At 36.1% G+C, this 71,421-nt stretch overlaps 6 protein-coding genes across 6 annotated transcripts; 3 read left to right on the top strand and 3 right to left on the bottom strand.

Moving 5' to 3' along the window:
- The first annotated feature begins 10,655 nt into the window (after positions 1 to 10,655).
- Positions 10,656 to 11,433, top strand: LOC145627383 (uncharacterized). The gene is made up of 2 exons (XM_081679780.1): positions 10,656 to 10,865; positions 10,966 to 11,433. The coding sequence occupies exons 1-2, from the start codon at positions 10,782 to 10,784 to the stop codon at positions 11,431 to 11,433; spliced, it is 552 nt and encodes a 183-aa protein (XP_081535906.1). The 5' UTR covers positions 10,656 to 10,781.
- A 23,468-nt stretch (positions 11,434 to 34,901) lies between these two features.
- LOC145640055 (tryptophan aminotransferase-related protein 1-like) lies at positions 34,902 to 40,658 on the top strand. Its single transcript, XM_081691386.1, has 5 exons — positions 34,902 to 35,029; positions 36,651 to 36,984; positions 38,930 to 39,210; positions 39,658 to 39,995; positions 40,079 to 40,658. The coding sequence occupies exons 1-5, from the start codon at positions 34,902 to 34,904 to the stop codon at positions 40,255 to 40,257; spliced, it is 1,260 nt and encodes a 419-aa protein (XP_081547512.1). The 3' UTR covers positions 40,258 to 40,658.
- Positions 40,659 to 41,462: 804 nt separating this feature from the next.
- LOC145641234 (AP-1 complex subunit mu-2-like) lies at positions 41,463 to 49,992 on the bottom strand. Its single transcript, XM_081692262.1, has 11 exons — positions 49,460 to 49,992; positions 47,739 to 47,885; positions 47,552 to 47,614; positions 47,296 to 47,472; positions 47,115 to 47,218; positions 46,384 to 46,491; positions 46,156 to 46,252; positions 45,950 to 46,047; positions 45,699 to 45,840; positions 45,454 to 45,576; positions 41,463 to 42,007 (listed from the first exon to the last, which is right to left on the bottom strand). Exons 1-11 carry the CDS (start codon positions 49,586 to 49,588, stop codon positions 41,909 to 41,911), a joined length of 1,287 nt encoding a protein of 428 aa, XP_081548388.1. The 5' UTR covers positions 49,589 to 49,992; the 3' UTR covers positions 41,463 to 41,908.
- A 1,932-nt stretch (positions 49,993 to 51,924) lies between these two features.
- On the bottom strand, positions 51,925 to 55,745 carry LOC145639989 (protein POOR HOMOLOGOUS SYNAPSIS 1-like). Its single transcript, XM_081691320.1, has 8 exons — positions 55,381 to 55,745; positions 54,256 to 54,372; positions 53,768 to 53,833; positions 53,560 to 53,651; positions 53,232 to 53,410; positions 53,063 to 53,124; positions 52,840 to 52,867; positions 51,925 to 52,276 (listed from the first exon to the last, which is right to left on the bottom strand). Exons 1-8 carry the CDS (start codon positions 55,708 to 55,710, stop codon positions 52,218 to 52,220), a joined length of 933 nt encoding a protein of 310 aa, XP_081547446.1. The 5' UTR covers positions 55,711 to 55,745; the 3' UTR covers positions 51,925 to 52,217.
- A 1,245-nt stretch (positions 55,746 to 56,990) lies between these two features.
- On the top strand, positions 56,991 to 63,804 carry LOC145641202 (uncharacterized). Its single transcript, XM_081692260.1, has 10 exons — positions 56,991 to 57,506; positions 58,690 to 59,169; positions 59,331 to 59,488; positions 59,790 to 59,873; positions 59,966 to 60,018; positions 60,883 to 60,964; positions 61,240 to 61,347; positions 61,559 to 61,682; positions 61,798 to 61,883; positions 63,223 to 63,804. The coding sequence occupies exons 1-10, from the start codon at positions 57,131 to 57,133 to the stop codon at positions 63,442 to 63,444; spliced, it is 1,773 nt and encodes a 590-aa protein (XP_081548386.1). The 5' UTR covers positions 56,991 to 57,130; the 3' UTR covers positions 63,445 to 63,804.
- A 672-nt stretch (positions 63,805 to 64,476) lies between these two features.
- LOC145641218 (ribose-phosphate pyrophosphokinase 3, mitochondrial-like) lies at positions 64,477 to 69,016 on the bottom strand. The gene is made up of 7 exons (XM_081692261.1): positions 68,564 to 69,016; positions 66,981 to 67,296; positions 66,785 to 66,880; positions 66,573 to 66,641; positions 65,786 to 65,914; positions 65,345 to 65,444; positions 64,477 to 64,918 (listed from the first exon to the last, which is right to left on the bottom strand). Exons 1-7 carry the CDS (start codon positions 68,938 to 68,940, stop codon positions 64,785 to 64,787), a joined length of 1,221 nt encoding a protein of 406 aa, XP_081548387.1. The 5' UTR covers positions 68,941 to 69,016; the 3' UTR covers positions 64,477 to 64,784.
- Between the last annotated feature and the right edge of the window lie 2,405 nt (positions 69,017 to 71,421).

Raw genomic sequence — 71,421 nt, 5'->3', positions numbered from 1 at the left:
AAATCCTTAAATGTACATTGTCTTTGTTTAACTTTTGAAATCCTTAATTTTAACCTGGATACTTGTTCTTATATTTTTGAAATCCATGGATGTGAATAAGTGATGTTCATGATAGGCAAAGATAGTGATTAATATTAATTTGGACAATATTTGATGGCTTGACTATTTTGGTTGACATTCATATTGCTATCTTAGACTTGCTTATGAAGATGACTGAGATTGTGTTTTAGTTTTCAATGCTCATGTCATCATGTGAGATGGAGTACCTATGTAGTACAGTAACATACATATATAAGACACTCTGACTTGATATGTTATTGAGAAGTGATTCATTGAGGGATAACTTTACAATATGTAAGAGCTACTGTTTTTATTGTGCAAAGGTGACTGTTTATATAGTCAGAGGGTTACTTGCTTGCTGGTGCCTCGCTTACAAAGTGGTTGATTGGTACTTATCGAGTTGTTCACTTGGTATCTATGTGTTATTATTCAAGGAAAGAGTTTCATACTGTTTTTTAATTGAGTTTCTTGGCTGGTTGCTGTGTTAGTGATTATTAAATGAGTATAACTTGATGAATTTGGTCACCTTATATTTTCTTATCATTTACTTGCATATTTTTTTTCTTTTTCGTAAGACATATTGACATTCTTAATTACTCATGATATTTCTGAGCTCATTTATGTTAAACTTTCATGAGAGTTATCTAAGATCAGGGACTGAGACTGTGACTCTGTGAGAGTAACCATCTTATAAGTTGTGTGGGGGGCAGAGAACGGAGCCACCCAAATTTGCTTTTTATAATGTTCTTTTTTTCAATAATCTCACAGATTATATGTTTAGATAGGGGTTAGGTATGGACTATAATGCATTTACACTTGCTTCTTTCAAAATGTAAAAGCTTACTAACACTACCTTTTCTGTTTTTACAGCCTTGTTCAACATCTGGATTCGCACAGATTGTATGCTCTTATTGTACTTTTGCGGCAAGAGAAGGTACACTCTACCTTAGACATTAGCCCAAAGTAGAATACATTTTTAAAGATGTTGGCTTGATTAGTGTATGTCATATACTTATTTCAATTGTGTAGGCTTGATTAGATTTCCCTAATTGGATGTTTCATGTACAGTATCTTCTACTTGCTTGAAAAACATGTGTCTACTGCTTTGGAGTCATATATTGTAGATTTTCAGTGGTTTGTTAAATGAGAAATTCATCGAATTTGTATAACTTTTTATTTGTTGTTGCATGTTTCATTCTAATTTTCTTCTTTCACCCCTCAACAAGCTTGTAGGCTTGAATTACTTACATTATTTTTAAGTGGATAAACTTCTTGATATAATAAGTTTGATGGATGTCTATTTACTTAGTGAAAGTGATGTCCCTATTATATATTGGTTTAAGGATCCTTGTAACATGATTTTTTTTTAATGTCATTGTTTTTAATTAGCAATTAATTATATACTTCTTTGTAGAAATGGATACTAGTTGGATTGATTTACCAAGAGGTGATCCTGGATATTTTAAAGGTTGCATGAACTTCTTGAAACTTGATAAAGAGATTCTTTTACCAAATACATGGGAAACTAAATGCCCATGTAATAAGTGCAAGTTAAATAAAACGAATTCTGTAAAAGAAGTTGGAGGCCATAGTTTATTTTATGGTTTTTATAAAAACTATAGAAATTGGATATTTCATTGTAAAGATGAAGGGAGTAAGACCTATGATCTAAGTGATGATCAAGTAAATGCAGTAGGTCGAGATGATATGGACGGGTTACTAAGAGCAGCTTTTAGAGTTAATACACGACAAACCGACAAAACTCAAGATCCATCATTTAATGAACAAAGTATTGAAGATGACAATTCATATGACATGGATGAGGGCTTTAACATTTATCGCGAGGTAGATGATGAGTATCAATCAACTTTCTCAAATGAAGAACAGGCAAAGTATAAAAATCTCATGGAAGCTTCTGAAAAAGGCCTGTACGAGGGGTGTATTACTTTTTCGAAACTTTCATTTCTATTGCATTTGTTTCACCTAAAGTGTATGTCCCATTGGTCTGCAGAGTCATTTAATAAATTACTTGAACTTATAATTGACGCATTTCCCATTATTAAGGAGTTTCCATCGTCCTATTATGAAGGCATGAAGATAATAAATGATTTAGGGTTAGGATATGAGAAAATCCATGCATGTCCAAATAATTGCATGTTATATTGGGGCGAATTTGCAAATAAAAGTGAGTGTCATATATGCCATACATCAAGGTGGAAAAATGTGAAAGGAAAGGAGGGTGATGTAAATGAAAAAGGAAAAGAAGCATGTAAGAAAGGCGAGGCAGCTAAAGTAATGCGGTACTTTCCCCTTATCCCTAGATTAAAGAGGCTTTACATGTCATCTAAAACTGCAGAGGACATGAGATGGCACTTTAATCGTAAGGATGATAAGATTCTACGACACCCTGCTGATGGCGAGGCCTGGAAAAAATTTGATGAAAAATATACAGAGTTTGCCGCTGATCCTCGCAGTGTTAGATTAGGCCTAGCGAGTGATGATTTTAATCCATATCGTCTTATGAACACAAATTATAGTACATGGCCAGTGGTCCTCATTCCTTATAATTTACCACCATGGCTTTGTATGAAACCATCATCCTTTATTCTTTCTATAATTATTCCTGGTAAATTTGGTCCCGGTATGGATATTGATGTGTACTTGCAACCACTAATCCATGAATTGAAATTATTGTGGGAAGGTGTTGATGATTTTGATTCTTATAGTGGAGGCAACTTCAAACTGCGAGCAGCCCTACACTCTACTATTAATGACTTTCCGGCTTATGCTATGCTGTCAGGTTGGAGTACGAAAGGCTACAAAGCTTGTCCTTCTTGAACTCATTCTACTTATTCAGATAGATTTGGTGGCAAAATTATCTACACTGGGTATTGAAAATGGTTGCCTATTGATCACCCATATCGTTCACAAGCTAATTTGTTTGATGGGAAAGAAGAATATGGTATTGCTCCGATTCGTACCAGCGGGACCGAAGTTTTGAAGCAACAAGAAGGGGTAAAGTATGTATATGGGAAGACAAAAAAAGTTCCTAAAAAAAGAGGGAAAAGAGCTGCCAAAGAACTTGATGATGATTGCGATCCCGATGGTGATCATATTCTTTGGAAAAAGAAAAGTACATTTTTTGAATTAGAGTATTGGGAGCATAATCCTCTTAGACATAATTTAGATGTTATGCACATTGAAAAGAATGTGTCCGATATTTTATTAGGAACTCTTTTAGATATGGATAATAGTAGGGATGGTGAGAGTGGCAGAGAAGCCCTAAAGAATTTGAATATAAAACCTCATCTATGGATCAACCCTCAAGGTTACATCCCGCCGGCTGCATACACCATGTCTAACGAGGAGAAAGAACGATTTTTGAAAGTCTTGAAAAAGATGAAAGTTCCTGATGGATATGGATCTAATTTGCAAAGATGTGTGAATCTAAAGCAACGAAAACTTATTAATATGAAAAGTCACGACCACCATATTCTCATGCAAGATATCCTCCCGGTTGCTTTAAGGGCGTCGAATGCCACAAGAGTTATTGACTTGCTTGAGGAGTTGTCTGACTTTTTTAAAAAGATATGTTCAACTGCTATAGATACAAGAAAATTAGATACCATTCAATCAAAGCTCGTGTTGACTCTTTGCAAGTTTGAAAAAGAATTTTTACCAACATTTTTTATAATCATGGTTCATCTACTAATTCATTTAGTGGAAGAGGTCAGACTAGGCGGACCGGTTCATTATAGATGGATGTATCCTGTTGAAAGGTACTTATTATTATTATTATTATTATTAGGCAAAATTGGCCTCAACACTTTGAACTTTGGCTTGGGTGCACTCAGCACCTTGAACTAAGAAAAATAGCCAAAACACCCTGAAGTATTGGCATGGGTGCATTTAGCACCATACAAGAAATTTTCCGGCCAAAAGTGGCCGGATTCCGGAGACTTTTTTTTTTTAATAAAAATATGTTGTTATTATTATTATTATTATTATTATTATTATTATTATTATTATTATTATTATTATTATTATCATCATCATCATCATCATTATTATTATTATTTAATATTTTTATTGTTATTATTATTATTATTACAAAAATACCTCGATTTGCGTGTTGTTATTTATTTTTTTTACGAAAATTGTTCGGGTAAGGTTTCGGGGGTCATTTTTACCCTTTATGGATCCAAATTAAGCTCGGAATTTACAAAAAAGTAATGGAAATACCTTATTTTGCGTGTCGAGGAATATCTCGATTTGCGTATTGTTATTTTTTGTGACGGAAATTGTTCGGGTAAGGTTTCGGGGGTCATTTTTATCCTTAATGGATCCAAATTAAGCTCTGAATTCGCAAAAAAATAATGGAAATACCTCATTTTACGTGTCAAAAAATATCTCGATTTGCGTGTCTTAGCTACTTAGATATTTCTCGACACGCAAAACGAGGTATTTTTCGTTTTTTTTGCAAAATCTGAGCTAAATTTGGATCCATTAAGGGTAAAAATGACCCCGAAACTTTACCTGCACAATTTCCGCCAAAAAAATAACAACACGCAAATTGAGGTATTTTCGTAATAATAATAATAAGAAAAAAAAAACATTTTTTATAAAAAAAACATTTTTTATTAAAAAAAACATTTTTTATTAAAAAAAACATTTTTTATTAAAAAAAACATTTTTTATTAAAAAAAACATTTTTTATTAAAAAAAAAAAAGTCGCCGGAATCCGGCCACTTTTGGCCGAAAAATTTCTTGTATGGTGCTAAGTGCACCCATGCTAATACTTCATGGTGTTTTGGCTATTTTTCTTAGTTCAGGGTGCTGAGTGCACCCAAGCCAAAGTTCAGAGTGTTGAGGCCAATTTTGCCTTATTATTATTATTATTATTATTATTATTATTATTATTATTATTATTATTATTATTATTATTATTATTATTATTATTATTATTATTACTATTACTATTACTATTACTATTACTATTACTATTACTATTACTATTACTATTACTATTACTATTACTATTACTATTACTATTACTATTACTATTACTATTACTATTACTATTACTATTACTATTACTATTACTATTACTATTATTATTATTATTTGTATTATTTATTTTTATATAATAATTTTTCCTATTCTTTCACATTCACATACAAAATCGTTACTATAATTCAAGGTACTTGGCCTTTTTGAAATCTCATGTAAGCAATAAAGCGCAACCGGAAGGATCTATAGCGGAAGGTTACCTTTTGTGGGAGACAATTGCATTTTGTTCGAGATATTTAGAAAGTGTTGAGACTATGTTCAATAGACCTAGAAGGAATGAGGATGGTGTATCAAACATTGACAACTATTTGTATAACTCTGGTGGTCGTGTTGTTGGAAAGAAAGAAAATGTTTGTTTGGATGATAGAAGTTTAAAGCAAGCTCATCGCTATGTTTTACTTCATTCTGATGAACTAACCCCGGTGCTCAAGTAAGTAGCATTATGTGATTAGTTAAAGCGTCCAATATATACTTGTTACTAACATAAAATTTACAATCTCGATAGTGAGTTCCTAAAACTAAAGAGGCAAGAGAATGATGTTGGAGGAAGTCAAGCTGATGAATCTATTGAAAATCAGTGGATAATTGATGAATTTACAGATTGGTTGCAAAGCCAGGTCATATGCTTTTACATTTAGGGTCTTTTTATTTTCATATTATACAACTTTCTAATTCTAACTTTATTATTCTCGAATTATAGGTCCATAATTTAGATGATAGCATGGTAGATGGAAAGTTAAGAAAAGCCTTAGCCGGTGGCTTGAGTAACCGCGAGAAAAGGATGAAAAGTGTTATTATCAATGGTTACAAATTTGATATTGTGGATCGTGAGTGATTTCGAGTAACTCAGAATTCAGGAATCATGGTGGAAGCAGAGGGTCACGAATATTATGGAAAACTCAAAGAAATTTTGGAATTAGATTATTATGGTTCTTATAAGGTTGTATTGTTTCGTTGTGATTGGGTCGATATCCGTAGGGGTATCAAAACAAACCGAATGGAAGTGTTCGTATCAATTTATCAAAGTTGATGCACACTGGTCGATTTTTTCGTGATGATCCATTTGTTTTCTCATCTCAAGCAAAACAAGTTTTTTATATTGAGGATGAGATACAAAAAGGGTGGTGTCATGTTGTGAAAACTAAGCCTAGGGACTTGTTTGATATACCTGAATAATTTGTTTACAACTTTTATAATTTATTATAGATTTGAGTTCATAAATTTGGATGGGTATGTATTTTTATATTTCATTTAGTTATTTTAATTCATCAAAGTTTGTATTTTGTTAACTTAATTTCTGTTTTTATGGTACTACGTAGTATTATCGTGTTGGTTTCTTATTGGTCGAATAAGAACTTAAATTAGAGCTGAAATACAGAATTTAATTTAGATCTGAATACCAGAACTGAATTCAGAGCCGAAATCAGAACTGAAATCCAGAACTGAATTCAGATCTGAATTTCAGAACTGAATCCAAAACTGAATCCAGAACTGAATTCAGAAGTGAATGCAGAGCTGATCTTCAGAACTGAAAATCAGTTCTGGAATTCAGTTCCGAATTGCAGCTCTAAACATCAGAACTTGTGTGTGTGATTATATTTCAGAGCTTGTGTGTGTGTGTGAGTCATCAGATTTTTTCTTTTTGATCAAATTTATTTCTTGTTATTTCAAATATGATGCATTGATTTTTGTTGTTCTTATTTTGTATTTGAGTTTAGATGTTTAGTTTAGATGTACATATAGTGTCTTGTTTTTATATCAGTTTTGTCTTAATATATTGTCTTTACTTTCCACTGATATTGTGATGTATAGTTTGTATTTAAGTTTATGTCTTGTCTTTATATCAGTTTTGACATACTAATGTAGCTTGTCTTATGGTTTTATCAGGTAAAAGATGGCTTATTGAAGCAAGAGAGCAAGGGAAATACTTGCTGCCACAGCTAAGTCAAATTAAATGCTACTAAAGTTGTTTCACAACCCACCAAAAAACAAGCTACTAAGTCACCACAGACTGAGGTACTTAAGGATGACAAATGGGGACCTTTTTCTCCACCCAATACCACTACAAAATCTGACCGACAACCACCTAATAGTTTGGGATCCATTTGGAAAAACCCTCCTGGTTCAACATCGAGTTCAGTCAAAGAGGCAACTACATCAGGTTATCATAATAAATACCCAGCAAAAGTCCCACATAATATCCCACCTAATATTCCACAATCAAGTAGACCAAACTCATCATTGAACTCCCTTTCTACTTCTCATAAACCTCCCGAGCAAGCTGTGAGACGAGGAATTTAGATCCTTGAGACTGGTGCTGTTAAAACTTCAGCAACAACTCCACAGAATAATCAAGATCGACAAAACAGTGGGAAGAATCAGAGAAGATCCCGAAACAATCTAAGTCTTTACGACCAAAAGCACTTCCGGATTGGCCTGTAGACATAGATTTTGACGACAAGGAGGAGGTTCTAACCATAGGTAAATATTTTTATTAAAGTTGTCTGCTGCTTGTTGTTGTTGTGGTGTGTTTCTGCCATGTTGCTGCTGCTTGTTGTTGTTGGGGGGGGGGGGTGTGAAATTCTGAACTAAAGAAATTCTGAACCTTTAATTGTATTTTTCTTGTATTTATGATTTGATAATTAGGTTCCTAATTACAGTTGGTAGTCTTGTATTGTTGCTGCAGCTAAGTAGGACCATTAGAACTAGATAGTAATACCATTTGAAACTATTGAGATTTGAGATTTAAAAAAATAAATAAATAAATAAGTAGCTTGATTTGAGATTTTTAAAAAAAAATTAAATTTGATACTCCGTGACAAAAATTGAAAAACTAACCTAGTTATTAAAAATTCACAGTACTCGTAATTATTAAAATGTATACATAGAATCGAGTTTTAAAATCGATCAGTGAAGTTTGGAAAAGATTTGGACCAATTTTATTGATGTGGTCCTAAAACTCCTATTATAATCAACATGATCTTGGGTCTTGTTTTCAAAAACTTTGGTCTTTGATTTTGGTATGGAACTTACCCTTTCTATTTTTTTAAAGATCGTTCAATTGCCATTTTCGACTATTACAATAACAAAAATATGTTTTAAGCCATTAAAATCTTCATTTGAACGAAGGATGTTTATTGAAATAAGGTGGACAATAACCTACTGAATTCAGACCTGATTTTTTAGGAGTTTGAATTCAAAACTAAATTGAGAACTGAATCAAGAACTGAATCCAAAACTGAATTCAGAATTGAATCCCCTGCTGCTTGCTGCTTGCTCCCCTGATTTTCTCCCCTGCTGCTTGCTGTACTGCTCCCCTGCTGCTTGTTGTCTTGACATGTTATCTTCCATCTTTTGCTGCTATATTTGAGTCTAAAACCATGATATAAAGCATGATGGACAGGATAAACAACTTAGAGAAAAGTAATCTATTGTAGAAGTTAAAGTAGAAACTCAAAATATTAATCAATACTCGCTAGCCCGTAGAATTCAGTTCATAAAAGGTAGTAAGCTATAATTTTAGATCTGCCTTTGCATACCAATCTTTAATATAATTCTCTGCTTTGGTGCTTGTCAATAAAAAAAAAAATAAAAAAAAAAAAAGCTATAATTTTAGATACCTAAAGCTTACAGGATCACCTGAGTGAGATGATAGCATGGATTAGTTTTCCTCTGATTTGAGGCTATGATTTAAAGTAGGAACCTGTTGTGACTAACATAAAGGAAGAACTGCAAGAAATAATGCAACATAGCTACATAGGGTAATGATAATGATAACTTGTCATAGTGGCTCCCCATTTTTGGGTTAGAGGCTACAATTTAGGGAAATAGTTCAATTCTATATGAATGGGCCGAGGGTGATTAATTACGGCTAATTATTCAGTGATTTAAAGGGGGAAGGGTGTTTCATAATGGGAGTGTTGCCAATATAGGCATATAGCTGAGAAAACTAGTGACTACGAAGTAGCTTGCTTTGCTGTTCATACAACAAGGTTTCAGCAAATTTATTCTTTGTTTTTGTATCTCTTTCAGTCACACTTACACTTGGTAATGCTTTTCAATTATGTGCCTTTCAAACGAAAAAAAAATAGTTTGACAGAATTAACACAGTTACAGTGTTTATGATGTAATAGTTCCAAATGACAGGCAGCAGCTAGCAATGTTATAAACTTCACTACACCAAACAAATATATACACCAAAAAACTAGAAAATGGAGTAACAAGCACAAGGGTAGCTTTAGGCTACTAATCTTTCTGGTTTAGAAACTGAAAAATAGACAGTTTCAGTGAGGTACTATGATCTTATTATTCGCATGAAGACCTAAGACCACACTCAGTTATCATAACTTCATGAGGAACAAAGCAATCTTTCTGAAGAAAACATGCACAAAAACTCTAAACTCCACTAACCAGATTCTATACCCTTTTTTTTTAAACCTCATTGGAACTTCTGATTTATATGGCATTTCACCTTGCTTTCAGAGATGTGGTCAATTTATGTGATTCAATAATATATCTTTATAAGTTTTGTTTTATTGTTTGCTTTAAGGTGCAAAAGTTATTTTAAGATGTTTGGAAGGGTTGCCTTACAAATTACTAGCTCTGAAATTTCCAGAATGTTCAATAGTCTTTTTCTATTTGGTTTGAGGTATAACTGATAATATTACTATTACTTGCTGCTTGCCACTTAATTTGTTTGCTAATCAACTTAAACTGATTATTTCTTTTAACTTAATTTTGTTATTTTATTTATATGCCAAGGGTAATACTACATTAGTAAGTGGTATTATTCTGCCAATTGATGTATGGAGTAATAACGGCGTCCAGTACTATGTCGAATTCAATGATTTATGCCAGCCAATTAGGAAGGGTGGACATATTTTGGTTAAATTCATTAGTATGATTGCGAAGATGGAGTCACATTGTCTAGTTGGGGAAAAAGATTGGAAAGCAATCGACAAGCATTTTAAAGGGAAAATAATTAAATACATAAGAGTAAGTATAATCATCCCTAAGACATCCCCTTGTCATTGCCTAAACACACATACTTAGCCGGTCTCTTACTTCTAATAGATTACTTACTGGTTTATATTTTTAACTAATTATTTTTACTGAAGGACCGTTTTGTGATTCCTCCTGGTGTGGAATATGACAACCAAGCTCTCAAGCGGGCCAATAAATGTTGGAGGCAGTTCAAATACTCTCTGAAACTGCTTTATTACAAGCCACTAGAGAAGAAATTGGATGATATTTTTAATAATGTGCCACATGGAATTACCAGTAGTAACTGGGTTAAGTTGGTAAAATATTGGGATTCGGATTACGGGAAAGTAAGGACAATATTCACCTTATTGTTTACTCTATTAAACGTTATTTAATCTCTAACTAAAAAAATCTGAAAATGTGATTGCAGACTATGTTAGAATGCGGTAAAAAGGCACGAGCTTCTCTAAATCAAATTCATACATCTGGCTCTAAAAGTTTTGCAAACCAACAAGCTGATTATATATGGAATATATATATATGTCATTTTATATTTACTTAGGATGTTAGTAAGAGCAAAGCCAAGTTATATGCGTTATATACTATTGTACACATATTTAATGCTTGTTTTGTCTTATTATTTATAGAAAGATGAACATGGACAAAAAATGAGCTTGTTAGCGCTGTGGATTAAAACCCATACGGGTAAAGACGGAAAATTTCTTTCTGACACAGTCACTCAAGATTTTGTGGTATGGTTTTGTGACAGATTTCTCGTATCATTTTGTGTAGATTTTGTGGTGTGATTTTGTGTTATTTGTGGTCTTACATTACTCCTAAATGTTGGTATAGGATGATGTTAAAGCTAAGGTTGAAGAGTTGAGGATGGTGCACCCTAAGATGTCTGAACAAGAGCTCGAAGATGAAGCATTTCAGCAAACTATGTATGGCGCTGAGATTCCCGATCGTCCGGTGGGTTACGGACTAGGGGTTAAAAAGGGGGACATTTTCGGAGTACGTGGTGTATTAAGGAAGGAAGGCTATGGAAAAGTTCAAAAGAGGACTATTGTGATGGATAGTGTTAAAGAAGAAGTGAATGCTTTGCACAAAAAAAATGATACACTATCTCAAGAAAATGAAAAGCTAAAAGACGAGGTCGGACACAACAATCTTCTTCTTAAAGCGCTTGTTGGACAATTTTCTCAGATTGTAGGTGCAGTTCGTCAAGGGAATGCATCTCCGGGTCTTCTAAACAAAGCATCTGAATTCTTAGGAAAGGCATCACATCAAGTAAAAAAGTCACATTCTCTTTATAACTGAAATCAGAGCTGAAATCTAGAATTGAATCCATAACTGAATTCAGAACTGAATCTCCGAAACTGAATTCAGAACTGAATTCAGACCTGATTTTTTGGGAGTTTGAATCCAGAACTAAATTGATAACTGAATCAAGAACTGAATCCAAAACTAAATTCAGAACTGAATTCAGAATTAAATCCCCTGCTGCTTGTTGCTTGCTGCTTGCTCCCTTGATTTGCTCCCCTGTTGCTTGCTGTACTGCTCCCCTGCTGCTTGTTGTACTGCTCCCCTGCTGCTTGCTGTCTTGACATGTTATCTTCCATCTTTTGCTGCTATATTTGAGCCTAAAACCATGATATAAAGCATGATGGATAGGATAAACAACTTAGAGAAAAGTAATCTATTGTAGAAGTTAAAGTAGAAACTCAAAATATTAATCAATACTCGCTAACCCGTAGAATTCAGTTCATAAAAGGTAGTAAGCTATAATTTTAGATCTGCCTTTGCAGACCAAGCTTTAATATAATTCTCTGCTTTGGTGCTTGTCAAAAAAAAAAAAAGCTATAATTTTAGATACCTAAAGCTTACAGGATCACCTGAGTGAGATGATAGCATGGATTAGTTTTCCTCTGATTTGAGGCTATGATTTAAAGTAGGAACCTGCTGTGACTAACATAAAGGAAGAACTGCAAGAAATAATGCAATGGGGGTGCTTAATTACGGCTAATTATTCAGTGATTTAAAGGGGGAAGGGTGTTTCATAATGGGAGTGTTAGTTGATTAATGATTCAATTTTTGTCTAATGAAATCTGTTGAATCGGTAATGAAAGATTAAAATAGACTTATTAGGAAGTTGCTGTAATTATCAACTATAGAATATTGAAGAGTTATCACAATACATGGACATCAAATTGATCTGACAATTTTGAAATGATATAATCATTTTTATCTTTTGCAACGAGACGCCATTTACTTATTGTGAACCTCTTCCCTGTAGCGCCTGCACATGTTGTAATTTTCCTCTGAAATCTTACACAACACCCACCTGCACAATAAGTGCCTAACAAAAGACGCGCACAAGGTGTTTTAGGTGTTTTTGTCCCTCGGGAGAGTTACAACACGAAGTCTGGTCCGGCCGAGCTGTACCTGCAAAATAACGGAGACTCTGGGTGGTTGGAGCTCCGCCTCCGACGGTCAAGTTAGTAACTTGAAAAGGAATAAAGAGGACGGAAATTTAGGTTGGTATCTGCTCGGATTCCAAGCTCAGGTGTTTCTCTGATGTGAGAGAATGCAAGTGTAATAAATGGTAAAAACGTTCCCTCAAAAAGAGGGACATCTCCCTATTTATAGGGTCTTTGGGATTTGTGCCCCTGATTAGGTCACTAAACCCTAATCATTGGTGGCCTGCGCCGCTTTGCGGCTTTCTCGGGATTTCGGCCTGAAGGCTGCCTTTTTCCCTTAATTTCTGGAGTGACACGTGTCGAGCAGGGATTGGTCCACTTTGGGCCATCCAGAGGCTGACACGTGTCATCCTCAGATTGGACCACGCGGCGGGGTAAAATTACCCTAAACATTTGCCCCTCACAGATGTGACGTGGCACGCCACGTGGCATCTGTGACACATGTCACGCTCTGGTTGGCGGTAATTTTACCATTAAAGAGTAACCGTTCACCTTCCGAGTAAATTACGAGAATGCCCCCATATTTACCCTCTATATATAGCCGTTTTACCCTCATAATTTTGTAAGTTTACAAAAATTTTCTAGAGAGAAAACTTTGAGAGAGTAGAAGTCATCCGTTTGAGTCAGGCGCAAGTAAGAAAGTTTGTTCTCCATTAACCCAGCCGAACCCGCCTATCTTCAGATATCACATCCAAAGGTACCGTCTCTGTCTTTCTCAGCTCTTTTTCTTTTTTCACCGCTTGTACATATTTCTTGCAATAAATGGATGCATCACCAACACACACGGCACAGCCTAGGTTAGAGTCCATCCGGTCACCAGGGACGGCCGAGTCTAGGACTGGGAGTGCCGTCTCGGGGTGTTGGGACCACCCTTTGCCTTGGATTCCGACCAGTTATGTGTCTGTGCAGGACACCATGGCTCGGACAATGCAGACGACAACTGATCCAAATTACAAAAGCGAAGGCTCAGGCTGCCAAACGCCTGAGGGAGAAACGTCTGGTCAGGTAGACCAGACGGCTCTGGAGAGATCCCCTCCGCGCGCCCCCTCAACTCCCGCTGATTCCTTCTTGGAAGAATGTGACCAAGGCGGCGAGGAGGCCGTCTCTTCCCCCTTGACTCTAAATGAGGAGGAGACGGAGAGCGACAGCTCCGCCTCTACCTCTGAGAGCAGCGACGATTTACCCCCGCTTCAGGATAGCGAGGAGGAAGAAAGGAAAAAATGGAACGAGAAGGACGATCCCTTCAACATCCACGTCTCCTCTAAGGACCGGATCCAAATGGAGGAAAACTTAAAGAATTTTAATAAAATGCACCCGCTAGAAGACGGGTATAGGATCCGGGTGCCGCCTGAGAATGGCACTGTCGCCTGGGAGGACGATCAAGAGAACGCCAACAGCTATTTCGGCTGTTACGAGGCGGCGTTCAAGGCTGGTCTTCGCTTCCCTCTTGACCAGGCGGTGAAGGCAATTTTGAGAGGCTACGGCCTCGGAGTCTGGCAACTTACCCCCAACTCTTGGACAAACATTCTGGGGTATGTTGCCGCCTGCGAGTTCCAGGGGCTTAACCCCGGCTGGGAGGCTTTTTCTAGTATGCATTATCTTAGCAGAAGCCCAGACGGCTGGAGGGCGTGGTATACTCTTACCACGCATCCCCAATACATGATGACCTTGGACAAGGTCTCAAAATTCGACGGCTGGAAACACAGGTTCTACCTGATGTCAGCTCCAACCAAACGGGAGAATTATGAATTCCGTCTGTACAATAAGAAGCCCGACTTGATGGGCCGGAAGTGTGCTCTTCCCCGGATCCCAGAGGAAGATTTTGACAAGATCATTGAGGCAGACTTTTTCGGCCTCTCAGACGCAACCTTGTCAACCGGGGAAACAATAAAGGTCCCCAAGAACTGGATCCCCAAAAGCGCCTGGTTAAGGGACGAGTGTTTTCTAGCCGCCTGCGGGCTAGGACATATGTTCACCAAACGTATGCGCCTGAGTTTATATTCGTCTGTAGTATCTTTCTATCAGAATTGATTTATGATATTGATCAATTTCTCTTTTTGCAGAAGAAGCATTAAAAATGTTGCAGACGGAGAAGACTCCCAAGCGATCCTCTGCAGTCATCCGCAAGGCGCTTGCGGAGAAAGCTGCGGCTGAGGTCAAAGCCAAGGTAATAAACGCCTGACCCTTTCGTAAATTGATTTTAACAATTATTTTTCCCGGATGCTAACTTTAACTTGGTTATTTTTGCAGGGAGGAGAGGTTGGAAAGAAGTTTGATAAACAACTCAAACGGGCTAGGGAGGAGACCCCCTCCGTTCTCAACAAAATCAAAAAATCCACCTCCGCGTCAACTCCTGGCGCCTCAGCCGGGCATCAGTAGATGCGGATAGCGGGGCGAAACGAGAAGATAGGCGGCAGCGTGTGCCTTGATCTCGTCAACCCCTTATCAGCAGCAGCGGGGTTCACCACGCCCGCAAGCAGTTCCCGCTTGGCCGGCTCTGAAGGTAAGAACCCTTTTAAATCCCCGCTTAAGCTGGGGTGGCCTTTGCGGGTGAAATCCCACTCTCAACAGACGTCATCTTCAGACGGCCGGCAACAAATAGGTGTTGCCTTAGTTTCGCACTCATCACGTATTGATTGTGGTGCAGATCAATCTCCCCGTTGGCCAGACGTCCAGAAGCATGCCAAGGCCATGCTGGAAGCCGTCCGAAAGAGGGATAAAGACAGTATCCTTGGGATAGAGACGTTTAATCTGGAACGCATTCTATCCCTTCTGGATGAGGTAAGAAACTTGCCAAATTTATTTATTTCCAAGTGTTTTATCCCGCCTGCAATACTTATACCGCCTGCTTTTTTTTTTTTTTTTTTTTTGCAGGCCATGCTGCGGGTGGACGGGCTCAAACGTCCTTATTCCCGCAAACAGGAAGAGGTAAAATGGGCCAAGAAGTCCGCCATAGACGCTGACAATATTGCTTTACACTCCACTATCGTAAATGAACTTGAAACTAAAGCAATCATAATGACACAGGCGTCTAGAATCCAGCAGCTGGAGGTGGATCTGGAGACGGCCAAACAGCGGGCGGGTGATGCTGAGACGGCCCAGAAGAAGGCGGAGGAGGCCCAGAAAAAGGCGGATGAGAGCGCCAAGAAGGCTAATGAGGAGCTCAAGAAGGCTCAGGCGGACCTTGGCACACTTCAGGGTGTTTCTGAAGAGAACACCAACCTGAAGACCAAGGTTGAGAAGCTGGAGAAGGAGGCTGCTCAGGCTCAGATAAACTTTGCAGCAACCCTGGAGGCGGAGCAAAACCGTCTAGTTGCTGAGAGTGACGCTGACAATGATGCCCGAATGAAGATCGCCTGACTGCCTTGTACCCAGACGCGGATTATGGCGTCTGGGCACTGGCTCACAGGTACGCCGAGGACGTGGTGTACTTGAGAGAGAAGGGTGAGCCAGAGCCTGAGTCCTTCGACGCCTGGGTTAACGCCAACAATGTGCCCCTCGTGCCTCAGCTACCTAGTCCGGGTGAAGCACAAGAGATTCCCTCAGACGGTGAGGAAGAGGACCAGGAGGAGCCGCCTGCAGGCCAGAAGTGACTTTTCAGCGGCAGTATGCCAATCTCTGTTTTTTGTTTTTTCTTTTATTCAGCGGCAGTATGCCAAAACTTGTTTTTCTGGCCTGTGTGCCGAGTATCTTTGTATTTACTGGCTGTAGAGCCGGGCTAATTAACAATTTCTCCTTTCTCCCGGACGGGGTCCGGGTAACATTTAATCCACTACAACCGTTTGGTTGGGTGGAATCTTAATGAATGGACCGACTGAGTCGGTTTTGATCATCTTGTGTTTGCGTTTGAATTTCAATTTTTGCGAATTTTAATTTTTCATTTTTGCCTAACTTATCAAAAGCATGCGGCGATTTGTTGCCTAACTTATCAAAAGCCTGGATGTCCTTGCCCCTGGACGGCTGTGTGATTGGTTTCAAGTGGAGTTGGTTGATTGACTTGGTAACGTCTGATGCTGCAAAGAGCATGATGCGTTTGTAAGTCAATCAATCACAGTAGTGATTGCCCCAAACCAAGTGCACAGCCGTACACCAACAGGCGTTCCAGTCACTACTCAGACAACGTTTTTTCGTCGTGGTAGAGATTTCATAGCCATTGAACAACTCTTTTGTCCCGATTGGGATAGAGAGTGCAATTTTGTGATACATAACCTAAGTGAGAACTTCGGCCGGTGACCGACTGACGCCCCAGGGCATCCGGTATTCGGTAACTTGATCGTTCTTCACAAATCATTCTGGTCAGACAGCTATGAGTTGACCGATTCGATCATTCAATTTTTGTCGTCTGCATAGGTACGTAGAACTGACAAATAGTCTGTTCTCTGCGACGATTGCACCCGGAGGGGTGTCGCCGGACGCCTTTGTCCATGTTGGGACAGGCGATTTTATAAAATGAGCAACAATCCGGCCATTTTAGCCTTTGGTCTTGTTTAGGACCGGTTGTATAGCCTCTAAGAGTTTTTGTGCTTAGCTTTCAATCAGTTAATTTATACCAAGTGTCGAACTTAGTTGGTTAAACCAAAAGGCCTGTCTGGGTATTACCCAGACGGACGGGCAATTATTAAATCATACCAAGTATCAAACTTAAGTAAATAAACAAAGGATCCGTCTGAGTATTACCCAGGCGGTCAAGCATTACTGAGTAACCTTTACTGAGTATCAAACTTAGTTAGGTAAATTAAGAATCCGTCTGAGTATTACCCAGGCGGATAATCAAAATAATTTTGCAAACAAAATCTGAATCTTTATTAATTGACTAACTGTTTACAAAAAACTTACATTCTCAGAAGTAGTACTTTTTCAAATTGTCTACATTCCAAGTTCTAGGCAGGCGCCTGCCGTCTGGAGTTTCCAGGCGGTAGGTGCCGTCTCTCACTTCCTCATAGATCCGGTAGGGGCCTTCCCAATTTGGAGTTAGCTTTCCAAGCTCATTTTCCCTACCGGTTGCCTCCATTTTTCGTAACACTAAGTCATCAACTTTCAAAGGACGCTTGTGTACTTTCTTGTTGTAGGCTCTAGTCATTCTCAGGCGGTAAATCTCATGACGCAAGGCAGCATTGCCCCTGCGTTCTGGGAGTGAATCCAATGCCAGGCGCATTGCTTCCCAGTTTGCCTCTTCATCATATAGCATGACTCTGAGAGTCGGCTCGTAATGTTCGATGGGCAAGACGGCTTCAGCACCGTAAACCATGAGAAATGGGGTTTCACTGGTTGCCCCTTTTGCTGTTGTCCAGATGGCCCATAGGACATGGATTAACTCTTCTGCCCATAAGCCACCGGCTCTTTCTATTTTCTTCTTAATGTCGTCTGAGATGAGTTTGTTGAAGGCTTCAACTTAGCCGTTTGCTTGGGGCCGGCCAACAGATGCAAAATAGCTTGAGATCCCCTGATCTCCCAACCAAGTTTTTAGCTGAGGCGTCTCAAACTGAGGACCATTATCAAACACCATAGACATAGGTACCCCATACCGGGTGATAATGTTCTTCCAAATAACGGAAATTACGTCTGAGGTCTTGATGTTTTTAACCGCCTCAGCCTCCACCCACTTGGTGAAATAATCCACAGCCACCAAGATGTAGCGCTTTCCGCCTGGAGCAGCCGTGTAAGGACCTAGAATGTCCATGCCCCATTTTGCAAACGGGATTGGGTTGTGGATGGCCTTCTGATCAGCAGCCGGACGGTGAATGAGTTTGCCAAATTTTTGGCACTTGTCACATTTCTTTACCAACTCCTTGGCGTCTGCCTCAAGAGTAGGCCAAAAATAATGTCGTCTGGCCCTGACGGCTAGGGACCTGCCACCTATATGGGAGGCGCAGAATCCCAAATGCAGGTCTTCGAGAACTTCCTTCCCCTTTTCAGGGGTGACACACTTCAACAGAGGTTTAAGAAACCCCGCCTTGAAGAGTTCTCCATTTTTCAACTCGAAGCTTGCAGCTCGCTTCTTCAGGACGGCTGCCTCCTATGGTGAATCAGGAAGTTACCGTTCGAAAGATAGGCCCGGATGCCATCCATCCAGGTAGAGCTTCGGTCTAGAATTCCAATGGGATCTTCATGGATGCTTCTCTTTTCAAGAACTTCCAAAAAGACATACCGAGGCGTATCATGGCAGGCGGAAGACACCAATTTTGACAATGCATCCGCCTGGTTGTTTTCCGACCTAGGCACTTGATTCAGCCGAAATTCCTCAAGTGCCCCGGCCTCTTCTTTGACTGCCCGAAGATATTTGATCATAGCCGGATGAGTAGCCTCGTAGCTTCCCTCATACTGGCTAACAACCAATTGGGAATCAGAGTAGGCGTCAATTTTCATGGCCCCTTCCGCCTTACACATGCGAATGCCGGCTAGCAGGGCTTCATATTCCGCCTCATTGTTAGAGGCCTGAAACTTGAAGCGTAATGCATACTCAAATTTGTCCCCTTCAGGAGACTCGTAGATTACGCCTGCACCACAGCCATTCTTTGTAGAGCTCCCGTCTACATACACTTTCCAAACCTGATCAAGATTATCCGGAGCCACCGGACGGGTCATTTCAACAATGAAGTCGGCAAACGCCTGACCTTTCACTGCCTTTCTTGGTTCGTAAGTGATTTCAAGACTTTGCATTTCAATAGCCCATTTCAACATTCTCCCGGATGAGTCCAAGGTAGACATTGGCCGTTTGAGTGGCTGGTCAGCGTAAATCACCACCGGATGTGCCAAAAAGTAAGGCTTCAGTTTTTTGAATGCCATATACAAAGCAAGGCCAAATTTTTCAACCATGGGGTACCGGAGTTCAGAATTTTTAAGAACATGGCTAATGAAGTAAACCGGGAGCTGCACGCCGTCTCGCTCAGCAAGGAGAAATGCACAGAGGGCATGATCTGAGACGGCTAAATACATGTACAACGTCTCCCTAGGTAAAGGACTGGCCAACCTAGGTAGAGAATGTAAATGCTCTTTCAACCTCTGGAATGTCGCCTCAGCATCCTCCCCCCATTCAAATCTGGTCTTCTTCCTGATTGCTTGGAAGAAGTAGAGGCACTTGTCGCCTGACCGACTGAGGAACCTCCCCAAGGCGGCCAGACAGCCGGTGAGTCTCTGCACTTCCTTGACAGAACGGGGTGACTTCATGTCTATCACCGCCTGTATCTTTTCAGGGTTAGCCTCTATCCCCCTTTGATCAATCAGGAATCCGAGAAACTTCCCAGACTCAACACCAAAGACGCATTTCTTAGGATTTAACATAACCTTATGCCGCCTGAGTGTGGTGAAGGTTTCTCGGAGATCAGCAAGGTGATCCTCCTGTAGCTTGGATTTGACTATCATGTCATCAATGTACGCCTCCACATTCCTCCCAATTTGATTAATGAAGACCGTATTAATCATCCGTTGGAAAATGGAAGGCGCATTTTTCAAGCCAAACGGCATCACAGTATAACAGAATAACCCCTGATCAGTGACGAAGGTCGTCTTCTCTTGATCCTTTTTCTACAGGGGTATCTGATGGAAGCCGGAGTAGGCATCCATAAAGCTCATCAAGGCGTGACCGGCTGTAGAATCGACTAGACTGTCGATCTTTGGAAGCGGGTAACTGTCCTTTGGACACGCCTTGTTGAGGTCTGTGTAATCAACACACATGCGCCAGGTCCCATTCGGTTTCATAACAAGGACCACATTGGCCACCCAGTCGGGAAAGTTGCAGGGCCGAATGAACCTGGCGTCTAGCAGCTTTTTGACTTCGGCAGCTGCCGCCTGACTTCTTTCCTCACCGTGGTTTCTTTTCTTTTGCCGGATGGGCTTCTTTTTGGGGTCCACGACGAGTTTGTAGACAACGAGATCCGGGCTAACGCCTGGCATCTCTTCCACTTCAAAGGCAAAAATGTCTTTAAATTCCTTCAGCAGAAGGTGCAAGCTTGCACCTAAGGTAGCATGAGCAACCGTCCCCACCTTTACAGTACGTTCTGGACGGCTGTCATCCAGAACGAGATCAATGTTTTCACCAGCCGGTTGGGGGCAGAGCTCATCTGACCGTTCACCGGTCAGTGATTGCTATTTTTTCTCTTTTTTCACCTCCACCAGAAGAGGTGCCTTTCTTTTCTTCCCGGCTGCTGGTGGGGCAGGCGCTGGGTCGGCATCCTTGACATTGTCAAGATCTATTGGTTCCTGGCCGTCTGGGGCCACAATGTCTCTGACGGCTGAGAGATAGCACTCTCGGGCCGTCTTCTGATCCCCATTCAGAGAACCAACAGTGTCGTCATCCCTCTCATACTTGATGAGCATGAGAGACGGGATGATTACTGTCTTGGCTACGTTGAGGGTTGGCCGGCCAAGGATAATGTTGTAGGCGGTCAACTCCTCAACGACCAAGAATCTGACGACAATTTGTCGTCCTTGGCCTCTCTCTCCCAGCCGGATGGGTAAGTCAATTATTCCGGCTGGGTAGACCATCCCACCCCCAAAACCAACCAAGGGGTGGGTGACCGGATGTATGCTGCTGACGTTGTATTTCAGCTTTTGCCAGCACCGGAGGCTGATGATGTCTGATGAGTGTAGACACCCATTTGTGTCTCCCCAAAACTAAACCCGGTGATGAGTACCTTTCACGTTGAATCATAATCAAATGAAACGAAAGTGTGGAAAGGTCTAGTGTTGCGGAAAGTTTTATTTCTTTTCTCTTCTCCCTGATTTTGAAAACTTTATTTTAAGAAAACAGTCAATCCAGTTTGGTTGGTCCATTATATGGGTCCAATAGTGGTGTAGTTGGATAGGGTTTGCAAAGACCTTTCCAACGATATATTATAAGCCCAATTCCGATGAATATTGAGGAAGTTATGGCCAATTTACTAAACTTGGCCCGGTTTGAGCTTTATGTACGGCCCAATGATCTAGGGGAGGGCCTATTATGATTTATCATTCCTAATGCAATTAGGAATGGTTTTAGTCTTCTAGAATCTTCTAGAAGGTTCTTTTCATTCCTAATTCAATTAGGACTTTTTAGAGTTTTAATCAAGATCAAATAGCATTTTCGAAGAAATTATATTATTTTATCTTCCAGTACGGTAAACTTATCAGATTTTCGAAAACGCGTTGAAATCCAGTTTGGCGTCCAACCCCAGGCCTTGGCGCCTGGAACCAGGCTTGGCGCCAGACGCTAGCCATTGGCGCCTGGCGCTAGCCACTGGTGCCTGGCGCCAACTAGCCAGGGTTGGCGCCAATACTGTTTTGTGATCTTCAGACTCTGTTTTGTTAAATTATCTTTTTTGGCTGATTTTCTCTATAAATATCGTATTCAAAACTCCGTTTTGATTCACCAATTCTCCTCATTCTTATGTATTCATCTACAATTCATTCATCATCTTTCATCAATTCTCAATAAACATTAATTCTTTAGCATTCAATTCTTTCTTGCTTTTTCATACAAAATTCCGCATTCACAAGATCTAGAAACACCTAGCCATATTCAAAGTTGTCTTCGCCCTAGACGTGAAAGGTTTTAATTTCTGAGGGTTTGGTCCCAAATCTCTATTTATTTAATTTAATTGTTTGATTTATTATATTTTCCTTGAAGTTACTAACGTGTGTATTTTGTTATTAGAAAGAGGTACGAAGTATCAAAGTAAGTACTTTAATTGATTTATTGATATTATGATGTAGAAATCATGTTTATATTGTTATTAGGATATTCCTAGTATCATGTCTAGGGTAACAAATATATTAAATATGATTGTTACGATGCTTCCTATGCTCTTCCTAATATTTATTCATGTTAGTATCATGTTAGGGTTAAAGACTTGATTTTTATTGCTTAGTGACATGCTATGGTTTGTTATTAATCTTGTTAGTACCATGCCTAGGATCTTGCTATTATTATGCTTTAACGTTGATATGATTATTTTAATTATGATTTATGATTATGATTTTATTATTGTTATTATTATTATTATTGTTATTATGATTTATTATGTTTCTTGATATATATTTATTTTTATTGCTTGATCACACCTCTTTATGCATGTTTAAAGGGAATTGGTACTTGTAATCACGCTTAATAAGATAATTAATAATCTTGTTTAGGGTTAATGTGATTATAATTCAAGTGATCGCCAATAATAGTTTATTTGTGCATTAAATCCAACCAACATAGATTAAACAGGTTTAGGGTTAATCCTATTGATTGTATGTTAATCAGAAAGCGCACATGAATACGAGCAGAATAAAGTAGAGGCCTATTATTAGGGCAGGTTCAATCTCTTTTAGGTTAGATTTGTACCATCATCCCCGAACCCTTATTTGGTTCATGACCTTATGGAGTTGACGATCTCTTGGATCGTTAAGGGGTGTAACCTTCATCCTATGAACGGTTTACAAGTTCCTTAAAAACTTGTTGGCGACTCTTTTGCTCTATCTTCTTCCCTTTTGGACGCCACCGTACTTTAGTGTATGATCACAGTGGGGTTCAAGCTAGTGGGATTTAAAGGCTTGAAATTATTCCCTACAATGAGCTGCCGGTGTCAATAAGGATTCTTCCAACCAGCTGGTTGGCAACCTTACATTCAATGACGACCGGGTCATCATGCGGACGGCGGACGCTACCCCTGTCCTTCTCAGTAATCAAGACGTCTGGGAAGGAGGTGCTTGCAGACGCCTGCTCATCCTCATCCTTGTCCATCTTTCGAAGATGGCTCTTGGTGCCCCGGATGGTAGGGCCACCACATGAGAACCCGCCTGCTATTGTATAGACCGGCTCCTTGTCGGTATCCGAGCTACTAGCAGGCTGGGGGGTAGTCTTGGAGGACTGACCCTTGTTTTTCTTTTTTGCCCCGGCTGGGGACTTAGAAATGTAGGACTTCAACAGCCCTTTGTTAGCCAGACGGTCCAACGCCCGCTGAAGACTGAAGCAGCCGTTAGTATCATGGCCGACCTCCTCATGGAACTGACAGAATTTATTTTTGTTTCGTGACTGGACAGAACTCTTCATAGGATTCGGCTTCTTAATGGACAGCCGGTCCTTTACCTCCATGAGGATGGAGTTACAGTCTTTATTAAACTCGTACTTGGGGACGTACGGTTTAAACTCTTTCTTTTTCTTCTGGGACGGCTGGTCAGAATCATTAACCGCCCAGATTTCTTTTCTTTTCTTGCTCTCTTCTTTATTTTTGGTCGGCTGAGCAGACCGGTTGTCTTTTTGTTTGTCGGACTTCTTGGAGTCCGACTGGTTACCAGGCGAGCAGAGGTCGGTAGCTTGAATGTAGCTTTCCGCCTCCCTCAGGGCCGCCTGTAAGGTGAAAGCCCCTTTTCTGACTAGGTCGAACTTAAAGGTCGACCCGTCTCTCAGACCCTTGAAAAAGTCTGTAAAAGCTACCTCATCAGAAAGTCCCTGAATCTGAATTCTGATCAGATTGAACCGCCTGACATATGAGCGCAACCCTTCTCTCTCTCCCTGCTTAACAGTGCTCAAATCAAGGCTTGTTTTCTTAGTAGGGATGTTCATTGAGAAGTTAGAAGCAAACAGGAAGGCGAGCTTCCTAAAACTATCGATGGACCCGGCTGGCAAATTACCAAACCATTGTTGGGCAATGCCCTTCAATGTAGTCGGGAAGCACCGACACCAAGTGGCATCATCCAACCCCTGCAGATACATGAGGTTGGTGTAAGCCATGAGGTGGTCTTCCGGATTGGTGGTACCATCATATGTACCAACCAATACATTCTTAACCTTGGCCGGCTGGGCCGCCTCGGTTATCTCCCGGGTGAACGCAGAAGGTTGTTCACCTAGGCGCAGCAGACGAAGCTGCCAGTCCAATGGCTGGACATTTGGATATGTCGCCTGACCTCCAAAGAGGGCCGGCTGCATGAAGTGAGGGGGATACTGTCCGTAAGCCTGAGTAGGCACATACGGTACAGCTCCAATCATGTGAGGGCCAGAATGGACGGTATTACCGCCTATCTGGCTCTCATGCAAGAAGGGTGCACTCCCTGCAGAAATGTTGTTGAAGCTGTCTGGAAAGTTCAACGTTGAAGCCGACTCAGACAACGATTGGTTTCTCTTCCGGTTTATGATCTCCCGGGCATCAAGAGTTGATTTTTTGCTTCCCACCGGCTGCTGAGTCCGGCGGGTGTTGTTGTTGTTCCTTTTAGGAAGGAGAATTTTTTACCAATCAATGGTCCCGGCTGCCTTCTCCTTTGGATGAGGAGTGGGCTGCCGGTCTCTGACTGACTTCCCCTTCTCTGGAGGAGTCTTCTTCGCCGACTGATCTTTACTTGGGCCAGCCTGGCTTTGGGTGATCAGCTCTTTAATTTCACCCTTGAAACTTGTCATGAATCTCATGAGTTCGTTTCGGGTGACAGGGGCTGATCCAGAGGCCGTTTGGGTTTCCCCTTCCGGCTGCCCAGAGGGTCGGCTTGGACCCGCCTTGAAGGCACCCCGCTCCAGAGTGTCTCTGGACCGGATGCGCTTGATTCTGAGGGAGCCGTCTTCGGCTGTAAAGGTTTCGACTTGAGGATCTTCATCCTCATGGTCTGTAAAGACTTCTGGGTCTTCGCCCAGACGGTTAGGGGGTGGTACAGACTCTTGAACCATCTTCGAGGTACTCTCCCCACAGACGGCGCCAAATGTTTTGGGTGTTTTTGTCCCTCGGGAGAGTTACAACACGAAGTCTGATCCAGCCGAGCTGTACCTGCAAAATAACGGAGATTCCGGGTGGTTGGAGCTCCGCCTCCGACGGTCAAGTTAGTAACTTGAAAAGGAATAAAGAGGACGGAAATTTAGGTTGGTATCTTCTCGGATTCCAAGCTCAGGTGTTTCTCTGATGTGAGAGAATGCAAGTGTAATAAATGGTAAAAACGTGCCCTCAAAAAGAGGGACATCTCCCTATTTATAGGGTCTTTGGGATTTGTGCCCCTGATTAGGTCACTGAACCCTAATCATTGGTGGGTTGCGCCGCTTTGCGGCTTTCTCAGGATTTGGGCCTGAAGGCCGCCTTTTTCCCTTAATTTCTGGAGTGACACGTGTCGAGCAGGGATTGGTCCACTTTGGGCCATCCATAGGCTGACACGTGTCATCCTCTGATTGGACCACGTGGCAGGGTAAAATAACCCTAAACATAAGGCATAGGCTATTGATAGTAGATGATTTCTGTTTTATGGTTCAATGATGTTACTAATTGCTCTTATGCTAGGTTCTCTATCAGCTGTTTAATGGTCTTTTTCAACTTCATTTGTTGTAAAGATTGTGTGTGTGTGTGTGTGTGTGTGTGTGTGTGTGTGTGTGCACGCGCGCGTGTTGCAATGGCTGTATAATCAGTTAGTTTGGAAATGCTTTAAATGCAAAATGATACTACACTCTTGGCAAGGTTCAGTTTTGAATTCATCATAAAACTATTCCCATTATTAGACAAACTCTCTTAAGCTTTCTAATGGACAACACGAAAGCTTAAAAATTTATAGGCCTACTTTACAGATTTATATATGTGCATTGTACATAATTAATTGCCTAGATTAAAGTATAATATCCGTGTTATTGTCTCAAATCGATTATGAAGCTTGAGCCTATATTGTGTTACTAATTTATAATTTGTATTTTTTTTTTTTTTTTTTTTTTTTTGAAGATTGGAAAAGGCAATGTAGGTACAACAAGAGAATAGGCCGGGACACTTGAGCATCAAAACAAGTGACTATATTGTCTATAAGGCCATCATCTATTTATTTTAGTTTTTAGTCTTATATTAGTGATGTATTTATTTAAGGACAAGCTATTATAATATGCGACGTTTTTTTTTTTCTTGATTATGTTTTTAATTGTGTTGATGTTTTCTTTTTATAAATTTGGTAATTAACTACGTACTCTTATTATGTTTGATTAATAATTGTTTTTTTTTTATTTTTTTTAAATCTAGTTATTTACAATATTTGTTTATTTTAATTTTTATGTTATTATTTTAATTTATGATAAATTTTAATAACTATAATATATGTATGATGATGGTATATAATTTAATAAAAGAAAAAAAAGCTTAAAAAAAAATTCTAAACGCTTTTTAATGTCTACATATTTGCACATTTTCAAATTTAAAAGAGTTTCCCGCCATACCATAGGCTGACACGAATAAACGCAAGACAACAAAAAGCGTCGCTAAATTTGATTATGTGGACAGGAAAAAGCGTCGCTAAAAAAACTACACATTTGGGATAATGCGCGAAATACGTAATTTTCGACGCTTCGTATATTATTTTGGACACTAAAAGGCGTCGAGAATCTCGACGCTTTTTTGTGTCCTTGAAAAATCTTCGACTCACGGATTTTCGACGCTTTTTTGCAGCGTCGACAAATAATTTTTCGACGCTTTTTAGCGTCGAAAAAAGGCCTAAAAAGCGTCACGAAAACACGCTTTTTGTAGTAATGATTTCTACAAGTATATTATATATCTAGCTCATATTTGATTTTGACTAGAAAAAGTTCTTAGACTCTATTCTCTTCAATTGATTTGAACCAGCTTGAACTAAATTAGAAAAATAGAAATAAATATTCTCACCTTTGCGTTATCTAACAATAACAATCCTAGAGAGTGAGGGATACCTCAAGTGATTATTAGAGTTTCCTTCCCGATTTCAGAAGATTCTGGCCTGGGATAGATTCTCATCCTCGCCCTTGTGACTCTCTAAACACACACACACAAAAAAAAACCCACTTTTTGATTATTACGAGACAATCTTACCTTTGCATGTCATCTTCTTTCAATAGACCTTGAGTTGTTAGTGATCGATTTTTGTTGGTTATATGCCACGTGTCAAAATTTAATGGGTTTATTTCACCTTTTTAATTAAAAAAAACAGAAAAAAATAAAAGAAACCCAGCCACCACTACAAAAAATTATTAGCAGTTTTGCAACAGCCAAAATTTGTCGCTAAAATAAGTAAAACCGTCGCAAAATTACATTTTTACGTCAGTTTGAATGTCGCAAAAAACAATTACGGCTGTTTTATTAATTTCAACGACAGTTTTTAATGTTGTCGCAAAAAATAAGCTTACGATAGCTTAGAGCCGTCGTAAATTACGACGGCCTATAAAACTGTCGCAAAAACCCGTTTTAGCGACGGCCAGCCGTCGCAAACAATAAAAAAAAAGAAATCTTTACACCCCAGTTGTAGCAGCCCGACTTCAACCCCTTCGCTCACAGTAATCCTCACCCACCACGACCAGAAACCATACAAAACCAACACCTAACGTCACTATAAACACGAAGTTAACCCAAAGCACACAATTTTTCACAACATAAAACAGTAGATCTGGAAAAAAAACAAAATTGTTATACATAGTAACTAAAATAAACACACAATAGCAAAAATATGAACATAATTTTAAAAACAAAAACAGAAAATAAACACATTAAACATACATAGTAGCGAAAATAAGAACAAAATAGCAAAAGTAAGAACAAGAAACTTTAAAAACTACGATGTTTGATATTTGTTATTTGATATTAATAAACCAAAACAGATGAAAATTACTTTTTATTTCCTGAATTTTTCTTGTTTATATTTGATATTTTATTATTATTTTAATTTAGGAAAATTTGTCTGGAAGGGACTTATATCTTCACTCTTTTGTATGGAAGGACCTTATATGTTCAAAGTGGTGTAAAAGGACCTTATAAGTATGTTTTGTTGTCTAGAGGGACCTTGACGCCGGATTCCGGTGTTTGACTTTTTTACTCCGGCGTTGACCAGTCCATGACTATCACGTGACTTAAAAAAATCACTCTCCCTTTTATTTTTTTCCCTTTTCCCTCCAATTCACATTCTCTCTCTTCTGTTCCCCTAAATTTTTCCCCAAATTTTTCCTGATCAGAGTTCTATGAACACCTTCCTTGCTCCTCATCATCTTGTTCTTCAAGTTCTCATGTTCATCAATCGACCTTCTCTTCTCATTTTCCATACAAGCCACCTTAGCCTGCAAAACATTCATATATGTAGCCAATCTTTGTTTTTCAGACAATAGAACATTAGTTACATCCTTCTGCCACTCCAAAATATCTTCATCAACAACCCATTCTAAGTTGTCACAACCCTTCTCCCCTGTCTCGAAATTATTAAATTTGCAAGCTTTAAACCTTCTGCCTGGATTTTCATGAGTCCATGAAGTCCTTTGCGCAAGAGGAAGACCACAATTGCACTTTGATAACTTCCTTTTAGTCGAAACATCCTTCAACAACCAAAATAACATGATTTCAAAACCAATTGAGTTATAAACCCTAATTTCCAAACAACTAAACTTAGGCTTAAAACAATGGGATTGGGAAAAAAACGTAAGAATTGTTCTCACCTGATGCGAAAAAGGACTTAATAGAACGCTGCATGCTTGTATTTCTTCGAAAATTAAGGAAATCCAGCTTATTTCGTGAGGAGAGAGAAACAATTTCGGGAAAAATTTAGGGGGAACATAAGAGAGAGAATGTGAATTGGAGGGAAAAGGGAAAAAAATAAGAGGGAGGGTGATTTTTTTAAAGTCACGTGACTGGTCAACGCCGGAGTAAAAAAGTCAAACACCGGAATCCGGCGTCAAGGTCCCTCTAGACAACAAAACATACTTATCAGGTCCTTTTAGACAACTTTGAACATATAAGGTCCTTCCAGACAAAAGAGTGAAGATATAAGCCCCTTCGTTCTAGAGTTCCAGACAAATTTTCCTTTAATTTATTTTTGCTATTTTGGTTTATTTTGTTTCAAAATAGCAAAAATTAATGTTGTCGCTATTTTGAAACAAATAAATCCATTAATAAAAAACCATCAAACATCTACAAATGAAATCTAAATTAACAAGTACATAAAATTGAATCAAATTAGGGTTTCTTTCATCAAAACTACGTACTGTCATTCTTTAGTTATCTCGTTAAATGAACTAACTTAACATTTAGTTTTCTATTATTATTGGATTTTTTTTTTTTATTATGCATGGGTCTAGGGAAAACAACTTTACGAGTCAACAACGTTATTTTTTTCATAATTTAACAAGTGTCGTGTACTCTCATGGTTAAGAATGTGTTACCAATAATCCGACTTTATAGTTTATAGTGTATTATTTGAGTTATGCGCGTGCGAAATTACTTGAAAAACTATTTTATGTTTGCATGTCAATATTATGTTATTAACAATATCTATTATTATCATTCTCAGCTCATTGCTATAAAATTATGTATGTAGTCATTTGTTATATTATTATCGATTCTACCCCACTCAACTCACCGATTCAAAGTAGAATCCCGATTCTGATAACTTTGGTCAAATGCCCTGGAATAAGGTCTCTAAGAGTCCTAATAGAATACCATTGATCATACCAGAAAGAAACCTTAGAGTTTTGGCCAACTACCCAAGTAGCTGAAGAAGAAAACAACTTCATTCCACCCTTTCCCCATGTCTTGCCAGATGTGGGAGCCAAGTTTGAAAGATTTAGGAGTTTGAAGGATAGCACTATTAATTGATCATTGTCATTTTTTCAACATGTATGTGATTCACCGCTATGAATATGCTCTTGCTAATGAAAGAATGAATTAGTCAATAAGATATGCATGATATATTAGATTAGAGAATCATTCAAAAATTTCAAGTATAAGTACACTAAAGCATAAGGTACATAAATAACATAATGTTTAATTAAGCATATGGTTGACATTTAGACAAGACTATTCATCAATCCGATCACTAAAACTAGGTAATTAATGTATTCTAGCGAATATAGTGTTAATTATCATTTACGTACGACCAAGGAAGATATTCTTAATGCATGTTATTACGTAGTAACATGCATGTATGGTTCCATGCAATGTATAGAGTCAATTATCAATCATTTATCATCGCCATGTTATGATTAGAATTGAATTTAGACCACAGATTGACTTCTTTTTTTTTTTTTTTTTTTTGAGGAAATACATAAAAATATATTAAATAATAGCTTTATTTGTATATCTAGAGTACTAGATGCATACTTTAGCTCAAAGTATTTTTTTTAAAAAAGAAAATTATTTATATATTCATTATGATGAAAATTAACACTCAAAGTCATTAACTCTTGATGTATGTCAATAATATACAATCATAAACACTGACTGATTGATAAATTACAATTTTTAACACAAGAAAAGTAATAAAATTAAAGTTGAATATTCAGATTAGCATAGGATTTAAGACATTAGTAGCAGGAATGTGTGTATATATGTGTGTAAAATGTAGCTAGATGTTGTTAATACCCTCACAAAAATTAATTATTATTTATTGTTAGATTATCAAATAATTGTTAATTAAGTGACATAGCATCTACTTTAATTGGAACGATGAGCAAATAAAATCAATCAAATATATGACCCAAAGAGAAACTATCATGCTACAATTATACGTATTATTACTTAATTGATTGATGAATAATTATTATATATTTAATCTGTTGTAAATGAGGAATTGACCTAATTAAATGAATTAATTAGCCCCTTATAAATAACCAGATCTCCGTACACGAAAAATAACAAAAATAAAATTAACTACATACAACAAATAATAAACCAATCAACAATATACGACAAAAATATTTTGGAAAAGATGCATTATTGTCGCTATCTGCTAAAGTTGCTAATTATATTTTCTCATCTTTATCTACTAATAATAGATTGCTACGTGTCGTTAGAGCCCTTTAAAACATGTCGATTGGCTAAGGGACAGTATAACATTAATTCAGAACATCCAGTATAATTGGAAATATAAGCGAATAAGATCACTCAATATATAGTACAACGAAATTATAAACCTTTTGGCGCTCAATCAATATTTGCACACTTGAATGTGTAACCTAACCGCGGGTATGATGTACAAGCTGATAATTATGTACTTATTGCAATTGACATAAGACATATTGTTAATTATTAAGAGTAGTCTTGAACACATAATTATTGTGACATGATAAATAATGATCTATATAATTGGTTTGAATATAAATGTCTAACCTTTGAAGTCAAGCGCGTTTAGTTCACAAGATTTTCAATTATTTGAACTTAAGCAAACCTACATGAACTTATCTAAATTTATTATAACATTTGATCGAACTAACTTTTATAGAACTTAGAAGTAATTTGAACATGTTTTAGTTCTAAATTAATCATCTATTAGTCCTTATCAGAATTAATATGAGCTCGTCACTTTATCGAACTTTAGTTAACATTCTTCTTAATCAGTCAATTTTATTTTTTTTATTGAAGAAAACAATCATATAGAAGAAAGAAAAGTTTGTTAAAAAAGAATCAATTAAGAAAGTTACTTTGATGTATAAAATGGAAACAATAAACATGTATTTGTCCACTTATAACAATATAATTTCAAACATGATTAATTATGATTTACAAGATAACAAGACCCATGCATGATTATTAAAAATAGAGTACTCCGTATCACAATTCAAACAAGATGAAACCAGAAAATAAACTCATAGTTTTTGAAAATTGAAATTATTGCTATTATTAGCTAAAGTATTCTAATTTGTTCCTATTTAATTAATAGATTTATTTATTTGGGGTTTCAAAAAAAAATTAATAGATTTATTTATTTGGGGTTTAGAAATAAATGTGACTTGTCCGAGAGAGGCTCGCAAAAGCAAAGGGTTTTTTGTTCACACAATTCAGCCTAGATGATTTTTGTTCCTATGTTCATTTCATTTTCTTCTTATCTAAGGCCATGTTCACTTCAGCTTAAAAAAAAATAATAGTAAGTAAAAATAATTTCAATTCAGTAAAAATAAGTTTAGTCCAGTAAAAATAAGTTTAGTCCAGTAAAAATAATTTAAGCTCAGTAAAAATAAGTTCAGTTTAGTAAAATTCAGTATCTTTAAAGAAGAAATAAAATAGAAAATCAGTAAAAATAATTTCAGTTCAGCTAAAGTAATTTCAGTTCAGTAAAATTAATTTCATTTTTAAAAAAAATAATTTAATTTCAGCAAAAATAATTCCAGTTCATTAAAAATAATTTACGTTCGGCAAATATAATTTCAGTTCAGTAAAAATAATTTCAGTTCGGTAAAAATAAGGTGAAGTGAACGGAGCCTAATTTTCATATTTGACTAAACGTTGACCTAATCCGTATACTAATTTATACTATATTAATTTATCAAATGAGATATCATTAAATTCGTATTACAATAATGCACTTTTCAAATATGAAATTTTCATAATTTTTTAAAAAAACTAAAATCACAGATATTCGATGATAAATAAACACAAATAAAAAGATAATATTTTAGATATGATTAGGTCGGATTAAAACTGAAATAAGTTGAACTGAACATAGCCTTAGGGCCTGTTCACATTTACTTAATTTCAGTTCAGTTCAGTTCAGCTCCAATCAGTTCAATTCAGTTCAGTAAATGTGAACAAACCCTTACTCTTTACCCACCTCACCCTCTTGACTATTGAGTCTACTAGCTAGTGTATTGAACTATTGATCATCCATCAAATCCTTCAATAAAAATTAATTTTTATTATTTCTCAATTATAAGCAAAATAGAAATTCACAAATTTTTTTTTGGCTTTGAGAATCATTGAAATCCTATGTTGATATTAGATAAGGGCGACTTCAATTGTAAGGTCCTGTTCACTTCACCTTAAAAAAAATAATATTCAGTGAAAATAATTTCAGTTCAATAAAATTAATTTCAATTCAGTAAAAATAAGTTCAGTTCGGTAAAGATAGTTTCAGTTCAGTTAAAACTTAAAGAAGAAGTATAATAGAAAATCAATAACAATAATTTCAGTTCATCAAAAATAATTTAAGTTCAATAAAATTAATTTCACTAAAAATAATTTAATGACCGAATTTCAGCAAGAATAAGGTGAATTGAACGAGGCCTAAATGTTAAGGATTTGCTTGCAATAACAATAATATGTAAATCTACAATCTACAATAAAAACTTCAATGATAAATGGTAAGGATTTGCTTGCAATAAAAATAATATTATGTAAATCAACAATCTATAATAATATGTGGATTTGCTTGCAACTTCAATGGTATATGTTAAGGGGTACTAAGATTTTTGTAAATTAGGTCGACATCACAGCCTTCCCCTTGTCTTTTATATTTTTATAACACAAAATTAAAATATATGTACAAAGTATATATTGTATATACTATTTTAAACTATATGTAAAAGTATTCCAATAAATAAGAAATTAGTAAGTATGATATTAATATCAAAATGCCAGACTTAGCCAATGTTCATAAAATATGATCACAATCAATATATCATATAGTTTGGATAGAAAATAGAAATCCCTTCAAATATCTAGATTTTTTTTGTGTTCATTGTAAAGTTGTAATTTTAATTAGTAGGAATAAGCTTCTATAACTAAGACCTTGTTTACTTCATCACCTTTAAAAAATATTCAGTAAAAATAATAGTTGAGTAAAAATAATTTCAATTAAGTAAAAATCAGTAAACTTAAAAGAAGAAATATACTAGAAAATCAGTGAAAATAATTTAGTTCAGTAAAATAATTTCAGTTCAGCAAAAATCAATAACTCTAAATAAGAAATATAATAGAGAAACAGTTAAATAGTTTAGTTATACAAAATATATTTAAGTTCAATAAAATTAATTTAAGTTCAACAATAATAATTTAAGTTCAGTAAAATTAATTTCAATTTAGCAAAAATAAGATAAAGTGAACGAGACCTTAGCAAATACTTATTAATATAAACATACCCATCACTTTATTTTTTTTTATTTTTTTTATTTTTTGAACCAATCACTTTAATTTTTTGACACAACTTCATCCAAAATATCACATAAAAATGCAGGAAATCTTCTATTTTAGGTACTAAATAATATCAGTAAAAGCACTATAAAAAAATTATTTAATGTGGTCAAATCTCCCACTGATCTCATTCACACTTAACCAAAAACAGTTTCCTCAAATACTTCACAGCTTTGCACTATCATCATGATTTACATGCCAGATCACAATATGTAAAAATATCACGTGGGATTTGATGAAAAGATTAATAAAATTACTAAAAAGAAACTCATCAAACATGAAATAATTTTAATTGAATAAATTTAGAAAGAAAATGTAAAATATCCAAAAATAAAAATTGAGTACTACCAAAGTATAGTAAGTTGGTGATTTATTAAATAATACTCTTGTCACACTTTTTTCCCCTATAAATAGGCTGAACCCAAGGTTCTTAGAATCAACACAAAACTCATTTTGAGTCCTAAATAATAATATAGAGAGAGAAAATATGTGTCTTACTGAGGGAAAGCAGAAAACTAATACTACTAATGGCAACGGTAATTGCAATAATGGTAACGGTGTTGTTAAAAGTAATGGTTATTGCAATGCCAACGATGTTGTCATTAGCCTTGATCGGTTAGTTTAATTTCTTTGTTCATATGTTTTTTTTTTTTTTTTTTTTTTTTTTTTTGAGTTATGGTAACATCACTTGACAATTTCTTGTCAATATATACCAATAACACATATCTATGTTTGTTATTCAAAAGGAGAAATTTTAAGTAATTTGGTACCGATTTTACCATGCATGCATACATGAGTTTTTTTTTTTTTTTTTTTTTTTTTTTTTTTTTTTTTTTTTTTTTTTTTTTTTTTTGTGTGTGTGGGTGTGTTTTTTTTTCCCTTCTGTGAGAGTGGAAGAGTAATGGGTGCACCAACGGGAATTTATTTTCCGTGATATATATATATTTTTGAAAAAACCATCTTAAATTAATCATTCGAGTTCAAAATTGATTTTTTTAAAATCAATTACTTCAATACTGAATTAATGTAATCCTTTTAGCCCGCAAAATTTCTTCCGTTATAAAAATCACATGGAGCACCCTTTTTTTTTTTTTTTTTTTTTTTTTTTTGTGTGTGTGTGTATTTGGTTGTGTATCAAACACAAAAGCCACCTTTTTTTTCTTTACATATAATGTATTCCGTAACTATATATATATATATATATATATATATATATATATATATATATATATATATATATATATATATATATATATATATATATATATATATATATATATATATATATATATATATATATATATATATATATATATATATATATATATATATATATATATATATATATATATATATATATATATATATATATATATATAGAATGCGTTTTATTCACCCCATTTATATTAATTTAAATTAATCTTATCTTATCTTACGCAAATTATTTTAGTTGTAAATCAAATTTGGATAATCTTTATCAAAACTATATTAAGGATTTCTTTTTTGGGGACATGCATATCATCCTCTTCAAATTACTCTGGACACCATTCTAGTGACATGCATTGGATAAAAATTAATCTGTAGAGATTCTACAAGAAAATTAGCTCAATGCATGCATGAAAGGGAAATTAACAAAATTGAACTTTTTACAGAAATGATTTCTATCGAATGCAAATTAAAAGAAATCATTTTCTCCAATTGATCGAAATATTATCTCTTTTCTTTTCTTATCTGTTTTTCTTTTAGAAATTAGAATGCATGCATTATTGTTTAGCCATCCTTTGTGCATAATCTATGTACTTCCATTTTATAACTATACATCAAAAAATATTAAATACTTGTACCAAAATACTTCGTACAAAAAATAAATATTAAATATTTAAGTACTCCATTTGTTTTTTAAACTTTTGGACCGTTTCTTAGAATTATTTTCGCTATATTCTCTTTTTTTTTTTAAAGAAATTCTATTACTTTACCTAACTTGACCCATCTAGTTAATTTAGTTTTCTTATACTAGCTTGGATTTTTTTTTATTGCAACTTTGGAATATTTTATATCTCTCAAATAATACCCAAAAGTTGCAAGTAAAAAAAAAAAAAAAAAAAAAAAAAAAAAAAAAAAAAAAATCGGAGGTAGTATTACACTATCACATGTAAATATAATTTTTTTTTTTTTAATTTTTTTTTTACTCATCACCAATATGTTTTATTCATTTAATTTTTGTTTCGGAATACAGAGGTGATCCAAAGATCTACTACACATTTTGGAAGAACGTGGATGATAAGTGCAAAGTGACCATTAAGGCATCGGACCTTATGAGTTACTTTGCTGATTTCGACGAGGGTGGCGTCTTCTACCAGCTGCCCGAGTTTAGTGAAGCCGTGCACCAGGTGCACCGCGTGGTGGGGAATGCTGTGACCGAAGGCCGGTACATCATTGGAGGAACAGGATCATCTCAATTGTTCTCCGTAGCCCTTCGTGCCTTAGCATCCACCGTGAACGTAACACCAAATAATAATACCAAGAAGAAAATGCAAATTCCCGTTGTTTGTGCTGAGCCCTATTACTCGGTAACTTTTTTTTCCTCCGATTATTATTTTATCACGGTAAAAGTAAATAGGTAACATTTATTCTAGGTGCATAAAATAATTTACGACATTAATTTTATAATATTAACCCATAATATGAGAACTCGAACATGCAATCCGTGTGTTTATTAGAGGTAGGAGTTATACCACATATTAGTTAATCAAATTTTTTACATACACTCCAATAATTCATAGAATCGAATGAAATTAATTAGCTTGATCTGTCAAATAATAGTGAAGTGATTACCAATTTTAATAGTAATTAAATTATATGGTAGCGAGAATATAGGTTGTGTCAAATGCTAATTACGAATTGTGTGGTTTATTTTACGTGTTACAAGCCGTGTCTGTTGCTGCTACCTTTGCTTACTTAATTCTAAACATTTGCATGTAACATGTTTCAATTTCTTCCAACTTAATTAATTTTGGCATCCATATAATAAAGAAAAAGAACATAAATTTAATTTACTCAACTTTTCTATGATTTATTTATTCTCAATTAATTTTCTAATTTTTTTTTTTTTAAAAAAAAAAAAAAAAAAAAAAAAAAAAAAAAAAAAAAAAACAAGTTGCAAGAATTCTTTAAATTATTTTTCACTCCACAATCATGCAAGATAATATTGTTTGATTGGATCCCATCCTTCTTTATTTATCCCTTTATTCTTTTTCACCATCTTTTCCCTAAATTTTTTAATTTATACATTAATAATTATCAAAAAATAGGAAAAGGCTGTCAAATGTTTAGAATTAAGTAATGGTTAACATGTTAAGTGCTTCAAAAAGCAATTTATCTTCGATGGGTCCTCTAAAAAAAATATTATTACAATGCAACTATATATATATATAACTCATATTATTACATATATACTCAATTGTGGAAGCCACGCATTTAATGTGTTAATATAATGTAGAATGGACCGACAATATATACTACGAATATTTAGTCCATACGAAAAGTGGAAACATTTATGTTTGAAATTATATGTTGAAGATTGAAAGACCAAATAAAGCTAAGAGAATATCGTTAATTATGAAAGTTTACTTAAATTAACACATGCAAAATTAGATTTATGCTCTCCATATGAACAACCATGAGCACATGGTCATGTGTATAATTAGATGAAGCATTGATGATGATCATGTTGAATTGGCCGGTCGAACAACCCACTTTATTTCATGTTATTTCAAATTATGATTTTTGCCATTTTGATAACAAGAAAATAAGGCAATTACAACTTAATCATATTCATCCGATAATATAGATTTAATCAATTAATAATATACTGAAATAACGTTGTCTAAATTATATTGAAGCTAAGTGACTATACATGTAAGTAAGATTGATACTATAATTGTTACTCCCTCCGTTTTTAAATACTTGCTTCATTTCTCCATACGCGGAATTTTAGGAGAAATGGGAGAAAATAATAATATATGGAGGTAGTGGGGTAAGTGGAAGAACAAAAAATTGTAAAAAGCAAAAGTAGTGGAGAGGATTGGAGGAGATAAAATATGTGGTGGGTCCACTAGGTGAGAGAAATTAGTTAAATATTGTAAAAGCTTTCCAAATAAGGAAATGGCGCAAGTATTTAAAAACGGCCGAAAAAGGAAAGTGGAGCAAGTATTAAAAAACGAAGGGAGTAATTAAGTATTTTCAATGATTGCGACTAATTTATGTTTGCCTTGTTTTTTTAAGGTAGCTAGAATGGGCTGAACTGAGCTTATTTTTACTGAACTGAAATTATTTTTACTTAATATTATGTTTTTTTAAGGTGAAGTGAACATGGCCTTAGTACGTAACCACGCCCTTATGATAATACGTGCATGCATGTTGGCTTAATCCTAGGGTATAAGATAATTAAGGTCATACATACACTACTCATAAAATGATATTTGATGACAAGTTTCTCTTTCTCTTGCTTGGCAGTGCTATGAGGAGGCATTAGAGGAAGAGAAATCGGAGATATACAAATGGCAGGGAGATGCTAACACTTTCGACGAGGAAGGCCCCTACATTGAAGTGGTGACAACTCCAAACAACCCGGATGGTAGGCTCCGTGAGCCGGTGGTCAAGAAGGAAGGTGGGATGGTGATATGCGACCTTGCTTACTACTGGCCACAGTATACACCCATCACTGCTCCTGCTGATTATGATGTTATGTTGTTCACCTTGTCTAAGGCCACTGGCCATGCTGGTTCCCGTGTTGGGTAAGCGTCTAAATTAATCTCAACTTTTATCAACTCTAAACTTTCATTAGATTATGCTATGCAAATATGATTAATAATTTCAAATGTGTCATATATCAATTCTTACATGTATATTAGGTCAGTGTACACGAGACTTGAGTTCAAATTACGTGTATGCATCAATCAACTTTTGTGGCTCCTTATACATAAATATATATGTTTAAATGGGGAAAAGGTTAATAATCTGTACAAACCGTGCTAAGTAATACTGTAGTAAACAAATAGAGAATTTAATTCTTGGAGTGCTTAGAATAAGGGGAATGATCTGTTCGTGGATAGATACATTTTAAAAAAAAGATGTGTAAATATAACTAATTGATGATCTAAATTGTATGTCATGAAGCCTAAAAAAACAAAAAATTGTATGTGGAATATTAACTAAAATTGTGATTATGGTTTATATTGAAGGTGGGCAATTGTGAAGGACAAAGAAATTGCAATGAGGATGATAAAACTAATGTTATTGGTGACCATTGGAACTTGCCATGAAGGGCAACTTCGAGCAGCAAAGATACTCGAGTTTGTTGCTAATAGCTATGAGCACCTTGCCAATGGTAAGCTTTCTAAAGGTAACCCTGAGGTGATAGAGCAACCATTAGAAAAGTTTTTTGAGTTCAGCCACCGTATGTTGGCTGAGCGCTGGACAAGACTCAGAGCTGCCATCAAACGTTGCGGTGCCTTCAACTTGCCAGAGTACTCCCCACAGTATTGCAAGTTCATGAACAAGACCTCTCATCCCAATCCAGGTATAAGCATACTATATGATTTTTGTTGTGCTGTTTGTTTGCCTAATATTTGTCATTAACTCGCGTCTTCTGCTTGATTGCAGCATATGCATGGATGGAGTTGAAAACAGGTGAAGATGCCGAAAAGCTGATGAATGAGCTAAAGATCAGAGCAAGGGCAGGGCCAAAGTTTGGAGTCTCCTCAAAGTACATAAGGGTTAGCATGCTAGAGAGCGATGACACCTTCAACCAGTTCCTGGAGAGGCTCTCTACTCTTGAGTAGACAACTAGCTAGAAATATATCAGCAGTATTTCTAGTAGAAATAAAGGCAAACTTAAGAATAAAGAGTGACTAGAGGCTCTAGTAGGTATGTTTTCGCGTATGTCCCCCCTAGTACAGGAAGCGTTTGCAATGACTACAATCTTGTCAAAGCCATATAAATAGAAAGATGCACTCTTGATGATGTATAAGAAAAAATATATTAGTATACAAGATCAAAGGTTCGGTGCATATCTTTAATGGCGGTAAAAATTGTAGTCATTGTAAAATAGTCGTAGAAGTATGATCATCCTGCAGTATATAGCGGTGATGTTTGGTTTTAGCATGGTGGTCGAGTATGATGTAGTGTGTGTTGTTTATTGTAAGACTTAATGTTCGGTTTTATTCAAGGTTTTCTATCTTCTAGTCAATATGTTTCGTTAAGCTCCTTTGATCAGCATATTTGGATTCTTTCATCTGATAGATTCTCTACAATGAAGTCACTGAAATTGTTGTTATTATCATTATAAAAGCATCTATCCTTCTTCGAAATTTGCTACATGATTAAGAAAAAGCCATTGTGGAAACCGTTTCAATTACTTGCAAACTAGCCATTATTAGCCTCATTATTCTCATATACTTGTCTATAAAGGATACTAGTTCGACGATTTCAAAGACGTTGGAGTAACATTAATGTTTGATATCACCGATGATTCATTTGGATTCATTTTCCTGTCCAAATCTGAATCATCCTTAAGGTGATACAACCATTAAACTGTAAATTTTGTGCTCACAATACTATGGTTAAAGATTACGAAATTTCTCCAAAGTCTTGGCGAAAATCTCCCAACAGAAATGGGCTGGGGGAAAGGCACTGTCAAGCGTATAAGTCTTAAAACGAAAGATATCAAGGCCTCTTAAGGAAGATTGGCATCCAAGATCAACATCACTAACAGCCAACACTCTGTTACATATAAACAAACCCTTGACTACATGATTTCATATTATTCGCCACTTAGGATATCAATACACTATTACTCGATATTCCAATGCAATGTTATTTGGCGAACACAAATGCAAAACTATCTCGTCAATATGTGTACTTGACCTTAAGTAACAGTTGAAAGGATATAGGATAGAAAGGTGATTGTGATTCTAGTTTTTAAATGGAACTCTAAACTTGGGAAGTATTGATTCAATTCATTTCAAAATATCAATCTTCTGAAATATTAGTCAAAAGAATGAGGTAATTAGATAGAATTACAAATTTCATAACAGGTATTCATACTCTCTTACATGAACCACATCACCAATCCTGAAACAAAGAATTAAAAGTGACGGGCAAAAATTCATTTTCACAGATCAAATTACCAGCAGAACACAATCTTCACATCAGTGAAGTAAAATTCTGCACATGAACTAGCAAAAGATTAAAACAAAACGCTATGCGGCTGAGACTTAACTTCACAATCATAGACTCTCAAGTGTATGCAACAAAGATAATGAATGACAGACTCATCAGCTCGAGAATGGAGATACGTCACAAGGGACTGCTGAACTGCTCGACCCATAAAAAGAAATCAAAGTTGCTTCATGCTCATTTTAGTCCAACTCTCCAGTTTTTGCCCCGAAATACAAATAAACATACCAAATAGCACTTGGATCACCAGTTGAATTACATTAGCCTCAGCTCGTACTCACCAGCCATTGTTATGTACCTCACCCATGGCAGAGCCTGGTATCCACTCTTCTCAATGATCTTAAGATAACGAACCTGCAGAATAAGTATTGCAGATATACATAACAGTTGTTTTGAGCTCAAAGGACAATCAACAGAGCAAACAAAGAACGAAAGTGCACACTGAACAGGGAAAATATAAGGCATGACAATATGACTGACTGCAGTAATTGACCAGACAAGAAAATAACATAGGTAGTAAAGTGATGGATTTAATCTAACACTTTGGGTTTATCACCTAAAATTTTCAAGATCAAAGTTGGCTACATATGCAAGGGATATGTAGACCATGGCAATAGGCAATAATGCAGCACTTTTACATTTGTCCACTAACCAAGATTTAGAACACTTTGGAATTTGACTTCTTAAGTTTTTGAACTACATTGTCCTACTTTTTTTTCCAGGACCCACCAAAATACAGGAAATATTTTCACTTGAGCACCTGGGATGGACATTCAACGGGACTACAGATAATGATATAGTGGAACTTTCTGGAAAGGGCAACAACAGAAGTGAAGCTATCACAAAGATCTACTACACAGTATACAAGGTCAGCCACATTGAAATATCAGGTTTGCATCTTACAGTTGGCTGTGCCCAAATTCAGGCTGGACATTAATGGGATGTGCACTACTTTATATACCCACTGTCCCCTTGGGCAACACATCTGCCTCAGCAAGTCAGCAACAGTTATCGACATCAAGATACTAATCACATATCCCTTCAGTTCTAAAAACAAGGTCTCCTGGCCCAACAATTACACTTTCATAATGGTGCTCATAAAAAGGCAGTTGGCTTCAACAGGCAGGTTAAAATTAAAGACATGACCAGAGTCTCAACCCTAAAACCAACCTGCAGTTTTGGGTTTTGAACAGAATTTCACTCATATCTAGAACCCACAAGTACATGTGAACTCAACCTGTTGGGTTAATCCAAAAACTTTACAAAAGTTTAGGATAAGTGGTCATACAACTAAAAACTTATGTGACCTCAACCTGTTGGGTCAACAAAAACCATGAATATTTTGCAACCTTTAACCAAGATTGACCTGCCTCGTAAACTTGTCCGAACCTATAAAATAACAGTTTAACACTTAAAACCCTTAAAACAACATACTCCATAATAAGTAGGATGTGAGAGAGCTTTGCCCTAAATAAAATACTTGCTTATTCTTTTTCTTGTACATGTACCACCAAGTTCCATAGGAATCTAGTTAAACATCTATGAATTCACTTTCTATTGATCTTGCTTTCCCATGCCACCAGAACATCTTCAGCCTTACCAGATCATTTGACACGACAATAACAAACTACTGATTTTTCATCTTCTGCACAAATACAACAATTGCAAGCTATTTCCTTCAAAGGGGTGACCTACAAATACCTGAGGCCTTTGTATGACCATTAGACTTCAAACTGAAGAGGAAAACTCTCCGAGGAAAATGGGAAAGGTTCAAAACTAGAATGTGGGATCAAAACATAAACTACGTTAATCATGACAGATTCTCCAAACTGTATCATTACTCTTTCTCCATGTCTATTGCTCTAGACACCTTAGTTGTTGCTCAATAGCCCATTGATTTGTACGTTCCCAATCGAGTAATTTGGGACAGCTATAAAGTTACTATATCCCACAATTAATCACACAAGACACTGAGACACCAAGACCATTCACAAAAATAAAAGACCATTCCACTCCAGACAAACCAAAAAATAGCCATTATTGCCTTTTCACCAAAGCAATTTCTTCTCCTTCCCTGTAGCAAACCCCACTACAGTAAACTTGAAGGTCTTCCCCAAAACTCTTCACGGCCTGCAAAGTGTCTTTTCCAAAGGTAGCAAACAGTATGCATCTAGTGAAGATTCGCTATTAGCCCAACAAAGCAAGCAAATGTCAGGTAATAAATCCATCCATGGCCACCGCTTTTGGAGCATACCAAGTATTGAGCAGTACCAAAGCTAAAATCCACACAAAACCTCACCTTAAAGGGAAAAGCAGAATATCTAGGGGGGATGATACAAAGAAATAAGAAATGATAATGAAATAAAATAAGCCCATAAGAATCTCCCGGTGATACTCTTGAATCCTCCACGTCCTTTAACTGTATCCAAAAGGTCACACATAATATGAACTCTGTTATCCCTCAGTTATGGGATGGCCTCCTAAAGTGTAAGTCCAAAGAATTGCTATAATTTAATCCCAGCACTGGAGCATTAGGGATATTAGATAAGCAAAAAATGTGTGGATAATAGGCACAGAATGGTTGCTCACTTGCTGGCCTATCTAAATATATGCAGCCCAATACATGATAAAGCTAAAAAGAAACTTAGATGACAAAGGGAGGCAGCATCGTTGCATCATATATGGTAATTGGAAGCTGATAGGAAGAACCGAATAAGAGAGAGGGTACACTGGGGTTGATAATTACGAGGTTTAAGAGATTAAGAGACACACACTCCTACTTTTTCCTCAATTCCTCCCTCGTTCTTCTGGTATCCTCCTCTCTCAGACTTTTTCTTTCACAACTCAACAAAATCCAATATCCTAACCCAAATCCTAAGTGCTAAGTCTAATCACTTTTCGTTGGCTTCTTTCTACAAAAAATCACTAATGCTTCAACTACTGTTCCCAAGTTCATAGTACAATATTACATGACCATCAACTATACCGCAGAAAAGAAGTGGAGCTAATGCAATGACTTAAATGTAATTAACTGGCAACGGGTTTAATTTGATTTCAACTCAAGCCAAGTTTCAGAACCCAAAAAATTTCTGACATTCTAACCATGAAAGTGACCATATCAGATGCAAAGTTTATAGTTGTATAGAGGGTGGGGGGAGAAAAAAAACAGAATAGGTCTAACTACAGAAAATAGAAGATGCCAATTTGTACATTTATCTCTGGTTCAAGACAGAGATCAGAATGAAAATCTAACAGTATATTATTCATGTCCAAGAAGTAGCTGAAAGAGAAAAAGGTTTTACTTTTCAGATTCCATTAATCAGAAAATACTAGCTTTATACTAAAGGTGTGAGAAGGGATGGAAAATATTAGACACAGCACAGCAGTACACAAGGTAGAGAGATTCAAAGGGAAAGCAGAAAAGAATTATGATAACTGAAATCATTAAAATTCGATAAATTGGACATATATGATCATTGGACACAGATTATCATCCCTGATCAGGTTGTGGAGAAGGAAACATATTTCATTACTATGTTCTCTAAAATCTCCTTCTTCAACTAAGTATATAGGTAACACCACAATCCAGGCAAAAAATATGTCATGTTAAATGAGGCGGAAGAAGGTCCTACCAAAACTATGTAACCTATTTTTATGTTTATCAATGTCTGTTTTCTCCTAAAGATATAAGTAGTCACACGTCAAGCAAAAGAGATACCAAGCAGAACCAGAACATGATGCAAGAAGCCAAGAACAGATAAATTTTGCATGCTTTTTTCAAAATCTCCAAGTTTTCATACCTGGATTCCTGAAACTGTAAAATACGGGATCTCAAATTTCACCCGTATAGGAGCTTTTCTTTCAGGTAGTGTCTCTTCACTAGTGATGCTAGGAAGACTAAACTCCGCCCTCAACATGTATTCCTGAAATTTGTTCATTACAGAGTATTAAAAAAAACAAATTTCAAAACCTATTATATTAGAGCCTATAGAGGTATGTCATAATGATCCATAAAAGGCAGGTTTTGATTCCAACAACAATTTACCTTTCCACCAGGGAAAGATTTTATTTTCCAGACTAAAGCATCCTTCTCAGGTGCATAAGCAGCAGATCCCATCGATGTGCGGATATTTGGATTGGTGGCATCAGATGGAACTGGTAGTTCAATCTCAACATTTGTTGCAGTGCTATAATATTGAGATCACATAAACAAGAAACTTAGAAGATGTACAGTTACACAAGTATAGAGGACAGAAGAAAGCACAAGACATGTTTGACCAATCATTATAGCTATACCTTCGCTCCTTAAACTGGCTTCTAGCTTTCACTGTGATCTCAATACGGCTTCTGGAGTGCCTCTCAATCTGGGCTTCAACCCAAATTAGAGGCTTCACCTGAAGCAAAACAATATCAAAAACCATTTTAAAGGAAGAAAAAAATATAATGTCTTTGGGGCAAGTGGCAAAGAGGAGAGAAAATGCAGAGAAATCATGGAAGTGAACCTGAGTACTGAGTCTATATGTCATGAGATCAAAAGACCCATCTGGTGGTATAAATGATATGGTCCTATCATTTTCAAAACGAGCTAAACGTACACACCTATAGCAAAAGGGAAAAGACGATCAATCATTATACAAGAATTTACCAACCATATATTCCACCTACAACTCCCAACATAAACAAAGCAAAAGTAGCTACTACAACTTAAATCTTAAAATAGTTAAACATACTGATGAAATTTTATGTCGTCCAGGTCAATAGCCTTCCCCTTTGTTGTTCGTCCTTGAGCCTCCAGTAATACTCTATCATTCAGGCCTAGTTTACATTCAGGCATCCCACTGCCACAAAGAATATCAAAATATAAGTATATAACCACAGAGGATGCAAACGGTAAGGAAAAAAAATTGACTTAATTCAACAATATTATACATTTTCCATTTTTACATCAAAGGAGATTAGTTACTTATTAGGTTTGCTACATTTTTTAAAAAAACCTAGAGAGAAATTACAAATACCTTTCAATTCATAGATGACTAAACAAGCAGTATAGAGACTAACTTTACCAATGAAAAAATGCAACTTTACAGAAGCTTTATCACAGAAAAAATGAATTAATAAAGTGATAGTCACGCTTGTAGTTAGGAGTAAATATGTAATGCTAAGTTACTATTTGAACACAGGGATTGCAATCCCCCATTCCCCCACCCCGAGAAAAGAAACCACAAACATGCACATACAACACACAAGGAAAGATAAAGGAGTCATTTATAAGCAGAACATGTCATCATTTTCTCCTTCATTTTTCTTGTGCAAAACAGAGCTTGAGCTATGACTTCATTACATGATTACAAGACCATGAGCTAATTTCAAGCAATAGAAAAAAAAAGTCCAAAGACATAATAAAGCAACATCTGAAAGTTTGATCTTATTCTAGCAACAGTAGGGAGGAAATTTGATCCACCTCAAATATGTTCTCATCTTCAATGCCCCAACAACATCTGATCTTATAATCTGCCCGTTGCTGTTTACAAGTATATTGACACTCTCAACAACATCCAAAAATACCTGTAATAGAAGAGAGAAGCTGATCAGTGAGTGCAAGTTAACAAAGGTGAAAACAAAACTTAGAAACACAAACCGACCTCATTCTTCTTGTAAGATATTCCTTCACTACGCCATGAAACTGCATTGGTCACAGCCATAGGAGGTCTCTGTGTGACTTCCATCCTATAAGCATCAGTTTTAATAAACTCACTAAGGATCTTTGCTTCTGTGAATTGAGGATAGCCGAAATCCATAATTTCATCAAGTAACTCATACTGCAGATGAGGCATAGTATCAGTGCATCAATCTCAGCCATACCAGAATTGTCTTAAGTAGAGAGATAATACCTCTTACCACTACAACAAAGTTATCTCTAAGTGACTCTTCTTCTAGCTCTTCAAAATAATGCTTGAACACCTGCATATGAAAGTTGTTCTCAGATGAACGGTCTACCAGAAAACGCAGGTCTTTTCCAAAGGATGACAAACATACGGGAACAGAAAAAATTAGTACAACAACAATGATTACCAATGGTGCTTACATCAACTACACGGTGGAGAAAGAGAAGAACACTAGCAGCATTGCAGTTTTGCCGAGTAGCAATAAGTAAATACACATTGTTGTGTTGTATAAACATGTATGTAACCCCATTATCGTACACAACTGGATCTTGCGACTGTGGATCACCCTGAAACAAGCAGCAATTGACAAAATAAAAAAGTAAGATTCACCTACCAGGCATACCATAAAAGGACAGAGAAACTTATGCAAACATTCCTTCTTTGAACAGGTGTTGTGTATTACCACTTACAAAGAAGATCTTGCCGACTCTAATGCTTTGTTTGGATAGCAAAGAAGGAAGGAAAAGAAGGGGAGGGAAAATGGAGGAAGGGAAGGGAAAAGAAAGGGAGGGGGAGGTGAGCTCCATTTTCCCTCCAAATCTCTCCAATTTTGGAGAGATTATGGTTATTAAAGAGAGAGGGAAAATTGATCCCTCCCTCTCCTTCCCCTTCCTTCCCCCAATCTTTTACCCAAACAAGAGATTTTGTCCCCCTCCATTTCTCTTCTCTTCTTTTCCTTCCATTTCTTCCTATCCAAACAAAGTGTAAAAGATTGCACAAAGAGTCCACCCCAATGGCAAATAAATTGCCCTGTACTAGCAAGGGAATTCACCCCAAAAAAAACCTTTCAATTAATTGTGACAACCACAAATCCCCCAAGAGATGATCCTTCGGTTGGTCCACTAACATTAATCTATATCACTTATGGTTTGTTTGGATAGCAAAGTGGAAGAGAAAGAGAAGGGAGGGAAGAAGAAGGAATGGGAGGGGAGGGAGAAGGTAATGTTACATTTTCCCTCCAAATCTTTTCAACATTGGAAGGATATGGTTTATTAAAGAGGCCTTCCATTTCTCTTCCTTTCCCTCATACCAAAAGGTATCCAAATAAGGGAGGATGTATCCCTTCTTTACTCTTCTCTTCCTTGCCCTCCAATTCTCTCAATCCAAACATTGTGTTAGTGTTAATTTCCTAATTCACAAGTTTAGTACGTTATCACTCTTGGAAGCTTCAAACAAATCCATAAACACAAATTACTCTTTGTAAATAGTCAATCTGAATTTTTCTAACTCCCCCCCCCCCCAACAACAAAAAAAAAAAAAAAAAAAAAAAAAAATCCTTTGTCGAACTCCAAATCTCCAAGTAACAATGATCACTAAACATAATCACCCTAAAAACTCCAAGTCAAACTCAAACACAAAGCTTTCTTACAATCAGATAAAAGCAAAAGAATCAGCTAATAAGATTGCAAATCAGTATAAGTCTTCAACCCCAATTCACATTCTAAGCTGAACAACAATATGAACTACCAATCAAACAATGTGAGCAGGCAAAAGTTGCTACTGCTAGTCAGCTACCAAAGATCTCAGAACCACCCTTCATTTCCTAATGGGCCAAACCTAAAACTTCTTCCTACATTAGTTGCCAATCCAAATTACATCATTCTAAATGGGATCTACTTCATGAACAACAGCGAAAATCGAGCTTTACTAACGAAATAAGCTCAATTCAAAGCCCCCAATAACATATAGATACGAGTAAAACAACTAAAAATAAGGAAAATCATCCAAATTAAACATTCAAAAATTGTAAAAACAGTCTCAATTTATTCAGATCAGCCAAAAAACATTACTAATAATCAAAATTAAACTTGATTGAAATCAAATTAAGATGAAGAAATAGGTTAGATAGATCAGAACAAACCTCTTTCTCGATGAACTTAGTGAAGAATTTCTCAGCTTGAACCGCTGAAACATCACCGCGATAATCCCGCCATATGAGAACTCTACCTTTAATGTCTAGAAGGAACAGCGCTGAGGCCGCTCCCGACATGTTTACTTCGATCGAAGAAATTCAGCAGAAACCCTAGAAAATTATTATCACTCTGATTATTCAAAATTAGGGAAAGATTCAGATCAATGAAGAAGAAGGAAAGGAGATCTGGTGGAAATTGGTTAATCGAAGCTTGGAAAATGAAAATTGGTAATGGCGGTTTTTTCTGTTTAATTTAGGGTGAAATTTATTTTACGCCATTGAAGAGCAATTTGAAGCTCTGGAGTGTTTGATTCAGAGGAGTTTCAGAATTGTGTATTAAGGTTTGTGATCTGTATACACTGGTGTTTTTGTGGGGATGATAAAAAATTATTTTTAAAAAAATTAAAATAAAAGAAAGGGGTCGAAATTTTGAGGAGTTTTTTGGTAGATGAGGGAGACAAAGGGAGTCTATAAGACTACAACTCTACATGGTAAGATAGTAATTGGAATTTGTAATGGTAGGCTACACAAAATCTAGAGCTCGAATTTGAGAAACGGGTTGGGTTTGGATTTCTTTTAGTGAATTGCTATTTGCCACAATGAAATTACTCAAGCTATAGTATTAAAAGACTTTTATGCCCCTTATAATTTTGAAAATTACTTAACAATCCAACCATTATTAACTACGAACTTTGTCTTAACTCCACCACCCATACCACCACTCACCTTTGACTGGGCCACCACCACGACTCCACCTTGACCGGTCCACCACGACTCCACCTTGACCATCATACACCACAGCTCCACCTTGAATGGTCCACCACCCACAACATATAAAATGAGTCGACGACGGTCGACGTTCATATCGGAGGCACTTGGTGGGGACGACAACCGTCGAGTCAAGTATATGTCAGACCTTTTTTTTCAATTTTCGTTGTACCCGATCGCATGTTATATGCGACTACACCATATGCGACTACACCGTGGTATAGTCGCATATAGCATGCGACTACACCATGGTATAGTCGCATATAGCATGCGACTATGCCATGGTACAGTCGCATGTTACATGCGACTACACCGTGGTAGAGTCGCACGCTATATGCGACTGTACCGTGGCGTAGTCGCACGCTATATGCGACTCCACCACGGTGTAATCGCATGCTATATGCGACTATGCCGTGGTGGAGTCGCATATAGCACGCGACTATGGTTTTTGTGCGAAAAAAAAAAAATTACCGGTGTTTTCCCCACATTTCCCGGCAAATGAACCCCCTTCCCACGCCGCGATTCCATTGCCGTCGGCCTCTTCCTTTTTCCGGTTGATTTGGTATGATAAGTGGTTGATTTGGTGTGATAGATAGTGAGAAAATTGGATGATTCCGGCGACCTTAGGGTGGTGGTGGTGATGGTGTTTAACGTGATGGTGATTCCGGCAACCTTAGGGTGGTGGTGGTGATGGTGTTTAGGGTGATGGTGGTGGAAGGAGTATGGTTGGTGAGAAAAATGGAATGATGTTAAACATATAAGTTATAAGGGTAAATGAGTAATTTAATACCGCGCCCTAAGTAATTCTATAGTGGCATTTAGTAACCCCCTTGTTTTAAGTTGACTCTTGATTTTTTGTTAAGAAAATGTACAAAAGGTACTCGTAAAATTTTACTTATTTAAGTACTCTACATGAAAGATGATCAAATTAAATTCTATTAGGGTCTATCAACACGTCTTCGTTTTCTCTCGCTTAATTTTTGTCCTGTTATAGAATCATGTCAGATATTGACACTTGTTAAAACTTGCGCACCAATTGTCGTCAAAGGCATGGATATTATTTGACCACAAATCCACAATAAAGCATGTATGTAAAATTTAAAATAAAATGGTATGTTGCATGAAGTCATTAAAAATAAAAATGTTATAGAGTAGGTAATAAATAAGTATTGTTACTAACACCAATAGACATAAGTTTGATTTATAGTTCTAAACTAACAAGGATTATGGAGTACCAATTTAGATAAAATGAGACATATTTAATGTTTATATGTAACCATATAAATTATTAGAATTACAGGACATAAATGCATCAAATACACTTTATACAAACGTATGGTAGTATCTTCAATTATACATTTGAAAATTGAATTATTTCTTATCTTGAATTCGGTTTCACTATTTTTAAGAAATTTTAACTTTAATTTGCAATTGGACAAATGATGGAGGATTTCTATGGACTATCTATAATCTATAATATTAGTTAACTATTTGTGATAATATTACATGACCATAGGTGTTTTTAATGTCTATTAAACAATAAATTTTCTATATTTTGCTTTTACATAGCTAACCCTTAGGTATACTCCAACCTACATCCCAAAAGAAAAATTAAAAGAGTTAGAATGAGATTCAGTTCCAGACAATGTAAATTGAACTTTATATCTCTAAACACAATTTCATTACTTTTCCCAAACAAACTGTATGTAAGTGTTAATTTGTAGGTAATGTTTTTGCATAAATGTTTAGAAAGACTGTAACATCAGATAAGATTATACTGCTATATACTTCGTGTATCACAGTAACGTCGAGGAGCAAAATTTATGAATATGGTTGAGTTCATGGAAAGGCCATCTTTTTCTTTGGGTTGAGCACTTGAGCTCTAAGTGAAAGGAGCAGCACTATACATAAGGTGACTTGTGCAATACTCTTGGAACTTCTATATCGTGAAGTCATCTCCGAGTTCAGTGATTACCTCATTCACTTTACTCACCATATCTGAAATAGAACAGCAATTAGAACAAACAGATGATATTAAGAATTAACGAAACAAGTCAGGACTCATTCTTAGCTAAACAGTGATTCAAGTCTCAATTCTGGAATCATACAGACAAAATACTTCAGCAGGTGAATACTAGAGGGAAGTTAGCCTTACATAACACCATATGTCCATATAGCTATAATACAAGGTTTGACAGTTTATTCAGCTATTTTAAGCAAGTATCTTGTACCAATAACCAAGCTTATTAGTTATTACTAGCATTGTAGGGACTGAAATGAATAAGATACAATCAGGCACCTTTTTCCTATTATCGGAGCTTGAAAATACTTAAATTATCACTAAAAACAAAGCTTAGAACTTAGAAATATAAATGAGCATGCAAACGTGAATCACTATCAGTGCTTAGATTAAATTATGAGCTAAGATATTAGAGGTTAATAAATCATTGCATTAAACAACGAACAAATCCTGCAATTCAGAAAGCTTTAACCAACAGCATGATGCACAATAGATGAAATTTAAAAGGAACCACTTGGAGCCATGTATGAAAGAAAGTTACCAAGGAAAGATGCATCTTGCATATATTTCTGCAAGGAGATGCAGAGTATTAGTGACGGAAAAAAACCAGAATCAGATGTATTAGAGGCCCTAATTTTTAAATTATATAGGAAATAAACAGTTCCAGATGTTCAGATCTGGTTCAACTGTTCAGATCTGGTTCAACAAAATGATAACAGGCTCTGATTAATATTAGTGTGGCAAGTTAAGTGACGAATGAGTACCGAAATTTGAGCTTTCAGGTCAAATTTCTGCGGACCAGGTGCAAGAGCAAGAGCTAATTTATCTGCGTACAACACAGGAAAAATGACAAGATATGATATATTCCAATAAAAAAGGTTATGACTCATTGAAGGAGCATGAAGTTCTTGTTTAAGGAGGATAGGAGCAAACCCTGTTCGTGCTCAACAGAGCAGCTGGACAGAAGTGATGTGAAGCGAGGAGGAAGTGCTTCAACATGGTTCTGAGAATCAGCAACTGTTTTTTGGGTCTGTGATTCCTCATATTCGTTGTGCAAGTTCTTTGATGGGTTAGAATCATAACCCGGGGTCATCATGCTTGATGTGTCAGGCCTACAATTGATATAGTAATTATAATTAATCTTGTTGTCCTCTACAAAATGAGTGAACATTCCGAAAATAGGGCAGGTAAAGCAGAAGCAGAAGTTTATCATGTGGTTATTAGGAGTCCCACAGGTTAAAGCTTCTGCACATGACTTTACCTATATGCAGGAACAAACTCAGACTGAGAAGATATTGCAGATATGGCATCAACAGTTGAAGGTCTGTTAGGGATTTTATTCGAAAGGATATCCTGCAAATAAGATATGACAAGCTTTGTCATGAATCATAATTTATCTTCAAAAGCATTTCCAGAACATAAACAAGTCACATAAGAAGGAAAACAAAAAAATTGATTTCAGATTTCACCTGCAATGAGGTTATGAAATCTTGTACTTCCGGCACTCCTGAAAACCGCATGGCAAACTTCTGCTTCTGAAAATTAACCAAATCCATCGTGAGTTAGGCTGTTTGAGGCATACTCACATTCATTGATGGAAACAAGTCAAGATCAATGAATTTTTCTAATGTTTGATTAATCCGTAGCTGAAGTTGGTTCTTTATTTATCAGATAAAACAGTATATGAAGATATAATAGCTTTTAGTGTGAGAAACCTCAAATGACTGATATGACTCTATGGAGAAATGACAAGTTTCTTCTTAACTGCACTCTCATGTTTCTTGATCTAAGGAGGGCATCTCATATTTCAACTACTTTATAGAAATCACATTTCATTTTTACAGTTACAGTTACTAGAACTGCAGTTTCATACAATATCGAGTCATGTTGAAAGGTACTGGTTCTAGAATGGAAACAAAGGCATCTGAGCATTTGGAAGCACAAAAGGTTATCCTACCTCATCTGAACAATCGACGTAGCTTGCAAAGACAACTAGGCTACCTCGAGTAGGAAACCCAGAGAGACATGAGACTTGAGGCCAGACAAACTGCAGCTTGGAGATGAAGTGCTCTTCCTGCAAAAAGAACTAAACAATTAACTACATGAACCGATATTCAAGTTTTAACGGCTTAAAAAGTTATCTCAACTCAATTAATCAATAATAACTTTTGATGCTCATCTTGTTTTGATCATGAAAATGCCATACCATACACACAATACACCTATTAGCATTCAGAAGAACCTCGCCCCAAATATGATATATCAATTGTTTTAACCATTATTGTCAAATGAATTTCAAAAGCTGCTCATCATTAGTTCATTACACCAACAGTAATCTGCTGACCTTTACTCAAAAACTCATGGCAGTACTCAAAAACTCGTCGCAGATTAAGGAAACCTTTTGGTTAAGAAAAATGTATAGTCTAACAATGTGATGAATCTAAAACAAACTAAGAATTCACTGAATCATAAGCTCATTTTCTAATCCACCACATTGTACACAATGTTGTTGTCATCAGATTCGGCGAATTCACAACAACTCGCTGCTAGGCACAGATTTCGATTTAGTGTATTAATAATATATGAGCTCAATATCGATTCTCACAAGTAACAACGGACATTTCACAGAAATTCACCCAAAATCAAAACTGCAAATACTATTAGATGAAAATTTCATCAAAATATTACTATCAGCAAACTTACACATCAAAATTAATTTCAAATTATAAGTTCGAAGCCATTAAAACACATCCAAAATTATCATCAAAACTAAAATTGGAAGTCACTTTAACAATCAAATCATTATCAAACAGTAATCACAACATCATAAAAACCAAATAAAACACAATTATCAATAAAATATCACAAAATTCTCTAGGAAGAGATCTAACAATAATCACTAGCAATCGCAATCGCAATATTCGCAAATAGCAACTAACCAAATTTCAACCCGATTTTTTTCAATAATCCAGCGAAAACACATCGATAATCGCAGATTACAAAAACAACATCCAATTAAAACCTAGCTCAAAAATCCTCAATAAAATCATCGTTAACAGAGAGATGAGAGAGAGAAGCGTACAACAATAGTTCCTTGAAGAGAAACAGTGAGGATGGAATCAGCGGAGGAGGAGGCATCAGAGGAAGGATGGAGAGAGACGATGGAGAATCCAGAAGAAGTAATCCAAACAGGCTTGAATTGACTTCGCTTGAGAGGAGAGAGAAAAGAAGAAGTACTAGTGGTTATGGCGGTGATTTTAGAGTGGTACGAAGAAGGATAAGTGAAGCATCGACCGTATTGAACCTTCCATTGCCATTGATTCTGATCTCTCGTCATCAGCGTCGTCGGCGTCACCATTAACGACTTCTGAGCTTCTCTCTCCGCCATTTTTAGTTGTTGAGCTCCCGCCATTTTTCTGTGTTTTTTTTCTTTTCTCTTTTTTTCAATTTGAATTTTCTTCAGTTGGGAATGAGGAATACAGTGATGATGTCCGTATTTATAGCTGCAAAACCAATTGAACTCGTCGTTTTCGTATTTGCTTGTATTTGAATTTGCATTTCAAAAAAGTACTCCATAGTAAAACAAATTGTAGTTAATTGTACTCCTTACTACGGAGTAACTACTAAGCATTTCATATTATGAGACCACACATTATTGGGTCAGTCAAGTCGGGTGAAATAGTTCGTGCGGCGGAGGAAATGACGATGACAATAAAGACAACAATGACGATGATGGTGGATTTGCTTCTCTCCATGTAGGCGACGATGACGATGATGACATCAATGGCGAAGCGAGGTCATTCATGGTGGAAGAGATGAAAAGTTTGATTCTCGGATTTTTCAAAAAGAAAAATACCCAAAAAAACGAATTGGGGCTTTCTTATGTAATGTATAATTGTTGAAATTGTTTGTCCCATATGATTGTATGTTGAATTGTGAGCATTTTGATGATAAACGCATGTATTTGGGTTGAGAAATGAGCAATTTATGTTATACTCATGACTTTTAGTACGAACTCTTCAATATTGGAGGTTCCGCCATTGTTATATATATCATCAAACAAATTATACATATTCTCAAACAAGTTATACACATCCCTCCATCAAATAACTTATATCCTCCAATCATTTATACATATCATTTACTGGTTGTATTATTGATTACGGAGTATATGATATTATAGCTGGAAAATAGGGAGTTAAAGATAGCTTAAGTGGTTAGAACTCCCCTTACGGTTCCAAGAGATTTTGAGATCGATTCTCATCACTCGTTCTTATGGCTCTCTAAATAAAAGAACATGAATGGAATAATCAAGTACAATAATCGTATATGGGCATAAGTTGATCGTTCTAAGTACCACCCCAAGCTTACCAACAAAGTGTTGGCTCATTGGTAACGTTTTTAGTCTTCTTACCTCAGATCCTTGAGGTATGGGGTTCGAATCCTACGAAGTGAGGGTATTTGGAGGTAGGGATCCCCTTACTTTCTCAAGTGTCTAGCCTGTAAATAATGGACCATAAAAACCGTGAGTTTTACAATGGACCAATGGTTGGTGCCATGATATCGAATTTCTCCCCAATTGGCCATGACCCATGACTAAGAGTAGTAAAGTAGTATAGTTAAACCTCTTTTTTGGTTAACTTTCCTTAATTGCTAGGTAGTTGGGTATTATCGTCGATGCCTATATCATAATGCTTCTACCCTTCGCACGCAGTTTCTGCATTTAACGACTACCAACATATCTTACATAGAAGTGTAGAACCTCCCATTTTTGGACTTCCCAACAATAACAATAACAAAACTAGGTGCGAATTTCAGAAAACCCCCCAAAAATGAAACTCCTGTTAAATCCCGATCGCATTTGCCCGTTGACTTCGCCGGCGCCGGCGAAACTCCCCGCCGTTAAAACCACCAAACCACCGCTCCTCCAATTAAATCCGGCGAAATACCACCGTCCAATTCGCCGGAGATGCGGGCTAACCATTAACGCCGTGATGACAGATTCGATGAAAACGGAGGATTTTTCTCTCAACGAAGAAGATAGTGTCCGAAACCCTGCGCTATCGACGACCTACCGTCGTTCGGATATTCCGAGGCCTAATAAGACGGTTCTAGAAGCTCAAGGTCGAGTTTGTACTGGTCCCACTCAGACCAAGCCTCTAACCGAAGAACAAGCTAGAAAGGTTTTAGATACTATCTTAAAATCAGGTCCAATTTATTGCCATTTTTTTAGTTATTTAATCTGTTGAATTTGTGTTTGTAATCAGTTATACTCCTCCGTTTCTAAAAGTTATTCCTGTAACGCCGATTCTCACTGAAAAAAGTCGCTAGTATTAGAACAACATTTGGAGAGTACAATTTTTAGCTATTTTTACCTGTTTTATTGATGGTTTGGCATTGATAGTTCAAGATATTGTAGGGTTGTAGAGTGAAATTAATGTGCAATACTCCGATCACCGGTTTAAAAAAATTATGTGCTCGGGCCGTTTTAGTTTAATTGTTGTTAAGGTTATGCATAAGATTTGAAGGAGTGAATATAATTGTATTTTATTTCAATGCCAAATACGGAGTAGTGATTATATGGTGTTATTTTTGAATTGGGAAGTAATAGTGCATTTGATGATGAGTATGAGATAGTATTGAATTATAAAAGTTGGTTAAGTGGTTGAGATATATGGAATGAATTGAGGCATTCCGTTGTCATTACCAGTGGAACTCAATACATTGGTTGGGATACCGGACACCACATGATATTGTGATGCATATAGTTTTGTCATTTGTATTGTGAAATATTGTTGATATGTATGTGGCGGATTATTGTTTGGGTCGTGGGGGTAAGTTGCAATTCGAGAATGTTTGTAAGTGAATTTTGGAGTATGGTGAAGAACTTGTAAAGGTGTTCTAAATTGGAAAGTTTTAACTGAATATATATATCAATAGATGTATTGCTGAGTGTCTCTTTTTACAGTTTAAACTTTGCCATGTTTAGCTAATATAATGTATGCAACTGTAAGAACTAGAACTGAAACATGAACATTTGTACCGTAACATTTGGAGAACTATGATATTCCATTTCTTTGACTATGTACTAAAGATATATCTGTTTTGAAAGAAGATGCCTGTTTCTTTATTGTTGGGGTTTAGAAGTGGTGTAGGCTGTAGGTAGCATATGCGGATTAATAAGTTAATTGCTTAAAAATTCAATGATTTTAGTTCTTTCGATTGCAAGACAGACCCGCCATAATGTATCATTGTACCCATTAAATTTCTCTGATGCTTCCCTCAACCCCCCCCCCCCCCCCCCTCCTTGACACTCACACAACAAAACACCTACTTTCAAAAAAGGGTGGAAAATGAAATTATTCACATTGGTATTTCTGTGGATGATCAGCGAAGGGGGAACTCAAAGATGATGATGAGGTTTCAAAAGCTCAACTTGGTGCCTTCTTTGCGGGAATGACTATCCGAGCCAATGCCTTCCCCGAAGCTACCCAATGGAATGAAGGTGAAAGGCGTGCCATGAATGCTTTCTGGCCTGAGCTAGTTCGAACTCTTCCGAAAGATGTAATATTTATAGCTGATCCTGAAGGATCTATAATGGGCCTAGGAAGTTGTGTTGGGCCACACTATACAGGACAAGATGCTAGGGAAATGAGACTTGTTGGTGCCTTACGAGAAGTTCTTGCTGGAGGTCATCTAGGATTCGAGGAGGTTCAAGGCGTACTAAGAGATGTTCTACCTCTGGAATCTGAGGATAAATCAAGAGGGGTGAGCGAGTCATTACTTTCAGCATTTTTGATAGGTCAGCGCATGAACAGGGAAACTGATCGAGAGCTTAAAGCGTATTGTCTTGCGCTTGATGATGAAGTTGGTAATGCCCCTAATTTGACAAAATATGGGGCTGATGCCCAATTGGCATATCATTTAGAAGTGTATTTCGCTTATTGCATTAAAGGGGCACTATATTTATATAGCTGGTTTTGGTTCATCATCTCAAATACACTAGTTGATTGTTTATTCCTGGATAATTAGGTCCACCTCCTGTTGCTGATGTTGAATCCTTGACCCATTATGGTGAACCTTATGATGGCAACACACGCTTTTTCAGGAGCACATTATTCGTAGCTGCTGTGAGATCATGTTATGGTCAATCATCCTTGCTTCATGGTGTGGATTGGATGCCACCAAAGGTAAGTTGTTTGTTATATGGAATAGATAGACAGTAGGAGCAAATAGAAATATATAGTGGTGTGGCTCCCTACCATTCAACATCAACATCTAAAAGAACTTTAAAAAAAAAAAGAAAAAATATTATTCAGATAAGCTGTGGTAAACTGGTATGCTCTTAACGTGCTTGTCTCATTAATCTCTGCTAATTGTGGTTGCATTGCACAATATTTTCAAAACTCATTCCTTTCTTATGCTCTGGAAGCGATTCTGTTGCTCAGTTTTTATTTTCCCCAAATATTAATGTTTTGACTTTTTGTTTAGGGTGGTGTAACTGAAGAACAAATGCTGCAATTTATGGGGGCTAATACTCACTTGACAGCACTGCAGGCAAAACAACTTATTGAGGTTGACCTCTAATAGTTCTGTGACAATGTTAGCTTCCAGCTTGATCCTTGGACTTGGATTCATGATATTGATTTTTCCTTATTGTTTATCAGGATGAAAATGGGGGGTTTGCATATGTAAGTCTACGAGAAGTTCGTCCATCTCTGTAAGTTATAGTACTTGTCTCAAATTCTATGTTTATATGTCTGCATGAGTAAAATTATAACAGCCTTTTAATACTGTTGTCAGTTGTCACTGTCACTGTCACTGTCAAAGAGAGTTGCACATTTTGACAAACAGTGACAGCAATCAAGTGTAATTAACTTAATAAGTGTACAGTCAGTTATCCTTGCCTCTTTGATTGTAGTTTGAAGATTATTACACTTAAATCAGTGGCGGATCGGATCCAAGAATTTTTCCTTATGAGTTTGGAGTCTTTAAACAAATGTAATGAAATCAATTAACATAATCCAAAATATAAATTTAAACTAATAATTTGGGTGTGCCCATGTTAGTTTAACAAAAACTTTACAATTTTAATTACAATTGAGCTCATCGAGTCTTCATTTTTTAGTGTTCGATTGAAGAAATTATTTTGGGTATTGGGGTTATCATCTTATCAACCATCATGTTAGTAAAAGCAATTAAAAAAAGGGGTGTTGGGGGTTTCAAATCCACAACCATTGTTTAAAAACATAAAGCTTCTACCACTGGGCTGCAGGAAATGATTATATAATTATGCGCGTATTGATGTATTTAACATGTTTTTGTTTTTTTACTGATCCGGATTTTTCCAGATCCAGTCTTCAGTGGGTTAGCTGAATCCATACTGGATTCGCCACTGACTTATATACTGTTAACTTCACTATAAAACTATTGAAGTTTCTTAAAAGTGGTCATTACTGCTTAATTTATTTTTTACTTCAATTAGGAGGTTGTTGACCATTTACTTGTTCTGTGGCGAGTCCCTCTTTTGTTGCATAGCTTTCTACTACAAGTCTTAAACAGTCAGAATTATATCTTTCTGCAGATACTCATTGATTGGACTGAGAGAACACATAAAGAAGCGTCCTCCACTGGCAACATCTGAAAAGGTTCAGCAGTTTGTCAGGGTAAGTTTTAGGTGATCTTCTTATTGGCAGTTTGCTATTGCTTATGAATTGTGAGATTAAGATTTGTGTATAATGTATACAATTTTGCAATATCCAAGAGAGCATTTTCTTATGTGTCATCTTTGGAATCCATTGGGAGCTGTTGTTTTCTAAATTTTTTTTTTTTTTTTGGTATCATATTAGCTATATGCTTACCACTATCAATGTAGTTAGCTTTTCCATTGTTTTCATGAGTTTGATATTATAATGAAAAAGAAGATAAATGGTTTGAACAGGCTCGAGGAAAGGAATCTATTGTTGCAGGATTTTATCATGAAGGATATGAAGAACCACTTTTAATGCTGATGAGAAGAAGAGGCATCCATGCTGGCTTAGTTGTCAAGGTCATAAAGTTTTATTGTTTATTTTAATCTTTGCTTTGGCTTGTCCCCCCCCCCCCCCCCCCCCCCCCCCCCCTTTATAGACCATTAATCAGAAATGCTGAATTAAATGGTTCTAGTTCTATACACTCATCTGTTGGCACATCTTTTACTTATGGCATATGACTTTCCAAGTAAAAACCTCCAACTTCATAATACAGCTTTCTTCATGCAGGGTGAAGAAGGGGCACTTTCTATGACAACCAGATTGCGGCCCACAAATACATCAAAAGGACTTCCGGTCAATTATTGTTCTGGATTTCGCTCATCAGTCAATGGAGCTGCATTTGAAGCTGATGGTGTGTTATAATTTCCACCAATTAATTTATCAGTGTATTAAACTTGTTCCTGGATGTTTGTGTTTCCCTTTGATCAATCTCTTTAATAGTTGAGGCTGGCATGTTTATGCTTCAGGAGTCTCACGGGAGGCTTTCCGCATGGAAGTGAACGCAAAAGACTATGGTTTTGAGCCATCAGATACTCCAAGGACTGATAGATCGGTAAGAAAATTTTTCTTTTCTAGGTCCTTACTGATCTACTTTTCATGTTTGAAATTCTGTGTTTATAACATACTTCTTACAATTTACGGAGTACATGTTCAATTTCCCAATCTTGAATTTTTTTTCAATTCAAAACAGCAGATATCTTTCTTGAAATGACTTGTCCGATTATCCACCTTTGTATAATTTGTATGATTGTCTGGTTATCCACCTTTGTATGATTTTATGATTGTCCAATTATCAGCAGATGTCATATGTGTGAATTGTATACTTGTTGTGTGTTGATTGGTTCATGTTCATGTTATTGATAAATAAGCAGGGAATTATTACATGACCTAAACCTTGTAATCAAATGAATTGAAATGCTTGACACTTACATGGCGTTTAGATTATACTTCCTCTGTTCCCCTAAAATTGCAACAATTTCCATTTTAGGAAGTTTAGAAAATACTGCAAATTCCTTAATTCTACATGGTTTCTCTCTATCCCTCTCCTCACCACATGGCTCTCTATTTTAACATCTTTCTTTATCTGATCTCACCTTAAAATCTGTGCAATACCTCCAGTCCTCTATGTTGCAATACTTAGGGGAACAGAGGAAGTAACTGATTAATGATTTGGTCCTGTTAACCCTGCAAAACCTGTTTATGTAGGAATTTCACTTTCTACTGTCCAGTTAATGTATGTGTGTGTGTGGACCCGTCAAAATAAAGGGGTAAAATATTATCAACACTAGCTTATTTCATGGCAAGTTTGTGATGTTGCAATATCAAGTCAAATACCCTCATGCATACCCACATTTAGATAGACGACAACAACAATAACAACAAGAAGTCAACGACAAAGCCTTAGTCCCAAAATGATTTGGGGTCGCTAACATGAATCGTCATAAGGAATCGTACGATATAAAGAAACGGACATAACAAAACAATAATTTAAAAGAGAGTGAAAAAAGGCGAGTTAAGTGAGTAAACGAAAGAGCATTTTAAAAAATTAAGGGAGTTTTAAAAGAAAATCAAGAACAAAATTCAAGAAAGTTGAAAAGAATCCCACACTTAGCCTTAATAAGTTAATATCCTGTATGGGTTTAGCCTGTGAATCTGTGATAGGTGGTTACCCAGTGAGAGGGTAGCAAAGAAAAGAAAAGAAACCTTTTAAGTACTTTTAGAACATATAGATTGTAAAAATACATACGTAGTATTAAAGTATCCTAGGGTTCAGTTGCATTAATCCTATAACCTAAGCCAATCTTCCTTTGGATTCTAGATCATGTAAGTTTGCAATTTGTTCCTCTTCCAAAGGTACAAATGAAAAATCATTAACTATTGACTGACTGCAGGTGGCAAAGAACATAGAGCTTGGTCTAGCAGCACTTCGTGGGGAGAAGGGCCCTGCATATGATCGGATTGTCTTAAATGCTGGAATTGTAGATCACTTATTAGGTTGCAGTGGTGCAGAAGATATCACATCAGCTCTAGATAGGGCTAGAGAGGCCATTGACAGTGGTAACGCCTTGAAGAGGCTTCTAAATTACATCAAGATTTCTCATAAAGTGAAGTGAAAGGCTCTATGGAGTGTAGTTTTTTTTTTTTTTTGTTAATGTAAATGTTCATCAAAGCCAAGTGTGTAATTATATTCTTTCGTTGTTTGAAACTTTGTCGGTTTGGGGTTTTGTTGAATTAGTGGTTTAGATTCTACGTTTACAAATTACAATCTCTTTACAAGGCTGAAGAATGTCAGGTTTTGTTTTTGTTTTTTTTTTCCCTCTCAATTTGGCAAGTCAGAAATTTTGTTAATGTAATTTCTGTAGGAAAAAGGAACCTATGTATATTTTGACAGTTGCAATGACATTTTTTCCACGAGAACTAAGGACAACCCCATTGCAGTGCAGAGCTGATCCTAAGTTTATTTACCGTGTGGTTATGTTTGAATTGCATGTTACAGGATTATATTTTATTCTTTAACTAGGTTAAGTCCAGTGCTATGCACGGTAATTTTTAATACTTAATATCTATCATTAGTTTAACACTATTATTTAATTATAAAAAATTATACCTAATTGCAAAATAGGATGAAAGTTCTGTAATTACAAAAAAAAAATTTAAAAACTTATCACACTAAAGAAAACAGAAACAATAATATATGCACGACTAATAAAAATAACTATGAATTACATTACAAAGTTATAAACTATTATTGCAAATTATTGTATAAAAAAATAATATCTTTGTTTAAATGTGTACAAATAGAATATACTTATCAAATACAAAATGAAATATTATTGCATTGTTTGTATTAAAAACTTCTCTAAGAAGCTTTGGCAAAAAAAATAAAATAAAAAAAAAAAACCTTTTGGAGGGAAAATTTTTAACCAGGAGATGACATGTGTCATTTCTAGTTTCGCCTTTAGTATAAAGTTATAGATAGATTCCAGGAACTTACGGAGTACTTTGGGAGTAACTTTGAATAATTAGATTTTTTTTTCTTTTTTTAAAATTTATTGGGGGGTGTTATTTGCAAAAATTAAACATAACTTCTGAAGTAGGAGCCCTTCTTGCAGTCAGAAGACTCAGAATCCAGATAAGAATTTCAATGATATGAAAAGAATTAAACATAACTTCTGAAGTAGGAGCCCTTCTTGCAGTCAGAAGAAGACTCAGAATCCAGATAAGAATTTCAATGATATGAAAAGAATTTAATGTCTACTATCTCCTACGATTGTTGCTGTTTAAGCAACTACTGAAATTCTGCCAACAATTTACAATCTCTGACTCTTTATGCAACCAAAATTCCTGTATCCTTCACAATATGCAACAAACAAATCTGACGACAAAAGATTATACTGGGCAAGTAACTAAAACTCATTTTGTGCACTACTTTTTGCTAACTGTCGCAATTGTATTAAATCTGAAGAGCTGCAGCTATTGATCCAGCAAGGCTAATGACTTCAAAAGGAGGCCTGTTCTTCACCTCCTTCACTGTCAGAGGGCAAGAGTCTGTGATCCAGAAGTATGACATTCCCTCCTCAGGGCAACCTGTGACAGTAAAATAGTGAACCCACAGCTGAACACCAAAAACTTGAAATAGTAAATTGAGTTTAAATTGTGAAAGTAATTAATCCGTACAATAAGTACATTCTTCACCCTACAAAAATCCGCCACATTTGATTAAGTCCTTTAATAATAAAATTTCACATCTACAACCATAGTCCATATGGTCCATACCAATCTAGTTTTTCCTTAGAACTATTGCTCATGGGTAATATGACAAAGTCTGAAGTTTATTTACTATGTCTAGAAAGTGTTTCTCTTTAGTGATGGCCTAAATTAGCTACGTGGCGGAATATTTGGGATGAGGGTAGCATGTTATATACCAATGTGAATGACACTGTGTGCGATTATAAAATCTTGCTATCTTGCTAGAAAGATTAAAATCAGTAGGTCACAGTTGAAAAAGTGTACCTGTTGTATCAGGTTTAAAGCGTTCCCATGATTTATTTGGAAATATTCCATGTGTGACGTACGCACTGATCTTTGCAGCTCCATGAGCAGCCAATACTTTCTGAGGGATGTTACAATTAAATAAAGAAAACAGGGCAAAACGAATGAGTGCCTCATGTGTAGTCAAAAACGAAAAAAAAAATAAAAATATTGAAGTCATAGGACATCATTACTCTATTCATTTACTTTGAAAAAAAAAAAAAAAAAAAGTACAGTAATACATTTGTTTTTCAGAGAATTAAACACCAGCAGTGAGATAATAATCAAGTGTAGTTCCCAGAGATGGATTTTACAGCAATAAGGAACAAATGCAATTGAAAAGTGAGAGAAATTACAACACTGATAGGCTGTAGATGAAACCCGATGCATTAGAAAGCAACTAAAGTTCATAAGAGAATCTACCTGACATTCTATAAGGGTGCCACCTGATTGTACTAGGTCATCAACAATCACAACATGACGGCCTCTAGGATCACCCTCCTTCAGACGAACAATACGTTTATCACCTTCTCGAACTTTTGCACAAACTACCTGGACATCAGAGGTGTACTTAGTATCAATTAAGTTAAATCAGCAATACATGCATCAATGTAGTCTTTTGTTTAGCAGATACAGAAATAAAAAGCTGAGTGTGTCGCAGAGGTCATTCTGAACCGTTTTAGTTGTAGAGGGAGGAATGTTGTAGTTAGACCTTTCTACCCTCTCCCAGTAGAACATCCTTTACGAGTTAACACTCAATCTGTGGCAAGAAGCATGATATCCTCTCCTAATGAATCAAGCAACTCAGCTACACAACAGGCTTCATTAATTCTCTATGTCAAATTAGAGAAAAAAAACTATAGGTAAGTAGATGTTCCCTGTCACTCCCATGCTTTAGCTGCATTTTTACTACTTTTCAACTCAATCAGACATGTACATTGAGATTTAATTACATATCTTGCACTATTAAGATGTTTTTCCACTGGTGTCTGATATTGGTTGAGCTTCTACACATAGAGATGGGCAGAAAGATTTCAAGAAAATTGTGGAAGATAAGTATAATTATTGAAACATTAACTGCAGTAGACAAAGAGTCGTGACTAAAAATACAACAATCATATACGAAGTATATGATTAAAAACATTAAAAGTAGAGATGAAGTACAAGTTTTGAGAGCTGTCTTTTACAGTTTTACAAATAACAACTTTACCGTGGGAAAGTGTTGCAGCTGCTTATGAAAGCGTTTCCATGCACCATCATCAGGAAAAGCAATTGATATCTGAAGAAAAAAAAAAGGGATGACTCATCGTTAATACCAGGATCATGTCTGAGTGTCTCCTTAGCTCCCAAATTAGGTTTGGGGGCATAACTAGCTTGGATAATTCAAGACACATATAAAATTGGATCTACAGCAAACCATACATTGTCAGAATCAGGCAGTTGTTGCAATCTCTTTTTGAGCAAAGGTATTCCACTCTCAAAGCATGGCAATATTTTGTCACCAAAGTAAAATCTTTCCTAAGATTTAGAAAATAAATAAGAAAGGTCAGTCATACTATCAAAGATAAATGAGCATTAAGAGGTGAGGGCTTTAGAAGAGGGGCACTGCAATGCAAACCTGCAAGGCATGTATATCGAATGTCACCAAGCTAGTAGGGCCTCCCCTCGAAATTGGTATATTTGACAAAATCCTAGCAAGAGTGAAAGCAGTTGCAACGTCCCCTTCATCTTCCATCCGCTCAGAAGTGCCAGTAGGAAAAAAGGGAAGGACAAGGGTGAAGGAGGCAACAAAAAGCTTTGGCAAAGCATATATCACAGAGAGTTGCTCAAATATTACACCAGGGGAACTGAATGATGCCAAGAAAGCAACATGCTGTCCCCGTATACCTTGAGCATTAGATATGAACAGGTTGGGGAAGCCATCTTCAAATGTCCTAATTACATTGTAATACAGTGAGATAACCCTCTGAAAAATGCCGAACCAGCTTGACTTATATTAGCACAAAATGATGATATTTTAAGTCACTTAATATTAATTCCAACTAACATACAAGATTAGGAAACCTAAGTCAGGGCACATCGAAGCCCACCATGTGCTCCCCTAACACCTTTTCCCCAAATGGCTGCTTCTGTTATGTCCAAAATGATAAGTGACTCTCCAGGTGAATCAACTATTCGAACTCAGCCCTAAACCTTAAATTTCTTTCTACAGAGCAATAAAGTCTGATCATAAAACATGCCTGTTAATAGTATTGATTTTCCTTTGGTTAAAATCAAAAATCAAGGTTGCATACTCCAAACGATTACCATTTATATGCCATAAACAACTGGCAAAACAACCACACCAAAGTTTTAGGACTTGCTGAGGTCAGCTACATCACCATGGCATCTAAAATCCAATCCAAAAGCTTGTAAGAGTCCGAAACTGAAATCTAACAAGTGTAGCAAATACTGCCACTCGTCTCCAATAGTAATCCCCATTTATATATCTGAGCAGCACATAATCATCTTCAGCCCAAAATTTTTTTGATTGAAAATGTTTCATGCCCGTGATGCTCTTTACTCGAATAAAGTTTCACATTATTTGTTCTAGAATATCCAAAAAAGTTACAGTTTCTTTTTACAGGTAGTAAAATCATATCAACTCTCAAAACACGACTAACATTGCTTGTTCTTGAGCAATGTACGCTTCTAAAAATACTAGCAAATGTATATATAAGGCTAAGATGATCTATCCAGACAGGTACTCCATACTCATCCAAAGCCAATTAAAGAGAAATGTCGGGTTCACAACGGTTATTTCATCAAACTACTCAAAAAGACGCACTAATTATAGCAATTTGGTAGTTGATAACATATGCAATATAACAACAATTATATTAACAAGCATTCAAGAAAACATTAACCCAAGAAAAGTTGGTCACTCTTCCAAGCTTAAGAAGCAAACAGTCCAAGAAAACTTTACATGGGTCCTACCCAATTTCTCATATTCATACAAATGGTTAAAATTACTCAGTAGCTATCAAAAACTGACCCGACCCGAAAACCGACATAAACGTAGAAATCATACATAATCTAGATATACCATTATACCCATTAATCCATTATAATCTATCACACTACAAGTAATCTTATAGCTTGCACCAAGATCAATTAATCATATAATTCGATAAAATGTCAAATAATTTCAAAAGAAACTACCTCCAAGAAATGTTTCGAAGTTGAATACAATCAGATTGTGCGGCAATTCTCTCAGCAAGAGCCTTAGTTTCAGGGCAATAAAAAAGGCAAATCTTCTTCGAAAATTTGACAGAATTCTCCTGATTTGACGTCATTTGAAATGTGGGGGAATTGGGGATGATTTCAATAGGGTTGAGGTGATAATCAACCATCGTCCAATGCCGACGATTTAGGGATTCGCATCGGAAAGTAGGTAATCTTCTGATGAATGTAATTGATGGGTTTAAGGAGATTGAAGAAGAGGAATTTAGGGTTTTAGAATGAGAAGAAGATGATGAAGAAGAAGAAATGGCGGGATTTTGGCAGGGAAGAAGATGGTGGTTGGGAATCGCTGCCATTTGGCGGGTTGGCTAAAGCAGATGAACACAGGATGTTGGGTAATTTTCAGCTGATCTAGGCATATAGCTTGAAGGAGTTTGTACATGTCTCTTTTGAGGGGATTTAAGTATTTAACTACTACTCCGGTGTCTCTAGTAGGGGTGTAAATTCGGGTGATTGGATTGGGTTTGACTAAGGGTATGTTCTTATTGACTGAACTGAACTTATTAGGGCTTGTTCACATTTACTTAATTTCAGTTCAATTTAGCTCCAATCAATTCGATTCAGTTCAGTTCAGCTCCAATCAGTTCAGTTCAATTCAACTCTTAATTTTTCTCTCTCATAAAATATTCATTTCAGCTCAGCTTAGTTCAGTTTAGCACAATTCAGTAAATGTGAATAAGCCTTTAGAGCTGAACTGAACTGAACTGAAATGAAATGAATATTTTATAAGAGTAGGAAATTAGGAGCTGAACTGAACTTATTAGAGCAGAACTGAACTAAAAATAATCGTATGAGAACAGGCCCCAAATAGGGTCGATTTTAGAGTTGAATCATGCAAAATTATTATGTTTATATGAATTCAAATCTAAATCGGATATTTTCGAGTCAATTTCGAATCAGGTGTGGTTTTGACACCTCTACCTTTAGGGGTGGATAGTAAGTTTTGTGTGGCTTGACTCGACTCACTAGTGCTTGTTATAATGTAAGCTCTATAATGTCTACTCGTGAAAGTTTTGAGAGCTAAATGAGCCATTCGCGAACTGATAGTATATTTACGTATATTAAAAAAAAGGTTCCTAAAAAGTCTCATTAAATGTGAATCATGCTTTTAATCATCTTAGCTAGAACCATGTACATATAATATGAAGTACATTTTACTATTTTAGAATGTACAATAAGCTAAATATGTGAAAAATTATAGGAGTAGTTGTCTTTTGTATTATAATTTACTTACAATTTAAAATAATCAACAAGTCTTTTAAAGACATTAATAGAAACAAAAAGTACTCAAGTTACACTCAAAGTAACGCCTAAATCATACACTAGTTGTTGTATTTAAAATTGGCGTAACATGTACTAAAATATGGATGGAACAAAAACAGTTGAAAGATTAAATTAAATAAAGTCTTGATTGGTTACAAGTTACTTATAAGTTTACAAGTCCCTTAAGCCTATTTATAAGGTTAGTAATGAGTCTTAATAAAGATTTAAGGCCTCCTTAGGTATGGCTGCATCAAGCCATCAATGCTAGGGGGTGAGCAGAAATTCCGGGTACCCGGTATTGGAATTGAAACTGGTAAGGAATCAGCGGGTCCAGAATCGGAATTGGACCCGGTGGTTCCAATTCTGGGTAATAAATTAAAGAACCAGTTACAACCGGTTCCAATTAACATTCTCAATTTTTTGGACCCCGAACCGGTTGGGTACCCGATTACCCAATAATTATCAAACTAAATGTATTTACAGAATAAACATATGTTAGAATGTATTTAGTTATTAACATTAAAAAAAATATTATATCAATACTAAACATACATAAAATAGCTTTATGTATAATGGATCAAAATATTGTATTAAAATTTAACAATTGTGTACATTAGTGAGTACCCGGAACCGGAACCGGAATCGGTACTCGGTGGTTCCAATACCAATTCCTAAATTTTAGGACCCAGTTTACGTGGTTCCAATTCCAATTCTAAATTTTAGGATGCGGTATCAATCCATTCCAAGTTCGGAGCCTAAAATTTTGACCGAGTACCTGGTTTGCTCACCCCTATAATGCCACGCACATCTATATATATATATATATATATATATATATATATATATATATATATATATATATATATATATATATATATATATATATATATATATATATATATATATATATATATATATATATATATATTAAAACTCATGGCAAGAATTGTAATCATGCCACGTGTCATAATTCTTGTCACGCGTCGTCATGACTTGATAAATGATGTGGGGTCATGTAACTCATGTCATATTAAAATCGATCATCAATGTTTCCTCACAAAAAATTAATGTTTATAAATTCTAAATTTTTAATTTTATATATATATATATATATATATATATATATATATATATATATATATATATATATATATATATATATATATATATAATAGCGAATTGATTTCAATATAATCTCATTCTTTCGTTTACTCATCCATAATTCATATAGGTTATATGTACTACGTATTTAAAATATGTAACACAAAAATATATAGCAATTTTAAAACCACAACATGTGTTTACTTTGAAGAAATTTATAACAGTAGATAAAGATTCCTTTTACAAATAAAACAAACTAATATGAGTATAAAAGTTAGGTTATTGCATATTTCATAATGAATTTTGAAAAATTCAATAATATTTTTTACAATTATAAAACCACCAATATATTTCACTTTAATTTATTATATACAAAAAATGAGTCGGGGCGTCGCCCGGGCCTAAAACTAGTT

The sequence above is a fragment of the Chenopodium album genome, chromosome 1 (genome assembly GCF_948465745.1).
Source record: "Chenopodium album chromosome 1, dcCheAlbu1.1, whole genome shotgun sequence".
NCBI lineage: Eukaryota > Viridiplantae > Streptophyta > Magnoliopsida > Caryophyllales > Amaranthaceae > Chenopodium > Chenopodium album.
The sequence above is the reverse complement of the archived record's forward strand: the minus strand, read 5'-3'. Positions and strand labels throughout refer to the sequence as shown.

Excerpts from the sequence above, each read along its gene's own strand:
- LOC145639989 (XM_081691320.1), bottom strand. The coding sequence starts at position 55,710 with ATGGCGGGAGCTCAACAACTAAAAATGGCGGAGAGAGAAGCTCAGAAG. Across the intron at positions 53,652-53,767 it reads ATTTCATAACCTCATTGCAG|GATATCCTTTCGAATAAAAT; the intron begins GTGAAATCTGAA and ends TCTTATTTGCAG. Across the intron at positions 53,411-53,559 it reads GAGTTTGTTCCTGCATATAG|GCCTGACACATCAAGCATGA; the intron begins GTAAAGTCATGT and ends TATCAATTGTAG.
- LOC145641218 (XM_081692261.1), bottom strand. The coding sequence starts at position 68,940 with ATGGCAGCGATTCCCAACCACCATCTTCTTCCCTGCCAAAATCCCGCC. Across the intron at positions 67,297-68,563 it reads CTTCGAAACATTTCTTGGAG|GACATTTGAAGATGGCTTCC; the intron begins GTAGTTTCTTTT and ends CAATGTAATTAG. Across the intron at positions 65,915-66,572 it reads AGCTGCAACACTTTCCCACG|GTAGTTTGTGCAAAAGTTCG; the intron begins GTAAAGTTGTTA and ends TCTGATGTCCAG.
- LOC145627383 (XM_081679780.1), top strand. The coding sequence starts at position 10,782 with ATGAGCTTGTTAGCGCTGTGGATTAAAACCCATACGGGTAAAGACGGA. Across the intron at positions 10,866-10,965 it reads CAGTCACTCAAGATTTTGTG|GATGATGTTAAAGCTAAGGT; the intron begins GTATGGTTTTGT and ends ATGTTGGTATAG.
- LOC145641234 (XM_081692262.1), bottom strand. The coding sequence starts at position 49,588 with ATGTCGGGAGCGGCCTCAGCGCTGTTCCTTCTAGACATTAAAGGTAGA. Across the intron at positions 47,615-47,738 it reads TTCTCCACCGTGTAGTTGAT|GTGTTCAAGCATTATTTTGA; the intron begins GTAAGCACCATT and ends TTTCATATGCAG. Across the intron at positions 47,219-47,295 it reads TATCTTACAAGAAGAATGAG|GTATTTTTGGATGTTGTTGA; the intron begins GTCGGTTTGTGT and ends CTTCTATTACAG.
- LOC145640055 (XM_081691386.1), top strand. The coding sequence starts at position 34,902 with ATGTGTCTTACTGAGGGAAAGCAGAAAACTAATACTACTAATGGCAAC. Across the intron at positions 35,030-36,650 it reads GTTGTCATTAGCCTTGATCG|AGGTGATCCAAAGATCTACT; the intron begins GTTAGTTTAATT and ends TTCGGAATACAG. Across the intron at positions 39,996-40,078 it reads GACCTCTCATCCCAATCCAG|CATATGCATGGATGGAGTTG; the intron begins GTATAAGCATAC and ends GCTTGATTGCAG.
- LOC145641202 (XM_081692260.1), top strand. The coding sequence starts at position 57,131 with ATGAAACTCCTGTTAAATCCCGATCGCATTTGCCCGTTGACTTCGCCG. Across the intron at positions 60,019-60,882 it reads CGAGAAGTTCGTCCATCTCT|ATACTCATTGATTGGACTGA; the intron begins GTAAGTTATAGT and ends ATCTTTCTGCAG. Across the intron at positions 60,965-61,239 it reads AGGTTCAGCAGTTTGTCAGG|GCTCGAGGAAAGGAATCTAT; the intron begins GTAAGTTTTAGG and ends TGGTTTGAACAG.